The sequence below is a fragment of the Camarhynchus parvulus genome, chromosome Z (assembly GCF_901933205.1).
Source record: "Camarhynchus parvulus chromosome Z, STF_HiC, whole genome shotgun sequence".
NCBI classification, from domain to species: domain Eukaryota; kingdom Metazoa; phylum Chordata; class Aves; order Passeriformes; family Thraupidae; genus Camarhynchus; species Camarhynchus parvulus.
The window spans coordinates 15,352,151-15,424,239 of record NC_044601.1 but is presented as its reverse complement, the minus strand read 5'-3'; positions in this window follow the sequence as shown (position 1 = coordinate 15,424,239).

Here is a 72,089-nt window from a genome sequence, read left to right as displayed (position 1 = left end):
AACAGAAAGGCCTTCTACAGGTGTGTTTACTGGAAAAAGCAGGCAATAACCTATGCTGCTAAGTTGGTGACAGCACACAGAAGAAAGTGACCACCTGAGGAATCTGAATGTACATAAGTCCATAAGACCTAATGACATGTATCAGAGTGTCCTGAAGGCATTGGCTGATGTAGTTGCCAAGTCACTCTCCATCATATTTGAAAAGTCATGGTAGTCAGGTAAACCTCTATGTGACTGGAAAAGGGAAAATATTGTACCCAAATTTAACAAGGGCAGAAAGGAGGACCCTGAGAACTACTGACATGTCAGGTCACCTTAGTACCAGGGAAAAACATAGAACAGATCCATCAAGAAGCTGTGATAATGGACACAGGGAGGACAGGGAGGTGATTTGAGACAGCCGGCTTGGCTTCACCAAGGGAAAATCCTGTCTTGCCAACCTAGTGGCCTTCTATGATGGGGTGATTGTATCAGTGGATAGGAGAAGGACTACAGACATCATATATCTGAACTTATGTAAAGTCTTTGACATGTCTTCCCCTAAATGTCTTTCCAAATTGGAGTGTGATGGATTTGATGAGTTGACTGTTAGATGGACAGAAAAGTGGGTGAACTGTCACATCCAGAGTGTAGTGGTCAACATCTCACAGTCTCAGTGGACATCACTAAAAAGTGATGTCCCTCAGAGGTCTGTGTCCAGAGCAGTGTTATTTAATAGCTTCATCAATGACACAGATGAAGGGATCAGGTACACCCTCAGCAAATTTGCAGATGATCCCAAGCTGAGTGGTGCTGTTGACAAACCTGAAGGCATGCCATCCAGAGGGACCTGGACAAGATGGAGAAGTGGGGTGGGCCTATGGGAATCTCATGAGTTTTAACAAGACCAGGTGCAAGGTGTGCCTGGGCTGAGACAACTCCCAATATCTTCTCCAGGCTGAACAAACCAGCTGTCCTTATAAGGTCTGGATCCAATGGCCCCTGAGCTCTTCCAGTGCAGCCCTTGCCGTGGTTGTGCTACACCAAAGAAACAATGCAGCTGAAAATAAGGCATCTTGTTCTGCAAATCAGCTCCTCCATCTGGTTCACCATTCAGCTTTGCAAAATCCTGTGCTGACATATTGCAGGGGTAGACAAGCTCCAAGGGTTAAGGACTGCTGAAGTTGTTCCTCCACAGAGGAAATCTCTGCAAGACTGTGGATGAGATTCTCTGCCCAGGGCTGGAAAATTACTTTTACCTTGTAATTACCATGGGGGTGTCAGATCCCCCGCTTAGTTCTCCTCATGACCACACAAATGTCTAAAGGTGCTCCAAGAATTTCACCTCTGAAAATCAGATTGCTTCTTTGTGCCTGTTTCCGGTTGCACTTCAAAAGCACAAGGGACTTCATAGCACCAGCTAGGTGGATAGTTCTTTCCTCAGAAAAAAATGCATTTTTTTCTCTTAAATATAGAATTTGGGGAACACAGACAGCTGCAGAAAAATTTTTAGACATTTTAGACATTTTCCTATTCTTAATAATTATTCATTTTTTAAGAGAGGTGAAGCTCTTTCCCAAAATTTGAAAGACTTTTTTTTTCTAGCAACAAAATAAACGTCCTTTAATTCATGTTCTCTTGAATATGAAAAATATATTTACTGCTCAATCTTTTGCTCAGGTTACATTTTATATGGGTGGGTTTTTTTTGTTTTACATATGAAAAATGAAAAAAGAACCACAGCTTGTAACCTTGAGGGGTATTTTTGATATCTGAGAGTGGCAATTTTTCAGACACCACTAATAAAGATTGTTACTGTATACAGTATAATCCCTTTAAAATGTCTCTCCCTCCTACTGCAGCTGTGAATTATTTCCTTCAGGGGAAAAAATCCTTTTTTATTCTGGTCCTTCACTCCTATCTAAGTATTTGCTTTACAGCTGTGCTGCAGGTTTCTAATTTGAGGCTAATTAAATGCAGATGCTTATAAAAACCAAGGATGCGATTTGCAAGGAGAACAATACTCCTGGGGATGTGAAAAATGAAACAAAGTAATGAAAACCATCCATTACCACTGAGGCTACAAGGTAAAATTCTCTGTAGGTGTAGCCGCACTGACTGGTGGGGTGATGCCGGAGGAGGCTCTGGTGTGGTTCTGGCGAGCACACCAACAGCAGGAGCAGCAGCATGCAGTGCTTCACCCAACACATGACATTTAGGGGAAGACATGTCAAAGACTTTACATAAGTCCAGATATATGATGTCTGTAGTCCTTCTCTTATCCACAGATGCAATCACCCCATCACAGAAGGCCACTCGGTTGGCCAGACAGGATTTTCCCTTGGTGAAGCCAAGCTGTTGGCTGAGGTTTGCGCTTGCCTGATTGCAGCCCATCATCTTGCAGAGGCTCCCAGTGTTGCAGCTGAAATAGCTGCTAATAGAGTCCAGGGAAAGGAAGCAAAAAGAGCCTTTGCATAATATCCACGGATGTTTAATCCAGCTGCATGGTGAGATGTTCAGGGTCCAAGGCAGAACTCATGGGGAGAGTCCAGGATTCTGGGTCTTGAGGGGTAGGGGGCTGAACAGTGGCATAGGGGCAGTACAAAGATGAGCACCAGTGGGGGAATGGGGAGGGAGTGGCTGAGGGACATAGGACCAAGGGGAAGGAGCCAATGGGCTCTAACAGCTTTTTAGGGAAGCTTCTTGTGTCTCCCTAACCCAGGGAATGCCTCTCAGGGTCTCCACATCCCAGCACCTCTGGGGATCTCACTGCGGTATGCATGGCACAGGAACAGGGCTAGTGGGGCATTTCACTGTCCTCACTGCCCTGGGGCCCTGTTCTTTCTCTACACCATATAGGATTCTCTGGCCTGTGGGCCAGGCAGGAGACTCTTCCTGCTGGCAGGGACAACCTAAGGAACCCGAATTACACGTGCAAAGGAGGTGAGAAAATTGCAAAACCCAGGCTTTTCTTCAATCAGGTCAGAGCCCTTTGTTATTACAAGTGGAAATGGACAGCTTTTAGATGAATTAATATATGCTGCTGTTCAGCTACTTATCTGAAGTAGTGTGAGCTGAAAAAGTGATAAGTTAGTTTTCTCTGCCATTATTAAGTTAATTGTTGCCCTTGGTAAGAGCTGTCCAATTTTTAAGCTACTGAATATCTTGTAACTAAATTGCTACCAGTCACCAAATCAAAATTATTTGGAACACATTTTGAAAGCGGTTGCATTTTCTGGCTGAAGAGGATCTCAGTTGCAAGGAGTTACTTGATTTGACTTTGCTTCCTTATCTATTGCCAAAGATATCAGGAATAGAGAATATTGGAAAGAAAAGGTGCTAAAAGGTCACAGCTAACAGTGCCTTTATCACTTTGCTGTAGTCTGCTGGCACTGGAGTAATCTTTCCTTGTGACAAGTGTTGTTATGACATACATAGAAATGGGAATAAAGTGCTGGTTGTGAGCGTATCGCAGACAAAGGAAATCTCTTACTGGAGCACAGCACAAGGCAAGCCCAAGTGACTCTGGGACTGCAAACAAGGTTTTTTTTCCTTTTTTCTTTCATTTTTCTTTCCTTTTAATTACTAATATACCAATCACTTTCAGAACACTTTTTTCTAAAGTCAAGAGACAGCATTTGATTTGGCAAGGATGCCAGGGAAGCACAGTCATATTCCTGCTCATGGAGAGTCACACCTATAAATGTAAATGTCTCTTCTGGGAAAAGGGGTAGATAGTCAAGTCTTCTCTTTGTGTTTTTGTGACTGAGTTTTTGTGGTTTTGTGTTTTTGTAATTGTTTTTGTGAAGTATGGTAATCAAGGTGTGCCTGGAAAACAAGGTCAGTGATGACAATTAATTATATAGTGTCTGAAAATTGTAGCCACTGATCTGAAGTCTAAAGGCCCTCAACGAATTGAAGCTGGTGTTATAAATGCATGGAGAAGGCCAGGTGCCAGCATCAGCAGCCTCAGGAGCCTCTGGGGAGCTCTCTTTTATGTACAGTGAGGATGAGACAGGTGGGTTTGTGGTCATGTTCACACTGGAGGTGGGGAACTATCTGCCTGAAGACCATACCCATGAGGTCACAACACGCCATCTGCCCTGCAGCTTGCATGAGCATCATGTGGCTGCGGCTGCACTGGGATTTTAAAGCAGCATTCACCCCTCTGAAGGAGGTTTCCATGTTTTCTTTTTTTCCTTCTGTGTCTTATTGTTCTTATACCCATGGAGATACAAAAATAACCTTCCCTTTAGCTGTCTGCCCTGGTCCATGCACTTCTCTTGAGACTGTTCCAGCTTATGTAACTAATCGCTTCCTGCAAAGTGTGTACGGATCCATACAAATAACTTGTAATGTTTAATTAAACTAAACTGTAATCAGCAGAATTTATCTTTTGACTACTGTGTATCAGGGAAGCTTTATCTGCTGAAAATTTGCAGTGAGATTGGCTTGACTTTTAAAGGCACCATGTGAGGTTCTCATTAGCCTTATTATAATTTCTGAATAAAAATATGTAAATGATGAGTTTCACACGGGAGATTTAATTCTGTTCTCTTATTTCTGATTAGCTGGAAATACACTCTGGCTCTGTCAGATAATTGGTAGCACTGCACACCAATAAGGCATTTCCCTACAATTCATCAGAAGCAGTTGAAATTAAAGAAGGCAGGAGCTGTTACATTTTTGACAGTTTTGTAATGTCAACTTGTTGAAGTTATAACTTAGCCATTAATATAATGTATGAATTATTAAATCTTTCTTATGTCAGGAATTTAAAAACTGAAAACGCCAAACTGAAGATCTGAGCCTGGAGTATAAATGCTCTGGGAATCAGATTTCTGCCTTCCACTCTGCCCCATTTGTTTTCTGAACTACTCTCTAAAAAGCCCCCAGCCATTTAGTTTGAGTAAAGTGGAGGGAAAGTAGTACCCTTAGGAATTTGAACTTTACATGCACAGCCCAAAGATGTAATTTACCTGTGTGATTCCTTTTTTTTTATTTGACATCCTGACATTGATGAGCCTGGCTATATGATGACTAATAAAGTGTCACTGCAAATGGAAGATTCCAAATAAATGTGAGTGTGGTAAGCAGTGTACAACAGCTTAATATTTGAATGAATTTCCCTTTCCTTAACTGAATGCATTGGAAGAGGCAGGATCATATAAAGAAATAGTAGTTGATTAGTAGTAAACTATCAACTAAATGCAAGTAGACTATCAAGCAGACTATCAACAAAATGCAAAAGCACCCTCCACATCAAGAATCCATAGTTTTAATTGATTATTGTTGTGCAGATTTTATTTTGTTGCTTTAATAATTGATCCCTATATACATAATAAAATGCAAAGAGTTCTCTACTGAGATGACAAAAGAACCACAAGCAGAGACTGTGGTTTTAGCATTATTTTAGTATTTCATGACAGTGTAATATTTGAGTAATTTGGTGAATCAAATAATGTTTTCCATGTTTGAAAAATGACTCTTTTTCTAATTATAATGTGGACATCCACACATCATTTTTTTCTCTTCTCACAAGGCCAACTTTAAGTTCATCTTTTGGTAATTTGAGTTCAAATTTTTACCAAGCATCTAGCAGCTCTCCTCCACACAAGCAGTCTTCTTGGCTAACAAAGGACAGTTCTCCCCTATCCTGGGGCAGTTTCTCCCACCCATCAGAAGCATCTCAGTTTTATCAGCTTCTCACACCTCTTTATTCTTCTTTACTTTTTATATTACCCACCCGCTTTCAAATGGACTAAGCTGCTTTGTTGCTTTTCTCTGTCATGTTGTAAAAAGTCATGGAAATGAAGTTTACTTAAACTGCTCAGATTGCCTTTTAACACTGCAAAAACAGTAGAATAAAACCAGGAAAGGATTTAATTTTAAAGTTCTGGTAATAGTTGACAGAACATAAATAAACTGTGATTGTCAAACTTGTCATATGTCCAAAGTGGGTCAAATATTCATATTCTCATGTGAATTATATAAGAAAATCATATGTGGCTAAATGATCTGTTTACTCAATTTTAGTGAAGATTCAACAGAAGTTTTTCTTTGTTCTAGCTTTCTAAATAATTTTTCTCTTTCCAGATTTCAATTTTCAAGTTTTGGAAATTCACCAGCTACAAACTATTAAAACCTGTCACATGAAATTACCGTCAAATAATCAAATATTTTAAAAATGTGTTACCAACTTAGGCCCTAATAAGAATTTTTTGATGGTGCATGCATTTTTATGTGTTTGTGCAATTCTTCATTATTCCTTTACAGGTGAGCCCATGTAAAACAGAGAAGAGTTTGTTATTGCTGTACCGCAATCATCAACCCTTATTTCATTACAATTACTGCAGTAGTTATTCATCATCAGTATTATGATGATTTTAATAAGTTTAAAAAGCACATTCTTTCAATGTTCATTAGTTTTCTCCTATTTTTATGATCCTCATGACATCTGCTATTGGTAGACATTCAACTTATTGTCTAACAGAGATGGAAAAATTCCTTTGTTAATTGAATGCAAGTCAATGCATATTCTGATTTGTAGTCACTCTAAAATGCAACAAAAAAACCTTTAATTCATATGCCCTTTTTTTTTTAATAGTTCTGCAATATGAACTAGGGTGCAACCCCCTGGATGTATTATTTTCCTTCTGTTAAATGCTGAGGAGTCTGAGCAACTCTCCAAATTTAAAGACTTCAGTCACAATGTCTCTTAATTGTAAGGCCACTCTGTTTGGTGAGACACAACTGTTCTTTAAATGGTACTGAGAAACTGCCTTCTGAGAGGATGGAGATGGAATCCATGAGTGTCAGCACTGTGCATAGGGTGATGTTTAAGATCAACCACTGTGTTCCATCCTAGGGGATGCACAAAACCAGGCTTGGCCCTTGGCGTTGTGAGAAAGCACAGCAGTGGCTGGGATCACACCCCTCAAAGATGAGGTGCAAACACAGCAGCATGAACCCTGGGTGTCTTGGTTTGGAAAGACAGGTGTCTGCTAAGGAAGGCAAAAGCCTCCCCTGAAATGGAAAGAATGTAAAACCCCTCCCTCTGAATTGTTATAAATTCGAAATTAAGGGGGGCTCTCAGACAAAAATATGGGATCAGGAATAACAGTTCTTTATTAGGGAAGAAAATAAAAAAGATAAAATAAACAGTGCAGTAAACTAAAACAACACTGACAGAGTCAGAATACAACCTGACACCCTGTTGGTCAGGGTGTTGGTGGCAGTCCAGTTGGAATTGTGGCTGCAGTCCTCCTGGAACATCAGGTGTGGTTCTGTTGGGGATCCTGTGGAAAAGGGTGTCGTTTTCCTCTGAAGATCCAGCGGAAGAAGCAGCTGTTCCTCTGGGAAATCCAGTGGAGAAAGCCACGCTGGTGTTCCAGAACCTCTGGATTATATCCGGGTAGGAATGCTTGGCTCTTCCCCCTGGGTGGAGCATCTCACAATGGGATGTTATAATTCTTATCAGTCATGCAGTGACACTCAGTAGCCTGTTATCAGCAGATGTCCCCCTAGAGGAGGGATTAGGTGGGGAAAAGATAAGAAAAACTGCCCTCTTAACAGACGACAATTGCCATACAGATGGCAAATAGAATACAATTTGCTTGGCAATCCAGGACAGTGGGTGTGCTGTTATTCAGTACAATAGGGCTGCTATTTGAAAATGTACAAACAGAAGCTCAGATTGAAGCTGCAATGAATGCTTTTTTGTAATGAAAGCTGAGATCATGGCACAGTCCACATGGTCTACATTGAGCTGTCTGATACCAGATGTGGTTGTGAAGAAACATTTTGAAAAATGTACCAAGTAGAAAGTTAAGAATTTGCCACTCTTTTATGGGGAAAGCATTAGAAAGACTTCAGTTCTTTACACTCATAGGAAAAAGCAAAAATATTCCAAGAACATTAAGGCTTGGTGTGGAAGATACCCATACCAGCTGCAGCTAGCAGGGTCTCTTCCTTGGTATAGAAACATAATTTAGGCATTGTTTAATCTAGGAAATATTAAAACCACAGCAGCAGCAGGTTTCAGCAGAGTCCAAGATACTGGAGGAAACTGTGCTTCAATCCTTTAAATAAAGTGGTCAGCCATTTTAGAAGTAGTTCACTTCTGCTCTTCCTTCCCTTCCTGCACAATCCTTCTGAAAAGGCAGTGTCAGAACTGTACTTTGCAGGTTAAAAGTCTTCTTATTTTATGGTAGAAATTTATTCATTATATATGAATAGTCTTTGTTTAACTAGACTTAAGCACAATGTCCTTATCCTGGGATGAGTTTTCTGTGACCTACATGCCTGTGAAGCATGTTTCTGCTTTGCTTCTGAGTGACTCTTTCTTCAAGATAGGACCCAGAGAGTCCTCATCAAATTGCTCTATGTATGTTTTCTATTCTCTGCTCTACTGGTCACCAGCTTCCCTGATCTTGGACTGCATGGTGGCTTAAGACCCCTGCTTAGGTCAGCTCTGCCCCACATTTAGATTCAGCAGATAATTGCTCATCTGCTTTGATAAAAGATAAAAATTATGCCTAACATCTGCAGCTGCCAAGCTGCTGTCCTACTTAAAACATGAAAACTGATGGAAGCAATAGGAACCATTTCCATTTAAAAAAGCTGTGCTAGACAGCAGCAGCAAGAGGCAATCTAACACTTTCCAAATAATCATAATAAAACCATGTATGCTTCTACTCTGGATAGAGCCTAGGTCTTCTTTACTGTCCTTTCCTACTTGTGAGAGTCCACCTCCACCCAGGAGTTGTTACAATGGAGAATTTGCTAGGTTGTAATACTGCCTGCCAAATTTGTAAATGGAATTCCTCATCAAGACAAAACCCTTCTACAATCTCACTATGAAGTGAGCAGACTGTGCTGGTTCAAAAGTAAACCAGCACAAAAGTGGGAGGAATGAACCTCACACAAATACCTTGAGAGAGATCTCAGGAGTTATAATTTAATAGGAAGATTACAATAAATGCAAAGATACAGAAAAACTGGCTTAAACCCACAAAGTCAGAATACAACCTGGCACCCTGTTGGTCAGGGTGGAAGTCACAGGCCTAACAAGTAGTGATTGCAGTCCTGTTAAAATGGTGGTTGTAGTTGAAAGTGGTGGTCCTGTGGAAGGTCTGGTCTTCTGCTGGAAATTCAGGTCCTCCTCTGGATCTGTCCAGCGGTGGTGGTGTCCCAAGTCCCCAAAATGCCCACACTGTACACTGGGAGGTTCAGGCAGTACACCTCCCAGCTCAAGCTGAAAGAAAAGGTAAACAAGTAGAAAGAAAATCCTGTGTTTGTAGGCCAAAAATGCCAAAGATTATTGACATGATAGCTGGGTATCTAGGATATTTCAGTATATAGTGTAAAATGAGACTGAGCATTGTGATTATTATTTCTAGCACAGATCCAGTTTTCATGTGGTTATTTTCCATCTTCTTTTTTTTTTTTTTTTCCAGTTCTGGTCATGCAGACTTTCTTCCTAGTATCAGATGAAGAGCAGAGCAGCAGCTGTCACGGACCACTTATATCACCTAAAGTATACCCCATTTATTTTTCTAGCTTTTAATCCATCTTGCCAATGATTTTCTGGAGTATGTTAAGACATTCTGGAGACCAGTAAAAAAATTTGGAATCACAACAGGAGATACAGGCACCTTTTCCTTAGTGGTTTTCACATCTCACTCATTAACAAATAATTGTGTGATTTGCATGACTTCAGCAACACTGACAGGACAGCTGCAAGCTTTCGGTGTGCTGTTGCTGAGAAACAAAGAAGTATGTTTGTACACTAGTTTGGTCTTTTAAGAAGAGTAAAATGTATTTGTGATTTTGAAGCCAAGTTGTCAAACATTGACAGCTCAGGGCATGCTCTAAAAATACAAAGAGGTTTATTTGGAAAAGCAAGAAGGCAACACTGTCATTAAAACCTCTGTGCACATACCAAAGAGATGTACAGATGTGAGCTTTGCCTACCAAACTGATTACTGTGTGAGTAAAAATAAAGATACAGGTGTGTATTTTTGCAAATAGATCCTGAGTCAATAAATTGCACTTTCAAGATATGGCAGTAAATATCAAAGATGCTTGAAATGAAAGTGGCACTAGGGCAGTCCCTTGGTCCCTTTGCAAAAGACTGAGGACTAGCATAGGTATTTTAGCACTTCAGAGAGAAGAGCCTTACTGACTTCCCACCATGAGAGCCTGTTGTGAAGGCTGACAGTCATTCTGAATACAAAGCTTTGCAGAGATGTAGCTGATGTCTTGGCCTCTCCTGCATGACTTTTTCAGTAGGACTCATCTTGGTAAATTACATTCTCTTGGCTTCTTTTACTTTTGGTTTAATGGTTACTTGTTTAACCACTGCTGCTCTATAACACATCTTCTCTTAACTCCCTGCAGCCTTGCTCTTTAATCTTTATTCCACACGTATGTGAGGCATCATTTCAGGGAGATAACAATCTAAGTTCAGGAAACAGAGAGAGAGGAAAAGAGACAGAGAGAGCAATACATTCGTAAGTCAGATTGAAACAGAAGGGTCTTGCTAATAATCAGGGTGACACTGAAGCCCTGGCTGTGTCTCAAAGTATTTTAATACAGATTGTCTGTGGTTGCAGGATAAAAGAAGACATATGCTTTATGCCTGCAGAAGTGAGTTCATGCTACAATTATTTCTTTCGCACCATTCTTCATGCATCTCCTTTTTTTTATTTTTTTTTTTTTTACACCTTACATTTGGTTTAGTATCACAGTCCATCAGGTGATAGTTTTTTCCTGGTCTACAGCGCACTTTTCTTTCTTGCTTGTTATTCCAAGGAGCAAATGTGCATTCTACATGGCTGTATGAGGAGGAAGAGCAAAAGTAACCAACCTACTCAGGAAATGCCAGCTGAGAGCACTGCTTCAGGACCAATTGCTCCAAATGTGAGTAGAAACTGTAAATTTGCTCTCCTTTTTTCTTCTGACATGCACATGTTTTTCTTACGCTCCCGTTCTTCTTCCACAAAAATATCACCAATTGCCATATTTCATTTATGAATATATATAGGAACATATTTACAGAGAAACCATTATTTTTTCTTAGTCTTTTTTGAATTCATCTGCTAAATATTTGTGAGATCTTGAAATTTATTATATTCCAGCCTCTCCCTACCCCTACCCCCCTCCCCCGGCCCAGTTCCTTCACTGATGCAACTGCACAGAATTAGATTAGGACGGATTCTCTAATTTTCACAATACACATAGAACTGGAGTTTACATAAATCTACCCTAGGAGTCCTTGATGGGGATTGCACTGGCTGGAATAAAGTGGAGTCTTTCCAGACACTTTCCTGGTCATGGAAGTGGCTCCTTTGGAACTGATGTTTTCACCAATGGTCCTTCACTGTTTTCTGGACTCTGAAGCAGTGAATTCCATGGAAACATTCAAAGATTTACTCAGTGCCCTTCTTAAAAAGTTAGGAGAAAAGAAGGTCATATGAATTTTTTGTTGTTGTTGTTAGGAAAGAAAGAAATGAAAAGAAGTTGCATGGGCAGGAATGCCTTATCAAACTTTTGAATTCTTCTTTCTGACATATTGTCATTTGTCCTCAATTTTGAGAGCTTTACCTGCACTGGAGTCATGGACAAAATGGGCAGAATTCTTCTTATCACCCATGAAGAAAGGCTGAATTCATGATGCCAGCATGCAATGCTAAAAATGGAATTTACAAACCTTTATCAAGTTAAAAGCATTTAACATTCAGCCTGTCCCTCATTCAACACCATTCTCAGTCTGCAAAAGCTGAGATCATATGATTATTTCTCTAGTAATTATCCTATTTTTAGTGAGGAAAATCAATAATGAGGAATACCTTCAGGCACCAGTGGCACAGATAAGAAAAGCCGCAGCAGGGACTGTCACCAATTCTCGATTGCATGCTGGTGCTTGCTGGTCTCTCCTGGTTGAGGGGTTTAGATCCCCTCTTCAAAAGTAAAAGCTGGTTGCAAACACTGCAAGGTTCTAGACACTAGGTACTTATCTTCTTTTCTGCCTGAGATTCTGCATTTTTAGGTTCCCTGACTTTCTTAAAGAGCACCCGGTGCCTGAGCGTTTTCAAGGACTTGGGCATCGCAAAGCTTTTGAAAAGTTTACATCTGTCATTGTTTGACGCTGGCACAATGCCAGTGCCCCCATGAAAATACCTTCTCCCTGGCGTCTGCTGTGAGATGTGACCAGGAATAAGCAAAGCAGGCCCCCACTTAGATATAAAGAAAAGAAAACTTTATCAACTACACTACAACTCTAAGTAACAAGAAACACACAGGGAAAATGAAAACTTTCCAAAAACACTTCCTCTTCCCCCCACCAAATTTACAATATATCTATCCCCCAAATCACCAACTCTCCGTCCATCACCACCCTTCAGATAATCAATTCTCAGTTCATCAAGAGGAGAGGAGTCCTTGTGCCATAGGCTTCCCCTGGAAACACAGCTGAAACCTCGTGTGTTTCCATGTCACACGTGGCATCGCCCGGAGAACATTTACCATAGTGACCTCTTCCTTTCATGTCCAGTGCTCTCACCACTGCACAAGGACCAGAGCTGCTTCTAGGGTCGTCTTTTAAGGATGCTTTGTCCCATTCCAATAAGAGCACAGTCTCATCTTTGGGACACCTGTCCCCCCCAGATTTCACCCCCTGGGGCCGAGGGGTCTCAACACTGAACTCTCTTGGCTCTGAGCCATTGCCTCCCCCTGGATGCAGTCTCTGTGTCACAAGGAACATGGTTCTGTCCATGGCTATAACAAGAAGAGTCCAGCTAAGGCCACTCCATCATCTCTTCCAGCCTAAGATTCTTCTCTACTCTCCTGACATTTTCCACTTGCCCAGACCTTCACACTTGCACATTTCCTTCTTCCACTTCATCTCTATCTCTCTTCTAGGAAAGGTTAATGTTCTGCAAAGTTTTCATTGTCCAAAAAAGGGTTAAAAGCTCGGGCTCTGCCCGCCGAATCTCCCACAAGAGGCCAGACACTTTCTCGCTGCACCCCCCATGCACCCCCCCTGGTCTTCTCTGCAGGCCGTCCGGCCAGGCTGTGCTGCCAGCACATGATATCAAATTTCAAGGCGGCACAGGCTGGCTCTCTGTCTCCTGGGGTGGCTGCCCGATGCCTCTTGGAACTCTTCCACCGTTCCATCCTCGGGGCCTCTTCACCTCCCATCTCTGGCCAAGCCCCGGCCTACCTGGCTTCCCCTCCCCTGCTCAGCCAGCAGCAGCTGGACGGGGGAGAGATCCGAAGTCTTTCCCCACTGGAACCCCAGAGATCTTCCCCCGGGCGTGCTCTGCTTTTTAACCCCTGTGTTCTCAGAGGCGTATCCAATGTCCCCAGTGGCCAAACCAGGTGCCAATATTCAAATCTGAACACCTATTGGCCTGACCACTTCATATCCCAGAAAACTTCCTCTCAAACAACGACAACATCTTTTACATCTGTTTCTGTAGCTGAACAAAGATGTCATGCATATAAATACAGCCAGGGTTGTATGGGAAACGTATGCTACTGCTACATCAAGCATTGAACAAACAGGGCCATTCTGCTCAGGAATAACTACGATGTTTTCACACTTACTATTGTTCAGAATTGCACTGGAGATTAATTGCATTCAATTTTTGGCAAATCGAACTGTAGTTTGAGTTCACAAATTTGAAAAAAATTATCAAAAAATTACTCTAACTGGAATTTATTACAGTGCAAGAGCAGCTGTGTGCAAGTCATATCAAAAGTTGTTCATGAAAGATGCCTCAAGATAAAAATTTGGACTGGGGGCCCTGGATTCATGACTGGATTACACTGCAATTTTCCTGCATGGCTTCAGGCAGCCCAGGTTACTCTCTGTGTTTAAGATTCCCACCTCTAACAGAGGGACAATAACTTTTCTCTTTCTCACAGGGCATGTGCTGCAGGTAAGTGCATTAAAAGTTGTAGGGTCTGTGAACACCAGAGTATGGAGGAGATAAATGTGCTTTAGAGTTTTGCTGAGGAGAAAGAGTTTTCAGAAGAGGAGCAATGCATAACCACGTTATAATGCCTTTTTTTCCTCTGTATCCACCATATATAGAAAATACCTTTGGTAGTATTTTGGGCAAGAACATGAAAATGCTGTCTTATGTGTTATCTATTTTTCCCTTCCCCTTTTAAGGGACCCTACCTAATTATTCTCAGTCCAGCTATAAAGAGAGAAAAAGAAAAAAGACAGTCAGAGATTTCAAAGTTTTCAAAGTAATTTCAAGTACATAGTATCAAATTGCATACATACATACATATATACATATATATACACACATATATATGTACAAGTATGTATATATATAAATAAAATAAAATTAGTATTGTATCATTTCTTGGAATACTGCTAGGGAATCACACAATATATTTTTTAGTTATCCAAGAGGGAAGATTGCTCATATACTGCTTTCCAGGCAGCTGGGACAGGAAGGAGGGAAGGAAGAAAATTAGGATCTCTCTCTATATTTTTTTTTCATAGACATCCATCTCTGCTTCCAGACAGTTGTCTATTTCTAAAAATATGCAGCTGATAGGAGCTGCTCAATGATTTGACTGTTGGAGACAGTCAAATCATTGGGCACAATCCTCTTTATGGATTGTGCAGAATGCACTTTGAGGAACATGATTAATGAATGTTTCACAGGGCACTGAAATAGTAGTAGTATATTTGCAAACCAAACACCCAAATTCAGTTACACTTCACCATAAGCTCCAGATATATAAACCTATTTAGTACTCCTTGGTGGTTTTTTTTTAATTCAAAATATTTCAATGCCACTATTGTTCTGTTAGCATCATCAGCTTTGTGGTTCTTATCTAGTGGGTCACTTTTACTTGAATTCTCCTCTTGTCATGCAAATTATTACCAAGATACAGAATTATGAACTATTTCTGATTATAAAATAAAGCAATAAAACCAAAAATCAGTAAAAGACTGGCTGAAGTGAATTTATAAATTACTCAAAAACTGTCCATTTAACTTTTAAAAACATTCCTTTTTTTTCTGTTTATAAACCTTGTCTGTGGTTAGAGAAGCCATAAATTCAAATAATCTTTATCAGTCTGAGAAATTAACAATTTGAAAACTATATCAGGGAAAAATTTTAAATTATACTCTCTTCCATCTTCTCATAGAAGAATTCATTGCAGGCTTTCTAGCAAAATTACAACTGGAGAGGAAGGCAGCACTAAATAGATAAACAAACCTAGAAGATCTAAAAAAATAACTATTTATTGATTTTCCAAATACAATATTTGAGGTGGATTCAGAAGTAGAGCTCCTGCTGTCCTCCATCTATGACTTGCTCTGGAAATTAAAAAGTCTCAGAAAAGGCCCTTTTCAGATCTTATTGAAATGAATATTTAATCTGATTCAAATTAAATCGATGGAGTTGCTAGTACCTCTCAAGCCAGACTTTATTGTTTTGCAAGGATGAACACTTATTTCAATATTCATGCAGATATGGACAGCCTTGCTAACTCAGTTTAAGTGACAGTTCACACACGGGGCTTGAAGAAAAAGAGGGGAGCGACTCCTCTGATCTGAAGATGGGGAAACCTTGCTTTATGGTCCTTGAGGCAGTCAGCCCTGGTATGGCAACTTGGACAGGCACAGCCTGCTTGACCCTGCAGATGTCCACACCCAAAATACTTTGCAGGGGTCCCACAGTACACCATGAGTAAGGCTGAAATACCTTAGTTATCTGCTGAAGCTCTCTGTGGCGCAGCATGGTCAGGAATTGTTTAGATTGCAGCAGAAGGATTAGCCAATAATGTGTGGCGTGCAGCAATAGGCAGCAAACAGCTCTGCAGGAACACCTTATCTTGAAATTTGCTTTTCTCTGTATCCCAGCTGACTTGTGTACAAATGAGTGCAGTGGAGACCAGGCTTCTGATACAGAGCTGAAGGAATGTTGCAGAAACCTGGTTTTTATCCAACAACTGGAGGGAGAGGATGAGGATTTCACTTTGAGGCATCCGATGTGTGATAGGGTGAGTGGCGGCAATGCCTGTGGGACAGTAGTGGGGGATGCACATTCCTCTTTTCAGGGTGTTAGGTTTTCTATGGGCTTAATAGAGCATCATAAAGTCACAAAATGGTTTGTGGACCTTTAAAGGGCATCCAGTCCAAAACACCTGCAATGAGTGAAGACACCTTCCACTAGCCTAGATTGCTCAGAGCTCCTGTAATCTGACCTGAATGTTTCCATGGATGGGGAACATCCATGACTTCTCTGGGCAATATGTATATGCATTCTCATGTGTATGCATATAAAAACTTGTTCCTTGTGCCTTGTGTAAACTGACTCTTCTTCTGCTTAAAATTGTTACTCCTTGTCCTATCACTACAGACCCTGTCCCCAGCTTTCTTATAAATGCTGTTTAAGCCCAGGAAGGCTGCATTATGGTCTTCCTGGAGACTTCTCCAGGCTGCACAGCCCCGTCTCTCTCAACCTTTCCTCATAAGAGAGGCGTTCCATCCCTCCAAATTTCTTCATGTCCCTTCCTTGGACCCACTCCAACAGTTCCATGTCATTCCAGTGCTGAAGATCCAGAGCTGCAGTCAGTACTTCAGGTGAAGTCAGACAGTAATAAATGGTTCCTTGTCTAGTCCTTTGTGTTTCTCTGAAACTCTGAATGTCCCAAGCTGTATAGGGGTACAATCTTCCTGGGCAAAGGAATGCATCTTGCTTTTGTCCTGTTATTTTTTCCAAGCTGAAACTTCAATGTAAAAAATTTTCCTCTTTGTTTATGTTTTCAGAGACACTTCCAGTTTTCAGTGAAAACTGACTAACGAAAAATAATTTGTTGTCAAACACATTTTTATCAGACTTGGGAGGTTGCCATGCATACATCTTGTACTGTATACCTTCTGGTTTCCCCCTTTTTTATGAAAATGAGGAGAAAAATAGAAGAAGATCAAGCAATGAATAATATTATATTAAAAAAAGGGTTTTATGTGCAACTCAATTTTGGTTGAAGTTTTTAGCTAGTTCTTAGACTACCAAATTAGTTTCTGCTTGAATTACCCTGGAATTCTGTGTATGTGCTGGGGTGGCTCAAGTTTGCTCGTAGGAATATAATACTGGTTTTGACTGAATATACTGAGCAGTCCTTTGGGATTAGTGGTGTGTGAACTGTTTATAGGAAAGGTCTGGAAATTTGTTGGTAGCAGGTCAAAGCTTTCAGTGGATATTGACAAGTATGAAGGAAGATGGATAACATGGGGATAGACAGTGAGAATAAAGTCACAGAGAAAAACAAAATGGAATAACCAAAGCAAGTTTGTAATTAGATGTGTATGGCAATACAGTTTCCCTTTAATGATAATCTCTCTCATCTTGCAGTTCATGTCCTTGTTCCTGTCTATCCCAGTCTAGCTGTAATTTCCCAAAGTATTTTTCCAATATTGCAGAGTGAGGGAGTTAGTTGAATCCTACTTTCTTGATATTGAACACTATTCCTTGCTTTAATCAGAGTACAACCTTCTTTCCTCTAGTAGATATGGAATATGGTTATATTTCCTCTAAAGTTAACTTTTCTCTACCCTCTTCTCTTTCTGGGGCCAGCAGTGTGGGACAGCAACCAGCCGAGAGGGAAGGGAGCTGGGCTGCTGGGTGCCCCCAACTCCATGCTCCAGCCATACTCCCAAAGGAAAACTACATTCCAGCCTGTCAGCCCTAGCAGTCCTTGTGGTCAAAACTTTTACAGCCATCTCCATTCCTATTTCTTTTAATTATAAGTGTTAATCCAACTGATATTGCTTCTTGCAGAAGATAACATACAGATTCTACAGAAATGTAATTTTTTAACATCTTCTAAAAATTTTTAAATCCAGGGAGGGAGGGTTCCTTCTCATATTAATGCTTGCCTTTCTCATGTGGCTAACACTTTAACCCAAAGTCTTTCTGTACCAAACCAATTGGTGACCACTGACTTTGTGGTCTTTAAACAGAAGTTCCTGGGCTGGGGAATGACTGGGAAGGCACATCCAGCCCTCTCAATCCTGCACTACAGCTACAAGGAAATTAAATCTAAACTATCTTAAAAATACTGCATGTATCTTCTCTTTCTGTGATAAATGTGTTGCAGACTTGAGTTACTACTTTGCTGGTAGACATACTCTATTTTCTGATTATCATAACCCTCAATAGATCTATTGAATTCACAGACTAGGAGCCAATTTACTTAATGAAACACTTTTGCAAGTGATATGTTTTATATATATGTAAAATGATAAAAAAGTTGCATGTCTAGTGTGCAAAATCCCTAAGGATAAGTGATCTTACCACACAGGCAGCAATAGGAATTGGGGCAACTGTTGCACTGCAGAATTTGCTTCTCCTCTAAATTCTTCACATGAATTTGTCAGTCAAAGTTATCCTGGAAATCAGTGGAGGTCTAGTTGCTTAGTTGAAAGCTGATTGTGAGCCTTGTGAAGAGTTAAAAACATGATTGACACATAGAAGGCAATTCCAGGGGAAAGGTTCAGCTGAGCTCATGGTCATTTATACAAGGAAATACTTACTTGGAGCCCATAAGGCAATCTTTCAGCAAGCAGTGTCTCTGGTCCTGTCATGAGAACTCTGTGTAGGCACTTTGATATATAGGTCAGGTCACAAAAGGTATTTCTCACATTATATGTGGGACTGGATTGCCTGACTAGGAAAGTTTAAAGTATTTCATTTATCTAAAAATAATAGCAAAAAGGGAGCAGGAAAACTGACTTTGCTACACTGACAATCAAAGCACATTCCCAGGTGCCCTAGGCTTGTATGGCCCAGCTTTGAAGTTCAGGTTCCTTCCTGCTACTGTTACCTATCTCAGGTAAATTAGCAAAATTTCTTTGCAGCTTCCAATTGTGCTTACCAGACCTACACTCCCAGTTTAAGCCTCACGTGGGTGAAAAAATGTCATTAAAAAAATGCCCTGTGAATTTGCTAGACAGAATAAAATTTCATTTAAATTTTATGTTTTTAACCCGATCAGTGTTGCAGAAATATTTCAGAAACTCAAAGCAGCATTAAACAAAGAAGTCTGTAGAACTTCTTTCACTCTTTCCCATGGCAGAAAACTAAGCTGTGATTAAAATCTTGCAGCAAAACTGGAAATGGTGGGATGTCTTCAGCCCTACACTATACATTGATCAAACTTATATTAAAATTAATACAAAACCAGTGTGCGCTCTGCACAACATTGACGACTAATATTTGAAATAAAATTAGAGAGAGTGAAAAGTAAGAATGGGCTGACATCTTCCATGCAAAACTTTGAAGTCAAAGAAATGGAACACAAAGGAAAGAATCTTTATCAGAAACTGCTTGATGCACTCACAAAACTACTAGAAAGACATATTCTTCGACAAGTATCTTTTCAGTACTTTTTAAGAAAAGTGCCCAGTCAAAGCATGTTTTTCCATTATTTGAACCCAGGAGCTGAAGTGAGTTAAGTGCTATAGGTTTTCAAAAGAAACTGCAGCAAATGCATTATGCTAGATCCTGCTTAAGTACAGTGATACATATAAATCTTTGATCTTTCAAATATTGTGGGATCAAAGCATTCACTGTTTTGGATATAAACCTGTGCTAAAATCAACTGATTATAGCTCTGGCCACAGAAAAGAACCAGGTACAAATGACTTTGAACTGATGCTACTCCAGGTAGTCTGTGCACTTTTGAGTTAATTTGCATGTCTTTGAACTTAATTTCTTTTCTATTGCATGCTCTGGAATAAATAGCAGTAACTAATAATCTATTTAAAACTGATTTTTGTGTGTCACCCTGGTTTTTTAAGATCTTCTAGGCCTTCTGATATGGACATTCTTGTGGTGAACTTTTCCAGACACTTTCTGTAAATAACTGATTGTTTTGTCTTCTTTTATGGAGGAGGAGAAAGTTGATGGACTGCTGGTTTGACCAGTGTCATTGGAGAGGTGTCCCTATCACCCTCCAATCCACTGTCACTTTTGGAAAACTATAAATGTTGGAGTCAGAGAATAAACTTCCTCTTTCTTCCTTCACCTGGAGGACCATGGTGTGCTTGCATTCTTGCATGTCCGATAGTGACATTTGTGCTACACTGTTACAGAGAGAGATTAATAGAAATGTGTAGCTGTGTGTATTTGGTCTCCTTACTCTAAATATATACATTAATAAAAAGATCACATCTAGCACCCTAGTTGCCAGTTTTTCGTAATTGGCAATGCTTCATCCTAAATCAAGCACTCACAGTAGCATGAATTAATTAATGAAAGCACAAGAAAATTTTGCAATGGGTCATTCTTGTTGTCAGTGCTTATTTGATCATATAAAACCAGTTTGAAGTTTTAGAGGGAGGGAGGAGGAATTGCTTTCTTGTCTTTAAAGGGCAATCTTCATGAAAAAAGCAGCCCAGAGCTATACAGAAAAAAGCTCTGGATAAACCATTTGAAGGTAGGGTACTTGCTATACTCCTGGATCCAGTGAAAATTTTGATCATCACTAATCAATGAACAGAAAAGTTACATTTCACAGGTTTGTTTTTATAAATCAAAGTAGGAGAATGATAGAAAAAGTAGTAGAGAAGCTTTATTGACTTCTCAGCATGTTTTCCCCCTCTTCCTCCAAAATTAACACTGGCCACAAGCACCTACACCCTCACCCCACTTTCCATGTGATTCAGGAATGCTAGGTCCCCACACAGTTTCTGCTGAATAACACTTCAAAACAAAAGAGATCCTTTCCACTACTGGGCCTGTCTCCTGCAGCACACAGGTGCTGAACAAATATTTTTTGAGCACTGACCCTCTTCTGCCTGTTGCAGTCCTTGCTAGCACTGCGGGCTCCATTTTGGTGTGCCCTTGGGGTGGGCATACAGATCATGGACCTTCCTGACCATGCATGAGAAGCCCTCTACCCAGGGCACAGCCCCAGCAGCCCTCTTTGTACTTGGTGTGATTAAGGTTATATAGAAACGTCCTTGTTGGTGCACTGGCTACTTTAACAGGTTTTTAAGGTTAACAGGTCTCTCTGCATCATCTCTGAGTTCTTGTGAATATGTAAACATAAGAATGCCCATTCTGTCATGGATGCAGGAAACAAAGGATAGCAGTCAGGAAGGCTGGTAGTACACAGACTCTTTTTCTTAAGATGTTTTCTCCAGGAATCCCTTCCTCTTACTTAACTACTTTATACTACCCTCCAAAGCAAAAACTAGGGGAAAAAAATGCTTTAAGTGAGAGGAAATTCCTAAATGAAAGACACAAATATCACCCACAAAAAGATACAGGTCATTGCAAACTCAAAAGTTCTAATACCTGAAATGATTTTGGCTTTGAGAAATGCACATGAATTACTGATGGTAATTTACATTTGAGGCTAACAGTGACTTGATACTGCAAGAATGTTGTTCTTTAAAAAAAGAGTAAGAAATTACCTAGAAATTTTACAGTTTCTTTTCAAATCTTTACAATAAAGAAACTTTCTTTTTTTCAATGAAGCATGTAGATTTTGCTAGAAATTAGAATTATTTTTTTTTTCTTTTCATTCCCCCTAAAATGCACACAGGGCAGTTTGCATGTCAAGTCATCCTAGCATTCCCTAAGTGTTGAATGTTACCTGGATATGTCCAAAAGTCTAAAAGGACATTTAGCTTTTTGGACTTTGTCTGTAGTCCTTCCCATTTAGCAAATTTAATTTCTAATTTCACTCATCCTTGTGAATTCTTCAGAACAGGATCTAATGAATGGAATAAGACCTAACCTGATGGAGCGAGTTGAAGTATGTAACTTTGAGAAGCTTGTGATTCAGCATACTTTTGGACTAGAAGTACATTCACTGATCATGCACATAAGACAAGGTTCATCTATGAGCAGCTCAATGTATCAAATACCATTGTTGAAGAATACTGCACTCAAAAGAGGCTTTCAGTGCCTTTATTTACTGCTTGAACCTTACACTGCTGAGTTCTCCTCTCATATAAAAAATTAAATAGTGCCCTAAGCTTTTCTGCAAAAAATAAATCAGTGCAAAGGTAGCTCAGTCCGTTTTGTCTTGCTTGTCTATCTGTGGTTCCTTAAAGGTATGCAAAGTTTGACTGAAGTGCCTATTTGTCCAGAACAAAAGCTACTTCAACTCTTTCAGCTTTGCCAACAACGTCAGAGGAGAGCAAGTAAATTATCAGGGAAAGGAAAAAAAACCTCATGCAATATTTCAGCCTAGAGCTATGTAAACAAGCTCTTAAATGTATGATTCATGTACCTCATTCATCTACAACTGTTTGTACTATGCTGACACACTTCCATAACACTAAATAAATTGCTAGTGCATTTGGCATTTGTAGGTTTCCTTCCTCATGCTTTCTCTATCACATCCCCTCGAAAGACAATTTCTTCCAAGATTCCTTGCCCAAACACTACATTTCATTGCTTGTTAGATGTCATAAAATAAAACAAAACCAAAACATAAAAAACAACAAAAAAGTTATTTAGATGGAAATTAAGCTTACTGAATTATTTAACAAACAGATGCTCCATGGAAATGCAAAAATTATTCCAAATGTGTGGAAAGGAGTTTTAAGGTTATGGTGCTGTTAAGTCAAACAACTTTTCTTCCTTATATCTTTAAAGTTACCAAGCTACTGTCATGCAATTGAGTAGCAAAGTGGGAAAAACATATGTTCTTCTTTGAAGACATAATGTCAATTATAAGACTCTTGAGGTCCTACTGGCTTGTGTTTTGGTTAAACTAGTTAATTAGAAAGTGAGATAGTTTAATTTGAGCTAGCTGCTGAAAGTGTACAGTGTAGTAAAAGGTTCAATAAATCAAAAGCGAGAGGGTGAGTGTACATGCCTGTGAAGAGAGATGAAGGCAGGCAAAATGTTCAATGCTTTCAAAATCATGGGATTATTTAGGTTGAAAAAGATCCATTATCATTGAATCTAACCATTAACCTAACACAGATAAGTTCAACACTTAGCACCATATCTACATGTGTTTTTAAACGTCTCCGGGGATGATGACCCAACCGCTCCCAAAGGCAGGCTGTGCCAATACCTGGCTAACCTTTCAGTGGAGAAATTCTGTCTAATAATCAATCCAAACTTCTCTGTCACATCTAGAGACCTTTTAGTCTCATCCTTTGCCTTGTTACTTGAGAGAACAACCTCCACCTGACTGCTACCTCCTTCCATGTATTTATAGAGATTGAAAGGCCCTCCGTGAGCCTCCTCTCCAGACTAAACAGTCCCTGTTCCCTCATTCACTTCTCATATAAATTGTTTTTCAAACCCTTCAACAGCTGTATTGCCCTTCTTTGGACATGCTTAACAGAAATAAACAACAGAGTCATAAAGTAAGCTAAAGAAAAGCAACAGGAAATTTTTTGAAAACTCCTAGTTCTAGACCTGGGGAGAAACTGGAAGAGCTACAGGTAACGTACTGTGCAAACTGTGGCATGATAAGCACCACAGAGTCATGGGATTTTATTAGCTTAGCTTTTATTGGCTTAGCTCTTGAGTGCTTTTAAATGGTGGGACATGATTTTTACATTATTTATCAAGAAACATACATATTCTCTGCAGTCCTGAAAACTTGAGACTGGGATGTACTGAATATTTCTTGGCAGGGGAGAGTAAAACAAGGGGAGGCAATGTTGTAGTATGGAATACACTAAAAGAAAAATGCGGGCTTCTTGAGTAGCCAGCACTGTGGATAAATAATATACCACACAGAGAAATTTTAAACGGTCAATTACTTTTTTTTTCATTTATAACAAACCAGGTAATTATGATCAGATTTTTTATAGTTTGATAACAATCTGGAGTAGGAACCTGAGCCAGAAAAAGAGGGAAAATAGTAAAAAGACTATTAAATTAGGGAGTAATTTGAGCCAAACTAAGTTGTCCATATAATGCCACCAGGGGAAGCTGAATTAGTTCCTTAGGTATTACTGATTATATTTAAGAACTCAAGGAAAAAAGTGCAAAGAATGTAAGAGAAAAAACCCCACGTTAAAGGGTACAGACTAGCTTAAACTCATTAAATAAGCAGCCCCTGGAACAAATACTGTATGCGTAGACCATATGGGAAGTGTGGACTGGATGAGTGGACAGTGAGACTGAGAACTGCCCATAGAGCAGATCTCAGAGGGTCATAATCAGTGGTACAGGGTCTAGTTGGAGGCTTGTCACTCGTGGTGATCCCCAAGGCCCAATGGTGGCTCCAGTCTTGTTTAATTTATCCATCAATGACTTGGGTGAAGGGCAGAGGCCTCCTCAGCAACTTCACTGACAGCACAAGGCTGGGAGCAGTGGCCGATAGCCCAGAGGGCTGTGCAGCCCTTCAGAAGGACCTCAGCAGCCTGGAGAGATGGGCACAGAGGAACCTTCTGAAAGTCAGCCAAGGCAAGTGCAGGGTCCTGCAGCTGGGGAGGAGCAACCCCAGGCACCAGCACAGCCTGGGGGTGACCTGCTGGGAAGCAGCTCTGTGGAGAAGGAGCTGGGCGTCCTGTGGACAGCAAGCTCTCCATGAGCCAGCAGTGCCCTGGTGGCCAAGAAGGCCGGTGACATCCTGGGCTGTATCATGAAGAGCAGCACCAGCAGGCTGAGGCAGGTGACCCTGCCCCTCTACTCAGCCTTGGAGAGGCCTCACCTGGAATGCTGTATCCAGTTCTGGGCACCTCAGTACAAGAGAGACATGGAACTCCTGGATTAGGTTCAGTGGAAGCCAACTAAGATGATTAAGGTAGCCTCTGTCTTACGAGGAAAGGCTGAGCTGGGCCTGTTCAGCCTTGTTAAGAGATTACTGATGTGGGATTTCATCAATTTCTGTAAGTATCTAAAGGGACGGTGTCAAGAGGCCCAGGCTCCTTTTAGTGGATGCATACTGTTTTCCAAGTAATAGGAAAAGAGGCAATGACCAGAGACTGATCCACAGGAAGTTCCAATTAAAGAACTTTCTGTGCAGGTGCCCACACACACTGGAGCAGATTGCCCAGAGAGGGTGTGGAGTTCCTCTCACTGGAGATTTTCCAGAACTGTCTCGACTCAACCCTGTGCCACGTGCTCTGGGATGACCCTGTTTGAGCAAGGAGGCTGGACCGGATGATCCACTGTTGTTCCTTTCAATGTGACCCATCCTGTGACAGCATGGTAACTCAGCAAATTAATCTGAGTAGAAAAGCCAATGAATTACAGTTTATACTATCACTATCTACCAGCCAATGCTTTCATTAATCAGATGAAGATATGAGTCAAAAATGGACAGACAGAAGACACATCAAAAATGTTTTCATTAGGTGCATGTCAAACTGAAATTTACCTAGTAATAGTTACTGTTGAGAGGAAGTATATAGTATAGTGCAGTTGAACCCCACATAAATGAAAAGTTTGAACCTGCTTTCTCTAGTAAGCATTATCAAAACATCATTACTCTTAGACTCCAAAGACTCAATTGCTAACAGTCATCTGAGTATTTTTGGACCAAGGAATGACTAAAAATATAGACTAATCTAATTTAATCTAAAACTAGATTAGATTAGATTAGATTAGATTAGATTAGATTAGATTAGATTAGTTATTAGATTAGATAGTCAGAAATAAATAGTTCAAACTCAACTTCCCACATGCCCATCCTGTAATATTTTCTTTGGTGGTTCTAGCTTTGGTGGTTCTAGCTGCAGGGCTACATGTCTGTTCCAGCATCCTGGACCACCAAAAGTCTACCTTCATATACTCTCTGAGGCCTGGTGGTTACTGTGGGGAACTAGTGAGGCAGGAAAAAGGGACACATGTGAGCCAGGAGTGGTGGGAAATGCTCAGCCTGGGAAGTGTCCTGAAAACAAATAACACACCTTCCCCCTTGGATTTTCTCTGTGTCTGTGTAAAAGTCTGTGGGACAGAAGTAATGGTCATCCAGGAATGTGGCAGCAAGCCAGACTGAGCTGACAGGGAGGTAAGGGAAACAGAGTAGGTATGCAGGACCTACAAAGGTGTGGAAAAGCAGCAGAAGTCCACTTCCATGTGACCCCAGCAGCAAGAAACTCTATGCTTCTCACTTAATCTGCAGGAAACTAATTTCTAGGTAAAGTTGTGTTGCATGACAGCCCTCAGTCCAAAATTCATCCAGCTTCCCTAAAGTGGGGGTCACAAGCAAGCTGGATCAATTCTGGAGTACATCAGTGATGATTCAAGTCTGTCAGGACAAACACAGCTTACACCTGAGGAGGGAGGAATGCCCCCCTGACACTGTCCCAGGGAGTTTGGTCCTTTTGGCCACAGCTCTCTACATCCCATGAAGTGTCAGAATAGATGTCCAATAGTGTATTCTTGCACAAGTGGGCATGTTGCTACAGCTCTCTCTGTAGGACATTCACACTGCGTGGAGGGAGGTGAGGGGGTCATGAAAAGCCCAGGCAACCTCCTGGTCTGAGCTGCTTCCCCATGTCATTCGCTGTAAAGACGTTGATGGTGGTAAGGAAAACCTGCCTTGAGGAGGCTTAGGTAGGGTTGCTCTTACAGGGCAGTATAGATACTGTACTGTGAATCTTTATACTTCACAACCAGAGTCTTTAAGCAACAGAGTGAGATGAAAACTCTTACTCCCACTTCCATATTTATGCAGTCATAATTCAGAGCACACAAGTCAGCCCAAAGCATTAAATTATTCATAGGCATAACAAGTACTTAAAAAAAAGGAAAAAAAAGAGAGCAAAACCTGTTAATGATGATATTTTTTCTCTTACAGCCATTCAAGAGTGCTGTAATATTGATATCACACCTTTTCTTCCTGAACTGTCACTTCATCAACTTACTTTCTCTTCTTTTTTTGACAGACTTGATCACATCTCCCACGTGCTACAGCTAAAATCCAAATATTTTCAGTATCCCATATTTTTTTTCCAACTTCAGCGAGTGAAACAAAACACCATCTTAAGAAAGAGATGAACCTTTTCTTCCATTCCAACTTGGACATTTTTTCTACTTGTTTCCTAATATAGTAATAGATGAAAGCTCATCAATGGTAGCAACCAAACTGAGGAAAACTACCCCAATCTTTTTGCTCAGACATGACCCTCACAGATAAATTCCTACACAATATTACTTTCACCCCTCCATATAAAAAGCAAGATTTTCCAAAGCGCAGAAAACCCCCCAACAAAAACTTGTGGGATTGTTGATATGACTAAAATAAGAATATGTATAGGAATATAGTATGTTAGCAGGTCTCAGAGTGTTGGCTCCTTGAAGCCATTACCATGTATTTCTGTTTTGTGGAAGAATGAGTTTTAGGGAGTTCTGAGAAGCTATTTAAATGAAAATAAATTCTATTGAATAAAATTGTGGAACCTTCTTATGCTTTGATCTTGACAAGTATAATCCAATTATCTTCAATGATATTTTAGATTACGTACTTTCGATTTGGCCTCAATAACAATAGCAATGAGAAATATTAAGATGAGATAAATAATCTTAATTTTGCATACTCCTAGTCCCATCATTGATCAGATTACTTGTGTCTATCTGTCCTATGTTTCAAGAGACTGATGTTCCGGCTTATAATATAGAAAGGTTTTAATTCTATTCACTTCATTAAACAATACCGCTCAAACAAAAAAAAAAGATAGCTAAAATCATCACAGAGTAAAATGAGAACTCTAATTTTAATTAAGGACCAATCCTTGATAAGGAGGAAAGCCAGTAGCTTATGACATTTGAGTTTCAATCGCGTCTCTAAGAGGAAGCCTGAAGTCTCTAACCTATTGCGGGAGTTAAAATTCTGGTTTATCTTTTATATTTTATTAGTGCTTTCTGCTCATGATATCTATGGTCCATATTTTGACACTTCAAAGATAGTGTTGGAAATGGGGAAAGCTGAGAAGAAAGTTCATCTATATGATATTCAGTCCTGACACATTTTGTTCACAGCTTTCCCATTTCCCTTGGTCGCCACATGTGGAACTAGATGGAACACTTCAACTAAGTTTTTTGCAGAGGTGCATTGATTTTGCTAGCTTTTTAAAGAGGAAGTATCCCTTTCCAAGGTCCAGGTGCTTGCTCTCTACTCTTCTCTATCTAGGGGATAAAACACCTTTCAGCCAGGAAGAAGCATGGCTGCCTCCTAGGAAAGTGTCTGAAATACTTCCCCAATGGAGATGAAGTGAGAGAAGGAGAGTGTGCATGTCAAGAAAGAGTTAATTAAGTATGTTACAAATTATAATATAGATTGTTGGATGGACTGCTTTTTACCTGATATTACAATGGCTGCTGGAGGCTAGGACCAAGATTTTAAAAATATCCCTGGACCTTCATCTTGGTATATGAAGACAAAATATGAACAGGAAATATATGAAAAGGAATTATATGGCAGCTATGATTGAAACAAAAGATCCCTTGCCTTTCTTCTGCCTTTAAACACAGATCACAGCTCCCAGATTCCCCTCATTTTCAGGACTCTTTTGTTCAACTAAGAAGTGAAGTTTGGCAGTGTGCCTTGAGGATCTTGCAGTAGACTGGCTGCTAGTTTCAGTGTCTTCTTCTGAGAAGGACAAAACAGGGGCCGCCCACTAAACCTTGGTGAGAACAGCAGAGGAAGGGGATTTTGAGATGCACTGTCACATGGGTCTAGCGCTTCTTTTAAGGAGACAGACCATCTGACAGCCACAGGGTCAGTCAAAATTGTGTTCGCTTGGAATCTACCCTACAGTAAGGCAAAATTGAATAGTTCATGTAATGTTTTTTACCCCCACTCATTGCAACAAAACACAGAGTGTGAAATGGTTCTTTCCAGAACCTACAACTGATAAGAGGAGCAAAGTGCATTCCTTTTTTCCCTCATCTTGTTAAGGGAGTACACAGCAGATACGCCCTACCTCTGCTCATAACCAAAACTTAGTTCTCCTAGATGCCCTTTACCACACCAACCTTCTCATAACATCCTCTTATCATCTGGTATCTTCCCCTTCTGCAGGATCACAAAAATCTCTTGCTGAAAGAGATCACAGGCTGTCCCTAAGAGCGATAAGTGTTTTCTAAATCTGGAGAAGGAATAAGAGCCTATTTATCGGAATTACTGGAAATGTTCTTTGGAAACAAATGTGCCAGTTCTTGCTTCTTTAAGATTCCTTATCATAACCAAAACTACAAAATCAGTGATGTTTCCCCACACATACTAGGTAAATTATCCCTGATTTTGCAGGTGCATTTGGTGGAAGCAACATTGATACAAAACCTAAAGTATGGGCTGGATAGAATGGAAAGATAGTTTTCTTCACTATCAATTGTTTGAAAATATTCTTACAAAAAATAAATTCTTTAAAGATAGGCTGCAAACACTATAACCATGTGAAAGTGGTATAGCTGTATAACGTAATTGTCTCCTGGTGATATAGAGTGGAAGTCAGGACTTCACATGGATTGACATGTACATAAGTTGCAATTTTGCAGGAATTTAAATAGTGACTCAAAATTTTCACCTTACCATCTCCATTCATACACTAATTTCCATTTTCTGGTGTAATTTTTCATGTCATTATTGCTCTATGTGTTTTCTTTTTATACACTGCATTCACTTCATTTCTCCCTTTCATTTTACTTCCTTTGATACCCTAACAGCTGGGTTTAAGAAAGTGCCGCTTTTATTTGCTGTCACTACCGGAAAGGAAATTAGCACCTTGATGGGAGGCATACTATATGGAGCATAAAGACATTACTGAGCTCTTAACACATTTCACTTCACTGTGATTAACAAAATTTAAACCAGGCATCAGCCACTTCCTTTTCTCCCTACAATGCCTTTGCAGAATGACAGCCATAGAAATATGCATTATGAAAAGTAGCTCAAGCCTCACCCTTGATATTGTTGTCAGAGGACAGCAGCAGTTCAATAATGAACTTTCTTTTCCATATATTATTTGAGAGGAATTATGTACCACTCAACCTAATGGCTTTTTAGTCAATTCCCAATTGCAACAACAATAGTTACCTCTAAAATATGTCAGCATTAAATGCAGTTAGATCTTAAGGGCTGGATCATGAGCAATGTTGAGGTCTGAAGGGACAAGAAAAAAAGACTATATGCTCCCACCTTCAGGTAACAACAATCTATGAGGGACTGAAATAATAATGGTTAATGACTCAAACAGCTGGCCATGTGTGAAAGCAGTGGGTGCTTTGCTGAGGCCAGGTTTGCGCCCCTCAGACAAAGGGGAGGAGGAGAGGTTTTGGGTGGGTGATGGTGAAGCCTCTGATCTGTGTAAGAACAATTCAGGTGCAGAGGGAATGTGCACCCATCCCTGCAGAATGACTGTGCAAATTGACCTTTGTTTTAGCAGCAACTGGAGTTTGAGCCAGATAAGAGGCAGATTCTACTAAGTGGGATAATGCTTTTTATCATGCCAAGGTTCTCCATGCACAACTGGATCAGGTGTGAAAACTCTCCTCTGGGGAAGTAGCAGGATATTCACATAAGAACCAGAAGGTATCCGGCCCTTCTGATGGGCCATAACTGGCTCCACTGCTCTGATGTGAGAGGTAGTGTCATGTCATAGAAGGTGTCTGACTCTCTACGACATGACACCAGTGATCCCCAGAGTGCCTCCAGATTCACTTCTGGAGCCTTCCACCAGAGGCCTGCACATGACCCACAGTGTTGTATTAGAGGGTGTAAAACTCCCACACCCCCAGAGGAGGTGCCTGGGTATTCCCATAAACCTGAAGGTATACTAACCCAAAACACACACCCAAAACTGTTTTGTGTTATTCCCCCACCCATGACAGACCCAGACTGTGACCATTACTTCAACCAGCAGACAATGGAATTGCAAAAATCAAGTCTTGTCACTGGGTCTATGGATGGCGACATCTTTTTACGCTTATCCTTTTTTTTCTTTATTTTCTTCATATGCTTTTATATTGTTATATTTCTACAGATAATAACACAGATATCTACCATTGCAACCAAAGAATTCTAAAATAGACCCTACATGTACATTCACGCTGAGTGACTGTTATTTATATGCATATATTGAAACACTGGTCATTCAGTTTCACTCTAATCCACCCCAAGGGATCTATTAACCTCCCTTTCAGGGTCGGGTTGTAACACAACCTGTACAGACAAGTATCTAGGAGCTGTTAGAGCAGAATTAACTTGCTGCAAGTCTCAGGAAGAAGACACCAGAAGACATGATAGACAAACTTTCCAGCAGGCTGCAGAGGAAAGAACAGTAGCTTCCCTTGAGAAATGTAGTCACCCACTGCTTCCAGGGAACAAGTGTACTCCACACTGTAGATACTAGCTTTGTAAATTTCAACACACACATCCCCCAACTATTTGTAGTAAGATGGACTTTTAGGAACAAAACGCAATGAGAATTTTTCTTTCCAATCAGAATCCCACGACCTTTGGAAATCACAGTCCATTCTTCCAGAAATGCCGAAAAACGTAAAAAATGTATTCAATTATGAAATGCTGCTGACTGTTAACTGCTGTTGAACTCACACTACATAATTTTAGGCACCTAAGTAGGTGTGTGTGTTCAAAGAGTTGTCTCTCTGATTCCTTATGTGGTCAAAGCAAAATGCTCCCCCATAAAAATGAACCAGGGCAGAAATGTTCTCCAGATGCTCTGAGTTTCCTTAAATAAACCTCTCTCCACAGACCACAGAAAGACCTTAAAGAGGCTAGTCTCCTAATGCAGGCATTAAGGACACACCCCGGAAAATGAATCTGTTTAATATGCATACTCATGGATGAATAAGGCAGAATGGTATTCTTGGTATCTGATATAAAATAAATAAGTGACTATTAGGGAAATATAGCAAATCTTGTTACTTTAGCAGTGACCTGCATCAAGGGTCAAAATAACTCAAATCTAGCACTTCATGTGGTCCCTCATCATGTCTAAAAGGAGCATAAAATGCTGGAGGACTCAGGGTCAAGGATATTCCATTGTCAGGGGTTGACAATTATTATTAAATATACCCTTGATTTTGCATCTGGTATTCCACGTCTAGGGCTGCTGTTGGCATCCCTTTTAACAAATGCATGCAACTGTGCTTCAGAGATTTGAGGTGCCTCAAGTGTCAAGAAACCTCACATTTTTCTTTTCATAAATAAAAATAAAGAAATTATATAACTGGTTCTACTGTCCTTGTATCTATACTCTAAACTGTACTATATATGAACAAGTACATCAATGAGTCCTTTAGCAAGAGATTACTTCAAGCCAAGCCTTTTGAAAATAATGCACTTTTGTGAAGTGTTTACTAACTCACCAAAATAGCTCCAGAAATGTCACACAAGAGACCTGCTTAAAATTAAGCACATCTTCAAAAATACTCAGTTTAACTGGGGTCTTCTGCTATCTTCTGGTTCGTCCAACTGCAATTCAATGGGATTTCTTGCACTTCATTACTCCTCTGTGAGGCCTTTTTACTACATCTTGAGATGAGTTGTTTTGTGTTGTGTTGTGGAGAGCTCTACAAACATCAGGAAGGATTTGAGCCTGCAACAAAGAGAATGAAGTGCTCAAAAACATTGTAAAAAAAGCTGCATGGCAAACCAGCATTAGGTACAAACATAAAGGGACTTCCTAAGTTACCTAAACAGTGCCATGAGAAGGCATTTAGGAGCTCACAATTACTTAACATTGTAGGTTGTTAAATTGTTAAAAATGTTGAAATATCAGTAGAACACTTTCCTTCAATTTCCTACTCACAGTAGAGTCTGAATCAGTATTCCTGTGTCTTTCTCATGTCTTACTTTCACAGAACCACAAAATCAGCCAGTTTGGAAGGGACCATAGTCCAGCTTCCCTCTTCAAGCAGGGTCATCCCAGAGCGCATGGTAGTGGATTGTGTCCAGTTGGTTCTTGAGTGTCTCCAGTGAGGGAGAGTCCACAATCTCTCTGGACAGCCTGTTCCAGTGAGTGGTAACACACACAGTAAGGAAATTTTTCTTCATGTTCAAGTGGAATTTCCTATGGATCAGTTTCTGTCCATTACCTCTTGTCCTATTGCTTGGCTCCCCTTAAAGAAACCTCATCCACCCTCTTAATACCCTCCCCTCAGATACTTACAGAAATTGATGACGTACCTGGGGTTGCTCCTCCCCAGCTGCAGGACCCTGCACTTGCCTTGGCTGACTTTCAGAAGGTTCCTCTGTGCCATCTCTCCAGGCTGCTGAGGTCCTTCTGAAGGGCTGCACAGCCCTCTGGGCTATCGGCCACTGCTCCCAGCTTTGTGCTGTCAGTGAAATTGCTGAGGAGGCCTCTGCCCTTCACCCAAGTCATTGATGGATAAATTAAAGAAGACTGGGCCCATTATTGGACCTTGGGGATCAACATGAGTGACAAGCCTCCAACTAGAGCCTGTACCACTGATTATGACCCTCTGAGATCTGCTCTTTGGGCAGTTGTCAATCAGTTCACAATCTCCCTGTTCTCTCTGTTCACTCCTCCAACTCCCACTTCTTGAGTTTGCCTATGAAGATTGCATGAGGGACAGTCAAAAATGGTGTCCATGAGCTCTCTCAACATTGATGGATGCATCCTGTCAGGGTACATGGACTTGCAGATGTCAAGCTTGTTTAGGTGTTCTCTGGCCAAGGGAAAGTCTCCTTTCCGGCATTCCTTTATCCTCAATCCTCCCTGACCAAGGGAAAGTCTCCTTCCTAGCATTTCTTTTTCCTGGTATCCTGGGTCAGAGGGCTGGTCTTCGCGAAGTGAGGGTGGCGAGGGAAGACAAGCAATCAACCAATATGATTGGTAAAGCAAGCTTTGGTTTATTTTGAGTACACCGGTACTTTTATATTGTTTCCAGTAATTATGCATACTTGTCGTTAGTTCATTGGTTTAATTGCTCATACTTATTGTGAGTTTATTGGTTTAAAGCAACCGATTACATTTGCATATTCCTGCTTTGTGGTTTCCTACTTTGTGGTTTCTATTCTCATCGCTTTCCTTGCCCTTTCGACCTTGTCAGCAGGCAGTATGCAGCATATTTTGCAATGTTCCTATCATGGCGTGTGGCCTGGTTATGCTAAGTGCGGCCCATTTATGCTAAGACACTTATGCTAAACCAAGATGCATGCTAAGTTAACATGGGGTTTGCTTGTACAACATTTCCATGGATTCATGGCCCTTTTCCTCCAGCCATTCTTCCACAGTGAAGACCAATGCAAAGGGGGTGTTCAGCAACTCTGCCTTCTCTGCATCCTCTGTTACCAAGCTCTCCCCTCTGTTTAATAATGACTCCACATAATCCTTTGTTTTAATTTTGTTATTTATGTATTTGAAAAAGCCATCTTTGACATTGTTGGCCAGGTTTAATTCTAGATGAATCTTTGCCTTTCCAGTCTCATTTCTACTTATCCTGAACACCTGTATATATTCAATCCAAGGGGCCTGACCTCACATCCATCTCCTGTGAATTTTTTGCTTAAACTTGAGCAGTGACAGGAGATCTTTATCCATCCACAAAAGTTTCTTGTGCTCTTGGCCTGACTTTTTTTTTTTATTGGAAGACATTATTGTTGAGCCTGGAGGAAGGAAGCTTGAACCAACTCACCTGGACATTTCTTCTTTACGGGGTCTCTCTCCTCCAGGGATTTTTCCAAGAAGATTCCTTAACAGGCAAAAGTTAGCTCTCCTGAAGTCCATGGTTATAATCTTTCTCCATGTCCTGCAACATCTTTTTTCAACACTGGACTCTACAATCTCATGGTACTACAGCCAAGGCTGCCCCCAGCCTTCCCATCTCCAACAAGGCCTTCCCTGTGTATCTGTAGGAGGTCAAGCAGCACAATTCCTTGTGGGATCCTCCACAGCCTGTGACAGGAGGGTAGTGTCAATGCTTTCCAGGAACCTCCTGGACAGTTTGTGCTTCCCTGTGTATATTCTCCAGCAGACATCAGGGTGGTTAAAGTCCCTCCTATGAACCAGGGCCCACGATTTCAAGACTGCTTTTGGTTGTCTGTAGAAGGCCTCATCCCCTTCCTCCTCTTCAGCAGTCTGTAGCACACACCCACAACAGTGTCACCCTTACAAGTCTGCCCTTTTATCCTGATCCATAAGCTCTTGACTTGCTCCTCACCAAGACAGAGTTTGATACATTCCATTTTTCCTCACATAGAGTGTGATTAACAGCACCACCACTCCTTCCTGGACTGTTTCTTCTAAACAATGTGTAGCCTTCCATGACAACATCCCAATCCGGTGAGCTATCCCACCATGTAATTGCAGTGAGATCAAAGCCCCAAGACTGCACACAGTTCTCTAGTTCCTCCTGTTGGTTCCCCACAATTCTGTGTGCATTGGTGAACAGGCACTTTATAGAGGTATTTGATGGTGACAATATCCTTGTGTAGGTGCAAAGGACAACCCATAGTCCTCTCCAGTGGTTGTGTGTTTGGTTGCTTGTGCTTGATCAAGGTATTCCCTCTTTAGACATCTTTTGTTACTCAGGGGGTTTATCTAATGTTTCCCTGATGAATTCTATTATCTCAGGAGTCCTTGGTACATCTCTGCAAGACAGCAGGTGTGCTCCAGTGTGGCTTATACATCTCACAGGGCCTTCACAAGTACCTTGCCCTTTTAATTTTTCTGTACTATCACCCAGTTTGCCAGAGACAAGACTGATATTTTTTGTTACCCATCACACCTAGTTGTACTTTCTAAAACAGTAGAGTAAGAAAAGCACTTGCAGTCCCCAATCTTTTGACTAAAGCCAAAAAGGACCTCTCCTTTTCAGAAGCTTTGGTATGTTTTCATGACATAGAAGGATTCTGTCAGCAATTTAAAATAATTTTGATTTATTTATAAGGGCACATACTGTACTTCATCAACAGGGTTGCTGTGAAATAATGAAACATTTCAGAGAAAACTGCAGGATATTTAGAGTAATTTCTTCCTGAAAATATGCAAAATGCTTTGGGGAAAATGTAAGCAGATGGTGTGTGAACATTCATTGTTTTTTTATCGAATGATAAACAAACACTTTAAATTAAGATTCATAACTTCAGGAAATTTCATTCTAATTTATACACTCAAACAAAAGACCCTCAAAATCCAGTTTACCTTTAGATCTCTAGTGTTTCCTTTCAGCCATTTCCATTTCTAAGGCTATCCCGCTGGGAACTGATTTGAAGAAAGAGCTCTTGGGACAGATGCTCAGGTGTATTATTACTCAGGACAACACTTAAGCAAACAGAGGCATGACAATTAACAGGGGCAGCAAACCTGTCCTTGTAACCTATAGGGGGAAAGAGAGATGAGGGCAAGCATACTCCCACTGCTGACTAGCCCTAAGCCTTTCTAGCTGTTTACGATGTATGTATTATTTGCAGTTTTGTATGATCCTCTAAATTGTCACTGCTGCATGTCTCAGCTTACCTGGCTGTAAAATGTATTTAAAAATACATCTTAAGGTGCTTGAATGAAAGGCCACAATGTTTGTAAAACCACACCCCAATTAACTTCAGTGACCACAGTATGATTCTGAAGAGCTATCACAGTAGTTTATCTCTGACTGGACTGTGTTCTATCTAGTGAAGGGAAACAGCCTCTAACTGAATTTGAACATCACAACACGATAATTTTGCATTTCCATACTGCCACACATTGCTGTCATTGCCAATTGGCAATCAGAGCACAAAAAAAAAAAGATCTCTTCTCAGAATGACAAAAAAAACCCCAAATCAAAAAAGAGTTATATTTAAAAATGCTTTGTGTAGTGAGTATTTATCTTCCTTCAGTAAAGTTGCTTCTCATTCTTCACAGCTGCAAAAAGAAACTGAAGTCTAATTAACTAGCAAAGTCATGCTGTTATATTTTACTTTGTTTGACCATGATGTGAATTTGCCACAATCACATTGACTTCAATAACAATGATTTAACAAATTAATTTATATTTACACCAGTGTAACTGGGAGCCCAGTGTAATTGAGCTTAGTTCTCAATATGACAAAGGATTCACCAGTACAGGGCACCTTAGTACAGCTGTTCAGTGAGAATATCTCACCTGTCCTGTGGAAACACATGGTCAGTGAACTGAGGTCTGGTGAAGGAAAAAAGCAAGAGGAAAGCCTGTCACCACTGATGGCCTTGGAGTGGATTCTGCCTCATGCTTTCTGCAGAAATATGTTCTCTGTCTCTACGTCATTTCTGCATATGTCTTGAAAGACTAGTGGTTTCTTTTTCTTACTCTGCTTATACCTGGTAATAGATTTTGGGACCCAGTCATCATCAACAGTGATTCAGAAGAAAAAAAGAATGTGGTATAACAGGACAGCCTAAGGAAAAAGGGGTACAATCAGTTGTGTGAACTAAAGTTCTGTTGGGTGCAGAACTTAGGGACTGCTACAGTATCTAGCACAACAAAGACTTGAAGTCACCTGAGATATTCACTGTCATGTGATTATGAATATTAAGTCATCAAAGGAGAAGGTTAAATGATAATATAGAAAGAGGGGGTTTCTAAGCAGAGGTGAAAATCAGATATTGAAATGCAAGTACAGCAGAATTCAGTTGCTCTGGTTAAGACCTTGCATTGAGCTGTTTTCTTGCTATGAATATTCATGTCAACTGAATAATAAAACTTGATATATGATGTAAGGTATGCTAGGGCATACATTTAATTCTTTCTTGAAGGAAAACTTCAGGAGCTTAAAAACCCCAAACCAACAGGAAGACTCTGAAATCAACGTACAACTCACTCATTAACTAAAATAATTCACAAGTCACACACATATCTAGAGATCACCATCACCCAGCCCCTGCTCTGAGGAGGATCAAAGCTGCCCAAACTGATGTTCAATTGGGTTTTGAATATCTCTAAGGATAGAGAATTACACAACCTCTCTGGGCAATCGGCTTCAATGCTCAATCAAGGTCACAATAAGAAAAGTGTTTTCTTCTGTTTAAATGGAATTTCCTGCAATTTCGTTTGGGTTTCTTGGCCTTAAACATGAACTAAGTAAATAACTAAGTAGTAATTGAATGAGGCATAAGAATCATACAGATTTTGGAAAATGAAGTTAGTGACATGCATATGAATAGACTAATATATGTGGATATTGAAAAGCAGGAGCCCAGTACGCAGGCTAGCAGTAATTGGTTTTCTTAATTTACTCTTTCTTGTACATTTCCAGCTCTCTTCACTCTAATACAAGTTGGTGAACTATTATGTAGAAGCCATCTATTAGATACAAAGCTTTACAAGCTCATCGTTGATAATGCCAATGTCACGAAGAAAATTCAGGCCAGTTCCAGTATGTGGTACAAAGCTATCTAAAACTGTAAGTGTGGGTGTTTCAAACATGGGTCTTGCCTCATTTGAAATTGAAATATGTTTGCAATTCTTGAATGTGGGAAGATTAATTAGCACCTCTGTTTCAAAATAAGAAGTATAAACCCACCACAAAGAATAAGGAAAGTGACACTGTTGACAGCTAGGAAAAGAGGGTTGTCTACCTGGAAAATAGTGCAGGGAAAAACCCAAATGCATACATCTTTCTAATCTAAAGGGAAGGAAAATGACACTTGATACTGACTGAGTTTTTCAGAACAATTCCACTGTCACATTTTTCATAGCTGCCAAATAATAGCAAACTGTGATATTGAGTTAACTCTCAGAAAGCTACTGATTTAATGATACTTCAGGGCGTCTGTTTTCCAAAATTACAGCTCTTGATTCCTATAAGAAAGAGAAAGGAAGTTAGAAGGCAAACAAACAAATGAGTACCCATACATATTATGGTACATTTCACTCTGGTGTATTTCAGTGAAAGACTGGAATACATTAAGCAGTCCTTTGAAAGTAACTTTCTGCTGCAGTTTAGGAAATAGAAGCTGCCTATCTCCTATTTCATCTTTTTCCTGTGATCCCCTACTGGCTGGGACCAGTTCCCTTTGATATCTCAGATAGGGTCACTCACAGATGTTTCTTTTATTCTTTATAAAAGTGATCTCAAGACACTGAGAGTTGGTATGCTCTTCATTTACTATCAAAGGGACTTAATATGATGTACCAAAATGACATTGAAAAGAGCTGTCTCTTAGTGGAATAAATTTTTGAATGCAATTTGCAGATAGCAAGGTAGGTACCTGTAACATGGTGTACAGAAACAAGATGAAAGAGAAATATTCAAATCCTTGAACTCTCTGTTATCCCACAGGTGATTGTCTTTTTACTTCAGGTAGTTCAGTAACACTGCAGCGTTGTGTTTAGATTACTGATTGACAATATGAAACATTCTACGCTGTAATTGATGACAGAAAGTGGACAGTTTATGCAAAAAAACCCTGAAAAGACAACAAAACAAAAAAAAACCAGAAAAAACTACCTGCAGCAACAACAAAAAAAGCCCCAACAAAACAAATAAAAAACCCCACCTCCCTCCAGTAAAAAAAAACAAAATTAAAAAAACCCAAAACCCCACCAAACAAAAGCAACAACAAAAAACCTCACCACACAACAAAAAACAACCAAAACTCTATTTGCAGATGTGACTGTGCAAGAAGATATTCTTGTCACAGGAATTTACTCATAAGAATGTCTACATAAACACATTTCCCTCTTTAATTTTCCCTCCTGGCTGGATACCTACCTCCTCCTTTCTATCAATGTTCAGAGAAAGAAGACCCAAGTGTCAATTTTGCATGCACACTTGAACAGTAAGAAAGTCTGCCCTTGAAAATGATGTAGCTTTCTCCTACAAATTCTTTTTTTAAAGGAAGTTAATATAAACTTTAATGATATTTATTTTATAAATGAGTTAAGTCTGAATTTTGTATAGCATATGAACAATCTGGGGTCTCAAAAAATTTTGCAGGAAATATATTTTATTTTAATCTCTTGATAAGAAAACTGTACATATTGTATATGTACTGTGCACAGAGCCTCCCTGAATCCACTGCTGTGGGGTTTTTATGCAGCTCATATAAGCCAGACATGGGCAATTTAGCTCAGTCAAAGTCAAGCTGCCTTCTGTCAGTGCTCACGTCTTCAACAACCACTCCTGAAATTGAGCACATTTTGCATCTTGATAGTGTTGATGTTGAACAAAGCAAATAAAATCAGTTTGATTCTCCTAAATTCAGATTAATCTGCAAAGCAAAAGATGATAAAAACATTATTTTGACTATCCAACTGAGCAGACATGATGGCAGTTACCAGGGGAAAACATCTCAAGGACATGCCTAAACTTACCACAGCAATAGGCTGCAATATTTTGTACCAGGCTTACTTCCTTTGCAGGAGTGTCTTCCTTCAAGCATGCTTTGGGAAGAGGAAGGATGGAAGAATGAGAAAACGAAAAGGCTTGAATTTATTAGAAATAAGAAGTATTCAAATGGTGGCCTAGGAAGATAAATAGTGAAATGAGTCCCTACGATTGAGTTCTCATTTTGAAAGTTATTCATCAGTTATGCAGGACAGTTCTGTAAAAGCTGTATGCATTGAAAGTTAATTATCCACAGGACAAAATGTATGTGCACCTAGACAGCATTTATCTGAAAATAGGTGTCTAGGAAAGCCTGTGGGGCAGTCAGCTCAAGTTCCTAGATTCCCTGTGAGCTCACACCAATATGTTTTGTAATGACAAAGTAAATAATTATATGTCACAGGTTTGAGGGCTAAAACATCCAATAAAAAGAAACTATCTGAGGGCTAAAATGTCCAATAAAAAGAAACTATCGTACCTAGTTTCTAGGAAAATAAAGACTTTCATGGTTTAAAATGAGGTTTGTACTGAGGTTGGCAATATTTGTCAGATCAGGGAGAGGTGTATAACCATATTGTCTTCCACCAGACATAGGTGGAGTCTTGCAGGTAGGAATGTTATGGTGCTGAGTACTGTTCTCATTCAAGGCTCACCAGAAGAAATAACAAATCAAGTCAGAGAGAAAAAAAGGAAACAACGCTTCTGGTATCCAAGGTATTAAAGTATTAATTTTTTTAATCCAATCATTCTGCTACAAAACCTATTACAAAGAGAAGCCTGGCAACATTCTGTGCAGCAGAAGGAATGTCATGCTATATAAAATGACAGAAGACTAACTAGGCTTGTTTTTTGAGGATTATTATTAGAAGTTGTGATTGTGTGATTGATTTCTGACTTCAGGTCTTAAAATATTATAAGACCATTTATTTATGGTTTGTTTATTTGTTTGGTTTGGGGATTTTTTAGGTTTGGTTTGGTTTGGTTTGAGTTTAGTTTTCTTTGGCGAGAATGGTAATTGTGGAAGTATGATCAAAAAAAAGAGATTCTGTAAATACATATGTAATATTTGCATTACATATTGCATATGTAATATTTCATAACATACGTAGGCCCGTAGTAGCACAGAAAAGAATTCTTCATGATAAATATTTTTAAACCAGATAAACATTTCAAGTCATTATGTCCTTTTCAAAAAGGAAAAAATAAAAAAAGGACCGTCTAAAAAGATGTTAACTGACTTCAGAGATCATAACAAAACTTATGATGGTATGAGAGCTGATGTTGTGAATGTAAGGGGTGATGATTTTTAAAACATTTGTTGCATACTGCATAGACTCTATGCAAAAGTCATCTCTTAGTTCACCTTAGAAACAACATTTTTACCTTCCTTAAAGGGCAGAAAGGCTGGTTCACACAAATGAAATGCAAATGGAGCCTTTTGTACTGCTGAGATTCCTTTGTCTCTGAGGAAGTGCCCAGATTATTTGGCTTTTCTGCTGGTAGTTTTATCTCCTGACAAAGGGCCCATAATATCTGAAATATCAGTAATTGCCATCAGCAGCCTGACCCACCTGCTGGTTGTTCTGATGTTCTTCAGTGGCCCAGTGCTTGGACACATAAGCATCTACATGATGTACCTTCACAACCAGGTTCTCCGTCCGGGAATGAATATGTTGCTACAATGTGGCAGTCCAGATGGATTTACAATTAATGTTTATAATGGTTTGGGTTTAACATAATCTGGTCAGATCTATAATTATCTCAACACTGTGTGCCTCACATTGGATGTCAAAAATATCTGTCATAGTTTAAATCCTGCTGGCAATGAAGAACCATATAGTTGCTTGCTCAGGCACCCCATCCTGGTGGAATGGGGAGGAGAATCAAATGTAAAACCCAAAGAAATGCAAGTGTTGCAATTTCTCACCACCTGTTGGTTGAGGCCAGACCCTGTCCCAGAAGTGCAATTGATGTCCCTTAGAGAAAACAGCCCCAGTTTATATACTGGCAATGGTGTTCTATGCTGTGGAGCATCCCTTTGGCCAGTTTGAGTCACATGTTCAGGCTGTGCTCCCAAATAGTTTTTTGAGTTCCTCCTCACTGACAGAGCATAAGACACAAAAATCCTCCTTGATTTAGGATAAAGATTACTCATCAATAAATAAAACACCAGTGAGTTATCAACAATATTCTTACACTGAATTGAAAACACGAGCACTGTACTGCATACCGAGAAGACATGATCTCTATCCCAGACAAAAGCAGGACAAGGTACTAGAAAGTATTTATAGAAAGAAAGATATGAAATAGGTAAAAAACACAAAGGGCAATTGGTGCATTTCCTTACCTATATTTTTTTCCTCAGTCAATGGTATACATTGTCTTGTTTTATCTGTCCTAGTTAAAGGAAGTTTGCAACTGCATTACAAAGGGGAAAAAGCGTCCCTCTAACTAGCTTTTTATTGTAAGCTAACGAATTGTTTGTGGGCTGCTGGCTGGAGGACAAAAGGGACAGCCATAAAATTTAGTCGCATTATTCTCCACCCAGCCCTTCCCAACGAAAGCACAATCCTACCTGACAGAAAAGAAGGCACATGCTAGTAGTTAGCTAACCTTGTAAAAAAGATTTTGATTTGGGAGGTTATAAAGGAAACTACATTGTATTTAACTGCAATCTAGTTAAAAGAATCTGACGTATTCCAGTCAAAAAGGACAGATACCATTGGAAAAGAAATGGAAAAATACCATGTGGAAGTGAAAACCTCCAGACAATGGACATACTAGATGGCAAAGGAATAAAATTCTGCCCCTGTGTAAGCCTTGAAGACTTATCTCAGTTTTCCATATTGTATTATATTTTTGTATATGAGTGCATATTTTATATATGCTTGTATATTGAACACAGTCAAACTGGAATTAAAAATGAAATTAACAAATTGCCTAGTCGCCAAGTGTAATCCAGACCCTGGTCCTCTTTTTTCCCTCCAGATAAAAAAAAAGAATGCATGCCATACAAAAGAAATATCGTCAGAAACATTGTTTTAAAGATATTGGCTTTTTGAGCCTATCCATACATTGGAAGAATATTCACTGTAAGACAGAGTAGAAAGCACTATCTACAGAGCATCATTGAAGTTATGGTCCTCAAGAACTGGTACTGTGAAACAAGTGTACTTGCTCCAACATCAAATATTACAGGGATAGACATCCAAATGGATGGGATACAGCCTCATCCATTTGGAGACAGGACATGTTGTGGTTGTTCTTGACTTTGACCCAACAGCTGCTGTTTCTAAATATACTCCTAGAGGGATGTCATTTGAAGGGTTGGAAAGCAGGACAGAATTAAAATCTGAATGGAGAAGCAATCCATTGCCAAATTACACAGTGCCTGAAGCAATTGACATAAAACTTCTTTCAAATGTCACTTACATTGTTGCAGAGCTCCATAAAGATAGAGTCTGACCTATTTCTCTTTTGTTTCAAAACTTGTTCCCTTTGACATTTTGTTGCTGTTGTATTTGCTGTCTCTCTCTCACTTCTTCCTGGCTCTGGCATTTGTTAGTGTGGCTTGTTGAAGTTGTGCTTCCGCATCTTCATTTCCTCTGCCTGAGAGGGATGAGACAGTACCTGCCATGAGTCTGAAATGACCAGGAGCATTACAGCGCTCCCACTTTCCTGGAGATGGCCCGGTGTATGGATTAAGAGGGATGGAAGGAAGTTTTCCCAGTTTTCCCTTGCCCAGGAGCAAATGCCACCTCCATCAACAAAGCAAGACAGATGGGGTTTTGTTCCACCTTTTCCTCCACACTTTAATATCTGGAAACTGGAATTCTGTTCCCTGGCTTAGCAAGCCCTGGGAATGTCAGTACACCATATACATGTCAGAACCCCAGCCTGGAGAGGGAAGCAGTGATTCTTCTTTCTCCTTCTTTGCCTTCAGAAGGCTGGTTCCCATGATATAGTAGATCCCGAGGAGGAAAAGAAGTGGAGGTCAGCATTTCCACTTCTCTGGGAGGATGCACTTTGCATACTTGATATGGGTACAGAAGCTGATATTGTCTGGCATAGTTCTCTGTGAGCTGCAGAAGACAGAGGCACCACTGTTACCTCATTTGCTCTCCCCAGACAATTATAATGCAGAAAATTAACAACAGAATAACAGAGAGGGATCAGGCTCACTCTATCTGCAGCACCGTGGCAATGGTCATATTAGTAGAAATGAAGTAAAGCTACCATACAAAAATCAAAGAAAGATAAAATAAATCCTCCAAATTATATTTTCAACACCCACACTCCCATTACAGCCTCTGTGATTATACATTTTCCTGCCAGAAAGACAAGCAGGGTGTCCATAAACCCTTTCGTGGGCCTTCCTTAGTAGTGAAAAGCTAAAACATTCCAACGGTCTCTTTAGTAAATTGTTCCCAACCTGAAGTATTCATTCTTACCTCTGGAAACCTCCACCAGAATATATTTCTGACTCATATGTGAGTCAGTTTCATGTCCAGGGATCTGTCAAAATGCGTTCTACCTTTCACTAAGTATTATCTCATTACCATGGAGAATAATGTGAGACTAATTTTATACACGGGAGAAAGTAGAAAATATTCACCAAGGTGAAATAACTAAAGAGGTATGTAACAGTTGACAGGACAATTAGACTTTGACTAGAAAAAGAAGGTTTCCTTAGAGCTCTTCATCTGAGAAGCAAACAAATTCAATATTAATATTCAGAAAATAACTCAATTTGTACTCCTAAATTTTAACATCAGTTGGGTTTTTGCCCTTCTTTACAGAGCAGGTCTGGTTTCTAGTAGCAACTACATGAAGATTTGTAAAAACCATCAACAAAATATTTCACAAGGCTGGAAGTATATTTTTATGTTGTCCAATGAAGGGACAGCTAAGAAGCCTTTCTTTGGGGCCCTATCTGTGACAAAAGTTATGGATTCTGCCTTCAGTGGACTGAGTTGCCCAACAATTTATTTGAGATTAGTAGACTTGAGAAAGATCTTGGGCATTTGACAAAAAAAGCTACTGATCATTACTGCTGAGAATGTTGGTCATTTTTCCACGTATAGCAAAATAGTATCTCAAGCAAGGATTTCAAGAACAGTGAAAAAGTACATTTTATATAACAGAACAAATCCAAACAAAACCTCTTTGTAACTCATCCTCTGGAGACCACACCGGAAACTTGAAAAACAATAGCAAAGAATGAAAAGTATCTGCCTTTTTCACAAGCCCCAGGCTGAATAGAAATATTCCTGAGGAATTCTGTATTTGATAACAAAGCAAAAAAAAATAAACCAATCCAAACCCTGACACTAGAAGAGTCAACAAACCAGATGGGTTAAGGTAATTTTTACAATATGGACTGAAGATCCCAAATGGCTGCTACAGATTTTTGCAAAATAAAACAGCCAAGATGAGTTAATTGCACTACAGTGATAAGGACGGCATGTCAATATCTGCTAATGTAGAAGGATATATCTGGCAATTGTTTTTTCAGCACCTACATTACCAAACTGCGTGTCGAGTAACTTCTCAGAGATTTGTTTACCTTCCTAATCCACACTAGGAAAGAGGATTAAAAGGTAAGTGTATGTTTTGCGTACATGCAAGTACAGTGGAGAACAGAGGTGACCCCAAGATTTGTAGTTTTCTAGTGCCACTTGCCACTGCATCCCTCCATTTAAAAACAGATTTTCAACAGAGTCTTGGGAATTTAAGCAGAATTTCTTATGGAATTCTGGGGGCATACTATTTTAAAAACATCATTCTGAAAGACTAAACAGCAATGAGTATTAAAGACTTTACCTAAGCTATGGTTTGGGCAACACTAAAGACTTGTCTGTAGTGGTGACAATGTATATATGAACACAGAACACTTAGAAGAAAAATATCTCCTCAGGTACACAGATTGACAATGTCACTGAAACTCGTGTTGATCCTTGGATGCAAATCAAACTTCAAAAACATGAAACCAGCCCCAAACTTAAATATTGCGTCAGGCTGATTCCCCTTACAATTCAGACAGAATTATACTGCACAGAACACCTTCACTACTGTGTTGAGCCTGAACATGATGAAACATGATCTGTCCTCCAGTTTCTCCCTCCCTCTGCAAAAATGATTTCATGTTCTAATTGATTGCAACTATGCATTTTCTATTTTGTCCATGGTCCATTCTTCTGTCACTGAATGTTAAGCAATTACTTCTTGTTACTTGTCCCTAAAGTGCTCTAATCAACTCCTCCATCTAAATTACCATGCAGAAAAAATTGGCATTTTATTGAAACATTAAACAATATTGGTTTTCTCTTGACTTTTAAGCCAGTTTGAAAGCAGGATTTAAACTTGTTTACGAATCTCTAAGAATGAGCTCCTGTATAACTGGAATCATAAATCATATCATTTTCCCATCAGTAGCAGACCAACTGTACTATCAAGTTCATGTGGGATGGTTTTATTATTGTTAGGGATAGGACAGAGTAAACTTTTTATTGTTAGGGATAGGATAGACCTCACTCAAAAAAAGAGTCATAAACAGTCATTTAGGGGCTTCACAATCTCCTTATGATACAGAGATGGTAATGTGAAATGTTGGAATAGGAATATGATTGTTGTGTTAAAATTTTCATAAGCATGTGAGAATACCGGCAGATACAATTTTCCCACCTTTTAAAAAGTCATTCATAAGCATTTAAGTACAGGTTAGAGGCAAAACTTTCTTTCTAAACTTTTTCATACCACAGAAAGAATGTTTCATTTTAAATGTCAAGTGAAAACAAAGATTGCCAAAGAGCAGGGTTTGAGTTCCATTGAACTCTGAATATTGGTAAAATGTTCATAGCCAAAACAAAGCAGGGACATCAGTTGTATGCTTTATTTAAAATGGCAGAAAGCTTTTCACTCTTCTTGTCTTGTTCTTAGAAGTTAGACGTTGAGATCGAAGTCTCAAGACTTCTGCCTCTAATCAGAAGGCAAAAAGGTCTCAGATTTAACCTCCTGTATAAGCATTGAAGAAATTTAATTCAGGATAGGGCTTCTGGAACATTTTGTTCCACTCTGGTAAAGGACAGTAAAAAAATAGTTTGAAAATGGCAATGCAGTAGATCCCAGGTTAGCTGGTCTGGTGTACCAGAAAAAGAGCTTGTAGGTATTCTTCACATACTGGATCCTACACTAATCATATCACATATTATATTATTCATAATCACTAATACTAATTAATTATATTTAAACACTGGGATTTGTTAACTCAGAAAACTTTGAAACTGTTTGACACTTATATGTACATATTTTAAATTAAATATTATCTAAACCTAAAATGACTTTCAGGATAAGTGTTCTTCAGTTCAACAGTCTGGCCAGCAAATTGCAAAACCACTCAGTACAATTCCTGCAGCAATAGCAGGAACCATACAAATAACCAAATAATTATCTACTGTTCTTTTGTTAACTACTTGAAAAGTTCTGGACCATAGGTTTGAGTGTGAAATACTGGCTCTAGGGACTATGCTTCCAGAATCGTGTATTATTTGTTTTGTTACTTGGACACCTAAGAGCTATCATAATGCAAATTAGAGTATTTCAAAAAATGCCAAACCCACCAAAACAAAAAGATCGTCCCCACACCACCCCAAAAAAAACCATAAGTGAAGTTCATTTGCTTTTGAGTTTTCCTATGTAATTCAGATATTTCCACAGCTCAAAACTTCTGATTTGAATCTTGGATAAATCAAGAAATGGTAAACACAGTACTTCCAGTTAGCAATTCCAATATGGCCATGATCATTAATGCAAGAAAGGCATAAGTAAATGGCAAATCTAAGTATACCAGAATGTGCTATAGAATTTAATTTAAAGTTTTGAAAATGTCATCAGCATTTAGTTTGGCAAACAGAGGAGAAAGGTTAGGGACTATAAATAATGGGTTTCTTGAGTGTTTCAGCTGAACCAAAAAATGGAAACAAAATAATATTGATTTGTGTCAACATAAAATATTTTGTTGACTCAAGATAAAATGTTGTGTTCAATTTTGGGAAATTCTTCATTTGACCATTTTCAATTCTTCATTTTCAAGTCACACTGTATGAGATCACCACTTTTGAGATCCCAATCACATCACAACAAAAGTAAAAATTAAAAATTCACTTAAAAATAATATTACAGTTTTGTTAAAGCAACCTCACCATGCCAGGATTATTTGATGGAAATACATGAATGTTTGGCCTATCCTGCCCCTGAATTGATATTGAACCTCCTTCTTGCATGGGGTTGTCTGTTATCTAGAGATGTCCCTGGTGTCTGCCTGGCTGTCCTGTTCCCTGGATGGGGTAGTGGTCTGGTTCTGATTTCCAGGTCCTGCTCACCACTCCAGAGGCAGACCCTGACATTCCTGGTACCCACCAGCCCCTGGAAGTGACATTTTCTAATTCTCCTCTTCCATGCTTTTATGCTTTGGAAAAACACATTGTTGACATCCCCATAAATAGAGGGATTGCTGCTTCCTTTTGAAGCAGTTTGATTTATGATTTATGTCTGATAAGACCACAATAATAAAAAAGTTACTTCTAGGCTCAGGCCTAGAAATGACGGAGCTCAGCATTATATTCTTAGTGCATCAGTGACTCAAACACTCAAGTTTTCTAGTTTGTAAAGTGTAGCTAAATCTCATTTAGATATTCACCCTACCCAATGAATTTTATAGAGTTTTATGGAATTGCAGAGGGCACTGAGCAACTTGACTAAAAATTGAAATGGGGGATCAGCAATACCAGTGATCCAGAGGTATATGTTTACCGCAGAAAGGACAGAGCTTTGTGAAAAACCCCTTCAAAAATATATGAATTAGATCTTTTGTCTGAGCACCCTGTTAGTGTCTCAATGACTCCTTTTCCCTGTTGATATCTCTTCCCTTCCCTGGCTGTACTTCTTCAATCTGTTGTTCTCAGTGACCACAGCAAGGCCATGATGAGTTCCCTGTGGCTCCCTTGCCACATGCTATTGCCACCAGAGTTCTCAGTCCTGAGCCCATTGAAGTGACTTCTGGCTCACTGCAAAGTCATCCTCACACTGAGAGGATGACTTTCTTTTTATTTGGCCCTTGAACTTAGAGCTGGTCAGCACTGAAACACTGTGTGGGGCACTCAGCAAGGCCAGGAGTACATCTCTGCTCCTCTCTAGTGGTGAAAACGAGAGGGCTTCTCCTAAGTTAGTTCAAGCAATGTATGATTTGCAAAGACTTACCAGAACAATTGCATTTATCCCGGTGGTGAGACTGACAAAGTAGATGAGAAAGCCCATTAGGCTTATCACTGGACCAGCTTAAAATCTGGACTTTGATATCACATTAAATTATATATTAAAAAAGCAGCTTACATTTGTGAGTTCCAAAAGCAGATTTTAACATGTTCCACAGAGAACCCAAAGAAAGGATATAAGAAAAGGCGATGCCTCCTCTAATGAGCCTCACCCAAACCTAAACAAAACAAAGGGTGAAATACCTCTTTCCTTAGAAATTTGATGAAAAACATTGTATCCAAAGGCACTCTTTATTGGATATTACATGCTCTATGCAATCCTTTGGCAGTTGATGTGTAGAAATGTCTAGATAGCCTTATTGTGACCCAATAGAGCACAGTTCTCTAGAGCATGTCCCTTTTATTAAGGAAGCTATTACCTATTAGACATGTGGGTGTCATATTAATATTTACAATATTTGTTGGTCTTTACTCCAAGAAGTTTCTGACTGCAGGATACCTCTTCTTCCGAGTAGGTTTCTTTGTCATATTTTTAAACTATTTTTATATATTTTTGCACTACTGAGGAAAAACCTCCAAAAACAGGCGGCAAGAGTATGTCCTATTTATATCTAGCAGCAAACAAAGGCACATTCTTTTCAGGATAACACTGTTTGGACTATAGTTGTCAGTTCTGCCCAGTATAACAATTTCTTTACTGAAAAACCTGCAATAATCACAGATATTTCCTTAAGTTTTCAAATAAGCCTGTCTTTATGTGACAAAAAATGTGAGGAATTTATGCATGCTAATTCTATAATTTATCTTTGAGAAGGCAAGTACAGCCAGAGATCAAATGCTGGAGGATGATTCCACCTGACTTAATTTATTGAACTGGTACTGCCAATAGTGCATTTCTTCTCTTTAGATAATATCTACTGATTTTACTAAACATATTTTGTATTTTTTTATGTATTTTACACACATATTTTACACACACATTTTGTATTTTAGGTATGTATTTTACACACATACTTATGTGTGTAAACACATTTTTTTGCCCCACTTGATTAGAGGAACAACATTTCCCTTCCTGACACCATGTAAGCACATGGGGAAGAATTTATTAGGAGGGATTGGAAAGGATATATTAGTTGAATATTTTAGAGTCAAACAGCAGTTTCTTAATTGAATTCCCTACATTCATATTCTAGTCACTCATTTGGGGTTTTTTACCACTGTTTAACTTTAGAATTAAATGAATAGAACCTCAAGCATTGTTGATGCTGGATAGTTGCAGGAAACTAGAGAATATTCATTTAACAAGATGAACAAATAAGCAAAATCCTAACAACCAAAATTCCAAAGAAGAACACTATAATAACTTGCAAATATATATGATACAAATACATGTAAGATATGATAATAGATACACAGTCTGTTATAGATAATTAAATTGCCCCCACAAAAAAAGTTTTTATATCATTAATTCCAGAAATAGAACACACCAGATTTAGGAAATATTTCGCAGATAGCTCACAACAGATGAGACCATGATGTACAGCTGTGCCATCAACCTCTGTCTGCTGATGTGAGCTCAGGCTCAGCTGATTGCCACTGCAGCACCAGGTGACTCCAGGGAAAGCTATGGGAGACCTGATGGTGAGTGAAATAACACTTGACAGCTCTGAAAATCATGAGTTTTCTGCTCCTTTTATCAGTCAATTGTTAAAAACACAAGATTTTCCACTATAACAGACTTAACTTGCCTTCGCAGAGAGCAATTGTAGCCAATGCTTTCTAATTTTAAATTTTAGCAGAAAATTAATTGCTAACAAACTGCATTAGGGAATAATACTAAGAAAATGAAAAAAGGAGTAGCCCCCAAAGTTTTTTCGCAGGACACATAGCCATGCAGGTGTTAAAGGCTCCTAAATTTGCATATATCAATTTCAGTTCTGTCGTAACACTCTAATGTGACGCTTTCCATTTGCCTCAAAACTCCTTAGTCAGAGGAATAATTCAGTACAGTATACACTGAAAACAGGCAGAGCTCTTACTCAGTTTCATTACATGGTCATTGTAGGTCCCTTCCAACTTAAAATTATTCTATTCTATAAATAATTGCACAAATAGTGTGACAATCTAATTGCCATTGAGTCTTCCATAGGATACAATAAAGACCATGTCAGCATGTTACTTAGGGACACCCCCCCCCTTCTCATGTTGTCATACAGTTATTTTATTCCTTCTAACTTGACCACAAGTACCTGACAATGATAACCACATGGTTTGTCAGTCACATGTTATCATGGGTTTACTATCATTCTTAATAGACAACAGAGATTTTGTCAGTCTTGCTTGACTTCGTTGATTATTCTTGTTATTAACTCCTCCATTTTTATTGGCAAGTCAATCTGCAGGAGATGGGTGTGGGGATTAGTAGTAAATAAAACAGAGAGAGACCTGAAAATCAGACAGGTCATGTAATCTGAAAAAACTCAGATTAAGATAATCAAGGCAATTACTGGACTGTGGCTTCCACCAGAGCTTTACTCAACCTACAAAAAGATCTGAGATTGGATGCCAAATTGTAGGTTTTGTTGTTGAATAGCGCAAAGGTCTCTTTAACAAAACTGTTGTTTACATATTTTCTACTCACTTTTGTTTTATGTTCAACTGGTTGCCTGTTTTCCCCCTTTTTCTTTTTTTTTTTTTTTAATAATGCATGTGATTCAGTATTTCACAAAAGGCCCCCATAGTTTCTGTCATATACACCGTCTGCTGCTGGGTAGAGTGCATGTTCTTGCCATACAGACCATACACTTTTATTCTCCCTTACCACAGCAGGATGGATAAAAATCAGCAGTCTCTCTCTCATTTTAATTTAGAGCTTCTGATGGATGTAACCTGCACTGAAATGCTGCAGCATTAGCTACGCCTGAGTTATGGCCACACATCTCACAGCGTGTTGTGCTCACATTCAAAAATGAGCCCACAGCCTAGAGTTTTTACCTTTCTCATATTTGAAAAGAGCCTAAAGCAAATCTCAAAGACAGACACAATAAATGCTGTATCCGCTTCAAGTGGGCAAACCGAAGTGTAAAGTAGATGTTTATTTCTAAAAAAATGAAATGAGTGTGGCTGATCACTTCTCCTTTCAGATCAGAGAACATTTAAGAGACTTCCTTGACTAGCGTTATGTTGCACTTTGTGCTTGAATGGTTCAGTGACGCAAAGTTGGCTTTTCTCAGCCTTTATTGTTATATTTGTCCCCAAGGGGCCAAGAGACTACTGAGATTTTTTTTTCAATGCACGCATCATCTTTTGCAATAAAGCAGCAGGTGTGAAAGTCTGACTCCAATGAAAGTCTTCCAGCTGATTTCTGCATGGCCAGATTTAAAGAGGGTTAACCAGACGCAGAGTCTGGTCCCTGAACAAATCCACAAACCTACAAGAGGAAACATCTTTGACACAGTATCTGCCACAGAACTACTACATTGACAATTTTGCCTCCTACACTAAGAAAAACCCAGGAAAATGACTAATTTAAAATCTCAGATACACAGATCCTAACTGAGAGTGGGTGGTGAAGACTGTAAGAAGTCCATAATGCATGGAGCAATCCTCCATTGCAGAAATGTCAAGACTTCAAAGGGCTTCAACCAACACTTTTCAACTGACAGAAAGAAGAAAACAAGATTATTTTAGGGTATTGGTGTGGGTTCCATAAGGAAGAAAAATCTTAGGAAATATTTTGGAAGATTCTGGGGAGGTATAACGCTTACTGTTCCATGTTTTAAGGGTGAGAATGTACAGAGCATTTATGGGAGTTTTGGAGGAAAGATTAAAGTTCAAGGAAGAAAAGAATAGGGATGGAACAGCAAGGATCATCACTGACAAGACAGAAAATGGAGGTAAAAAGGAACTAATCACTCAAGGCCTTCACTTGATCGCCACAGTTCTTATCTTTTTGCCTTTTCTTTTGTACTAATTTATGTGTGCATCTCTTGTATATGTGTATGCACAGATCAGCTAGTGAACATGGAACTGGAGTAGTGTGTTAGTAGGGCTGAGAGATGGTTAGGGGGTAAATGCTGTTTTAGGCGCAAACTGCCACAGAAACCAGGAACCTGGAACCCAGGCAGTGACAGTACCACAGGTCTACGAACCAGCCGCTGAAGACAACCATGTGAACTTGTGACTGTGTGTACCCCTGAGATCCAGTGAATTTTGGGTCTGATTTGCTGGTAAGAACAAAGCCAGGCTGTGGTTACATGAGAACGGTTTATGTTTATGTGGGTGCCTGCAAAGGCACTGTTCTGCCTGTGCTGATCTGTCCCTGTCTGTGCAGGGCCTTTGCAGCAAGCTCTACCACTTGAAAATGGTGAGAGAAATGGCATCATCTCTAGGTGACTAGGAAGAGACCAATTCCTGTGTTGGCAAGTCACTGGAGTTAAGAAAGACCTAGGTCTAGAGCTGCCCTTGAAATGTCCTAAATTGATAGCCCTGCAGGATTTGGGAAGTCCTCCCAGTGGACACAATGGTATGTATGTTGCCAAGCACTACACTCTCAAGACACTACAGTCTTCTGAGAAGTGTTTGATCATTGATCATCCAAGTATCTGAGATTTAGAACCCGGTAAATCTTGATGGATTTGGATATTTTTCTTTTTCACAACACATATGATGAATGAATATGATAAATATCCCACTGAATAAAGGGTTTCTAAATCCTTTTCTTCGGATAGTAGTCTTTCAGTGATAGGTGATCAACAGACTTAGACCTGAAGAACATACATAGACATACAGCCATGCAAGCGTGGACCAGTTTAATAGTCTGGAAGAGAACTATACGCTGATCCATGTCCACATTTTAATTCCCATCTTCCTCATAAAGTACACAACAAGCCATCATAAGCTCAGTCCACCAACAAGCCATCATAAGCTCAGTCCAGTGTAACCAGTGCAACATGTTCATGTTTTGTTGGCAGGAATAATGGTTCTTTCTGCATTGCAAAGCTCTTTCTTGTTTTCCTCCGTTCCATGCCATTAAGTATTGTTCTCCTCCAGCAGCATGTTCTCCATCTCATAATGGAAGATGATACAGAATTTTTACAGGTTTTCAGTAGCAGGAAGAAAATTAGAGAAATAATCTTTGCCAGAGTGCTTGGAGAAGGCTGATGAGTTTCATAGGTTAAAAAAATTAGTCTATGCAATGTATACTCATGATGGTGAATTCTGTACTCATGAATCTGGCTCACTAGGTGAGTAATTGAATGTCCATCTTTTCTTTCAAACGCTGACTAGTAAAACAGTAGCCCTCACAGCTGCTCATGTTATGCTCTGTAAATAGCTCAGGAACTTTGTGTTGATAAAGAGCTGAATACAGCCAATGAGACAATAGCCTCCTCCAAGTTCTGTCTTTTTTTGACTTATCTTTTTACCCTCTCAGCTAGGTCCTTGTGCCAACTTCTGAGATAAAAGGTGTCCCAGTTTCTTGCTTACATTCTCTATTATAAAAATACAGCCTTTCCTTTCAATAGCACAGACTTTTTAATTTTTCTACATTTTCCCAGGCCTGCAATACATGTAGGGCATCTTAAACACATGGTGGCTGCACAGCCTAAATGCTCAAGAACTGAACCAATTCTAAATTTAAAACCACATTCATTGCCTTTAGGAACTCCATCCTGATTCCCTTTATTATTATATTCCTGGTTATATCTGATAATAATTATGATCTTTGAGTACTGAAACATGGCTTGTGCTGATTTTGCAATATCATATGGTCACCAAAAACAGATGCAATGAGGGCACACCCCAAAGACTTGTCACTTCCACTTTTTTCCACATCTTTCCTGATTCATCATGTTCACAGTAAATGGACTAAAAATCAATCTGGCTCTGTGACCACTCTGCTTCATATTTGCTAGAACAAGCTTCATCTTAGTTGCTGTTTATTGTTATTTTGGACATTCTTTTGAGACTTTTCCTCAGGGTCATGACTTACATGTTACTGGGAATTTGATGTTTTGCTCTGGATCTCCATTTCTGTGGAGATTTCTGTGTGGATTGGGAATGATTTAACTCAGTTTTCCCTTGACTCAACTTGTTAACATGCCTTTTCCTTCTCTGTCCCAGCTTTTAATGGTTCCCATCCAGACTTCTCCCACCCTCTACAATCCATTCCAACCCCACACATAAGAGGATTTTTTTCAGCACTTTTTCTAGAAGAGAGATGAAGGGACTGGCCTCTTTCTTTCAATACCTTCCCTTGCCTCTCTCCCTTCTTCCATCCCTCCCTCTCTCCTATATTTCAGGAGGAAACAACTTTTCTATATCTGTGTCTTGGTTTGAAAGACAGTTGTTTGGTAAGGAAGGTAGGAACTTCCCTTGGAATGGAAAATGTAAACCCCTTCCCTCTGTATAATTATAATTTTGAAACTAAGGGGTTCTCAGGCAAAGATATGAAAACAGGAATAGCAGTTCATGACCAGTGTGTGCAATAAAGCAAACAAACACCACCAGCTCCGGCACTGACCCCACACAGAACCCGAACTCGGGCCCGGCCTGCTCGGCCGCGGCGCTTTCCCCCCGCTGCAGTTCCGGGCTCGGCCGGCAGGGGCGCTGCTGCTCCCGGGGGCGGGGCGGGGGCGGTGCCTCCCCCGCGCCTGCAGGGGGCGCTGTGGCGGTGGCGGCTCGGCCCGGACGGGCAGGGATGGGGAGTGGCCTCGCTCCGCAAACCGCATGGCCCCGATCCCGGGCTCCAGCGGGACTCTCGGGAGCACCTGGCTGGGATGGCAGGCTGTCTCGGCAGGCAGGGGGTGCAGAGAAAGCTCGGAGCAGTGCCGAAGAAGCTGCAGGGCTGGGGCAGCAGCAGCCTGGCTCGCAGCAGGGCAGGGAGAGCTGAGCTCAGGATCCCGGGCATGAAGCAGATGGGGACAGGCCCCTCTTTTAGTGAGGTCGGTGTTAATGGGCTCCCAGTCCAGTGGCTGCTCTCAGCAGCAGAGGCTCACACATGGCAGGAGAAGCAGCTCTGGGCTGGGCTCCAGTGGCAGAAGTGAATTCCCTTCCCCAAGCAGCAGCTCCGACCGTCCTCCTCTGAAGCCAGGAGAGAGAGAGAGAGAGCCCCAGCCCATCCTTTCCCTGCCCAATTCCCACAGTATATCTGCCCCTTGGAGAGAAACTCCCAGACGTGAGAAGTGCAACCAGATACCATCCTCCTTGAGCGTGGCCACTTCTTTTGCTTTTCTTAAGTATCCAGTCATTTGTGTTACCAAGAAACTGAGGGGAAAAAAAATCTATAAGTAAAAAGGGACAAAAGGAAAGAAACCTAACCCGCAACAATCTGGAATAATAATAATAATAATAATAATAATAATAATAATAATAATAATAATAATAATAATAATATAGGTAAAAATAAAGGCTTTTGGCTTCACAAGAACGAGCAACATAAAACGAAGGTATGGAGATCCAGGGAACAATGGCGAACAGAATATGCTTTGCAAAAAAGTGATATCTGTTTTCCTTCAGAAGCAAGTAAATGAGTAAAGGAAACAGAGATCCAGTAGGACTAGCCATGAATCCATCAGTTTTTTGCTTTAAAGGGGAATGTACACAACATAGATGTGTTTCTTTGTTCCTACTGTACTTAAATATGCAGGGAGGAACTTTTCAGAGAGGATGCAAGTCCTCTCAAATTGCTCTCAATTGTTAAAAGAAAAGCTGGCAGAGGACTGTTTCAATGTTGAAAACATTCCCTTGCCTTGTGCCTCTTCAGGGGTTACCCTGATGTTGCCTGGGAGCTCCTAGAGCCAGCACTGATGACCTGTGGAAGGTCAGCAAGGCTCTTGGAATTGTGTCTAGAGCAGTAAAACAGTACTTTTTCACTTTGCCCTTCCTCTATATTTCATATCAGCTGCTTACATTATCATGCTTAGTTAAGCCTCAGGTAATAGAATGGAACTTTAGTAATACCATGTAATTTCACTCTTTACAGTACTGTGTCCACAGATGATGGCAGGTTCATTACTACTACGTTACAAAATTATACCGTGTTCCAGAGCCCAGTGTAACAGGGAGATAAATGATTTTACCAAAGTACTTTGCAGAAATTCACATGATACATAAATATTAAAAAAAAAAACAAACAGAATTTTCAGGTTACCCCAGAAAAGTATCAGTAAAACACTCATTTAATCTGATCTGCTCTAGGTATGGCACAGATAGTAAAGGATTATTGGTCTGGATTCAGAATATGACTATTAGCCTTTTTTTAAACAATTTATCTCATCGAAGGTTAAATAGTTTCAGTGTCAGCTACCCTTCTGGCTAAATGGAGCAAAACCCCAATGTTATTCATACATCAAATAGTGCAGAGATAGGAGATAAATTTTCCCTAAATGATATTCAGCCAATACAGTTTATTAAAGTCCAGGAATTTGTTCTTTTCCTATTTCTGTTACTGCAATCTAACACCACTGTGTGGGAGCCTGGGCTGGAAAACTGCAATTGGCAGGGGAAGAACTTGCACATATCACATTTGGAAGAAGAATGTCCAAATCCCATACCTTTGCTCAATAAAATCTCCTTAAAAGCAACAGTTTTACAGAACCTTAATTCCTTGAAAAGAAAGTTTTAAAATATTTTGTCTCCAGAATAGCATTTATAGTTTAGTAAGATACTTCCCTTATTTTATTTTGTGATTATTGGCAAGCCCAAGCCAATAAATAAATAAATAAATTAAATTGCAATTCTTTTAGTTTACCATTGCCATTAATGACATAATACCCTGAGATTTGTTTTAAAAATAGAAGGTACGTTCTTCTCAGTAGATTGTCTATTTTAAATATAATGTCTGAAAGCCTACTTCTGAAAAAAAAAATTCATGAGTCTGCCAAATATGTGTCAGATAAAACTCAAAAAGAAAACGGGGAGCAGTGATTTTTAGTTCTACTTCAAATTAGGTGCCATTCCTTATAGCAGAAAGACAATTTATATTTACTTGATTTGAGTTATACTTATGATATGTTTATGTAAGGCTATTTTTGTTTTAGACCTGAAAGTATATTGAAAACTTTGTGCACTGATACAAAGTAACAATTTATCCTGACAGATATGACCTTATCGAGACTATAATGGTCATACTTTTCATTTGCATGCTCTGCAGAACAGAGGATATTTTATGCTAGGTTGTAGAATCCATTTATTAACTGAAAGCCTTCCTGATGGATAGATGAGATTTTAGAAGTAAAAAAAAAATAAAATTTGGACAAACTACCATTTGAATACTGAATTTGGAAAGTTTAATTGCAAGGTAGCCCACATGAATATGTATCAGGAGTATGCAATTACAGTATAACTTCAGCTGTAACAAATACAATCCATCTAACAGCTAAATAGTGTCCTAATTTTGATCGTTTACGTGTGGTATATTTTGAGCACAGATGTGATGTGTGTTCTAAAAATCGATTTTAAATTGATCCTTTTTTAACATTTCTACCTTGTCTGTAGTTATCTTATGACAGATTTACAAAACTATGTAAATGACATAACACCTAAATTCAGCAACTTTCTTTGCTTTTTTCCTGCTCCAGAGTGAACAGGTTCAGGAGAGTGTGTGCCTTCAAAGTCTGTCACTGATCTAATCAGAGTTGTGCTCCTGGGAAATTCTCGCACTCAAAAGAGCTAGTGGTGGTTGTGCCTTATGTTTTGGTCTGGTGACTCTTTTTGCTTCTCATGAGGTGCAGCCCTGGTAAGAAGAGGTGTCCAGGAGAACTGTCTGATGCCCGAGACGCACCTTCTCCAAGGTCAAGAATGATCTGTCTCAGTGAGCGGGAAGTGAAGTAGATGTGACATAAATAGGTTCTGACTAGTTCAAATATAAAAATGGAGTGTATACAAGGTGTCAGCAGGGCAGCTGACCCACAAGGAGTATGGAGATATTGATTGTGCTGGGGATGGATTTGGTAAAGCCAAGGCCTACCTGGAGCTGAATTTGGCAAGGATGTCAAAGGCAACAGGGATTATTTATATAAAGAGTAGAAGGATGAGTAAGTAAAATGAGGTACCACTGCTGAATGGGCAAGAATTATAGTGAGAAAAGATAGGGAAAAGACAAGATGTTCATTGCCTGTTTCCCTTCACTCTTCACCAGTAATACCTGAACCAGTAATACCAGTCCTCAGCAGTCCCAGGTGCTGGGACTGCTGAGAAAGACTGCATTGAGGAAGAGCTGCCCTTAGTAATGGAAAACCAGGTTAGGGAGCCTTTAAACAAGCTGGAGCTAAGTCCATGGACCTGGAGAGCTGCACCCAGAGGTGCTGAAGTAGCAGGCTGAAGACTCTGTGAGGCTGCTGCTGATTATTTCTGAAAGGCCATAGTGACTAGAAGGGGTTCCTGAATACAGGGAGAAGCCAAGTGTCAGTTTTATATTCAATCGAGAAGAGAAAAAAAGAGTATGTGGGGATCTATAAGTCAGTCAACCTCACGTCAGTTCCCACAGACAGAGAAGAGAAGATTTAGAAGAATCTTGTGCGTAAATATATGATGCCGGGGAGTGGGAGTAAAGGTGACAGAACCAAAAACTTCTCTGTGACACTCAGTGGAAGGATGAAATTCCACTTAAGGACGACCTGCCCTTTTGTTACTGTGAGAGTGGCCAGGCAGTTGTAGAGAGGCTGGGGAGTCTCCATCCCTGAAGGTATGAAAATACCAATTGGACATGACAATCTTGTTTAGCTGTCCCTGCTCTGAGCAGGTTTGAGAAGATAGTATCCAGATCTGCCTGGTAACCTCTAACAATTCTGTGATTGTGTGATTTTGCTAGTCTTGCTTTTGGCAGAGATGTGAAGATTACCATAATTGCAGTATACACTGCTGTAGGAATTTCTGGGATATAGACTTCCCGAGTCATGAGGAAGCAGTGACACGAGCCAAAGTTCTGCTTCTTCAAAATCTATATCTTCCTGCCTTGCAATCCTTAAACCAAATTTACTTACCATCATTCATAAATGAGGCTAAAAGATCTGAGGTTTCACCCCTCCTATAAAGACACAGTTTGCTCCTGGTTGACAGCAGAGGTTATGAAGAAAATGCCCTAAACAAAGAAACTAACAAATAACCTTTCACCTTTCTTGGAAAAAAACATGTGTTTGAGACAAAGAAGTTTTTAAGTCACAGTTTTTTAGTACTGTAAAAGTTTTCATTTAAAGTACCAACTTGAAAAAACTGACTTATGGATTATTCTTGTTTCCAACTTAAAAAAACTGATTTATGGATTATTTTGTTTCCAAAGGTGTCTTTTTTCTCCTTTGTCAAAACTGTTTTTCATGCAATAGGCAAGAGAAAGACTTCATAGCAGATAATTTTTCCAATTTTATAATCGTTGGGTTTTGCTTTTGGGGATTTTTTTGTTTGGTCGGTTTTGGTTTTTGGTGCTGTTGTTGCTTCCAGGTTTTTTTCTCCCTTCTTTTTGTTGCTTCTGGCATAGGTTTGCAGAGGGAAAGTTACAGTACAGAACTGTTAGGACTTTGTAGTTTATTTGTCCAACCTTTATTTGCAAAGAGAAGCAGATATATACAATAATATGCACGGGCTTGTTTTCTCTCAAATAAGACTTCTGCATTGTCCCACAGGATAGTTCTGATTAATAGGTGAAAGAAGGATGCAAGCTGCATCACCGTTACAACTGATGCAGGAAATAGTATGCTGTGATTCATTCCTTGTCGACTCTTTCCCAGATCTTTCACTGAGTTCAGCTTGGGGGAAAAATAATTTAAAAGAATGAAAGATAACCTTCATGGTGTCTGGTCATCCTTTCTGTATTTATTTTTCCCCTAAGAAAGCCAAAACACAAAACCAAGTTTGGTAACCATTTGTGCTTTCTGTCCTCTTGTAGCTCCATCACCTAGTCCTTGGCAAGAGGTAGTTGAGCCAGCCAAGAAATGTTTGAGTTAATTGAGATTTCCCCATGTGAAGCCCTATGTGTGTGACCTTCCCACTCTTCACCCATGTAGTATTATCTGCAACCACTGGAACTAGGAAAAGAGTTACTGCACCAGCTACAAAAGAAAAAAGCAAAACTAGATGATTTAACCACTCCCAAATTCCTTACTGTAATATGCTACTGACCTCTCTTCCAAATCAAAATTTCCTCGCTGTGATTTTTGCTGACAAGTTCACCTCCCTCCTCCTGCATACCGCAAAGAGTCTGTCACTTACCAGCAAATGAACCCACCTGAGTTTGAACCATCAGTGGTGTTGGCATATTTTAGGTTAGCTGTGCCATACCCTGCTTCCAGACTCCAATATCTACATCTTTGAAAAGCTAATCTGCTCCAAATCAATAAAATCTATGTTTAAGCTACAGCTTCTGTTTTATTTGCTGGTGATTATTCTCTTACTTGTGAGCAAAAGAGTGGCATTTTCCTAGTTGTACTTGTATGCAAATGCCTGTGACCAAGGAAGAAAGTTATTAATTCATATTTAGATAAAACATGTCTAAGTTCCTAAAAGCATAGTAAGTATAGCAGCACTAGCAAAGTTATTCTTCCTTTCAGAGACTAAATACTATTGGATTTTCACATTTATGTGTACTCACAAGGTAAATAATCAAATTCTCCTTATGTAGAGTTGTTTGCCAGCTGGGAGAAATTAAGCATTTCTTGCTCTTAAACCTCTGGACATGTCCTCAGCAGAGTCTATCTGGTGATCCCAAGAAAATTAATTCACCAGGCTGCACAAATCTGAGCTTTTACAGGGACAGAAAAATGTCATTAGGGGTAGTATCCTCACTTGGATTGCCTATCATTCCCCTAGCTGTGTGTTTACAGCTTAAATTATGCTTGGAATCACCCAGGCTGCACCAGCTCATTAATGAAGAGATCTGGTTTTCTGGAGCTCACTTTCAAAATGTTTGATTTCTTTCTTCTCTCAGTTTCATGATCCCATTTCTACTGCATGGAAGGAGATGAGATTTTAGCATCTTGTTTCAAGGTCAAAGCAGATTTCTGTGACACACAGTACAGTAGTGGCACCAGCACATATCCTTTACATCTCCCAGGGGTAACAGGGCTGAGGCAAGAAAACTTGCTACCAAAAATAAAAGCCTTGCAGACAAAAAATCTGAGACTATGGCAGCATTCTGGTTATTCTTCAATCCTGTGTCTTCCCAAGTCATAGGCAATGCCTGAATTACGCCTAAACAACAAAATGCACATACAAGAGATCCTGAGCAGAAGTAGCAATACACTTGTAAATTGCCCAGTGAAGTTTTGACAAATTCACTCCTGGAAAGGAATAACATGTTTTTTTGACTTGTTGGCTTGCAGCTGTTGAAGGTACTTATTATCGAGTGATGCAGAAAGCCTGCTGAGCAATCAGAAATTGAATTCACTTCTTTAGCCACAGTAGTTGTTCTTTCACTTGACAGTTCAGTACAATTCATGCTACACAGACTTTGCTCTCCTTATAAAAATGCCATTTTTTGTATTAAACATGAACAAGAACAACAACAAAACCAAGAGAAAGTGACTGTAAAACTCAATAGTAGAGAGAAATTTTCTATATTCCAAATATGGTGAACCATTTCCATGAAAGAATACTGAACCTCTAATTAAATTATTAACCTGATGCCCAGAACACTCACATTTGCTACTTTCCAATAAAATAGTCTCTATCTGGTATATACTTGCTTGTTTTTCTGCTAGTGAAATCGTAATGCTTCAGTGACAGTGGATGGTGGTATAAAGATCTGTGTACTAGAGATTATTAGGTGATACAGATCTAACAAGGATGGGAATCATATAGCCCACATATATGACTTTTAATTGGTCTGTATTTCTGACCACTGTATCACCCAAATTTGAATATATTATTTTATACTTTGTCTAATAATTATGAAGGGAATGTCTACACATACAACTATGCTGTCTTTGGGTGTGCATGCACTAAAGGTAGCAAAGAAAAACATAAAAATATTATGATAACTTTGGAAGATATAACGAGTGAGCTATGATCTTTGCCAAAACCACACAAAGACTGTCCAGTTTTCAAACTGTATGTGTTTTTCTTGTTAATCAATAGATTATCACACTAGAGAAAGACAGTGTGACAGCCACAGTGAAAAATAGCATAGTGAATGGTATAGTGATGGCCTAAAACTATGGTGTATTACCCCAGTGTCTACTAGAAACTATTTTTAGCACATTAAGAAATAATTTGGAATAGGAAAAATGCCATAATCTAATTTTTGCACTTTCATTCTTCCAAAAAGTATATAAACTCCCACAATACAGATAGGAAATATGCATCACTTAGTCTGTATCTGTGACAAAGGAAATATATTTACTGTACCTTATTTTGTTGATACAAAGACTTCATAAAGAACCCTTCACTCTGTGTAAATATGATAATTAGGTGGCTAGAAATAATATTTCTAAAAGCTTAAGATAACTCCGATGAAAGTTTAACTAGATCAACAGTTAAACTGCAAAAAATCTCTTTCTCTTCTCACTGTGCTTTTGCAGGGCAAGTTCTTGTTAGCAGACTAATTTCCACATAACTGGATAATTTTCTGGACTGCAACAGACACTGCCCACTTGCAGAGCTCCTTCCATCATGTCTCAGGTACAGCTCTCTAAACTTCAACAGCTGTCCCCTGTCTTCTTCATCCATTGTAGATGGTAACTCTTATGCCTCTGTCCCTCCCATTTTCCTCCCTTTCCTCCCATTTTCTCCTCTGAGAAGGCTTGACGGAAAGACTATTCAGTCTTGCAAAACACAGTCAATCTGACCTCCTCTTCCTGAGGTGAAAAAGCAGAAAAAAAATAGAGAAGAAAATGGATCCTCTTTGTCACAGGCTGCTAGCTACATACAAAACTGGTCTTGTGGTCACATTTCCCTCTTAGCTGACTTTCTATGTCAGGCATCAAGGAGGGCCACAGAGCACTTGTGGTGATGTTCTTAAGGCAAGAGATAGAAGTCAATATAGTGAACTAAGTTCCTTACAAGTTTTTAAGAAATGTAAGGCAAGAAGGAAGTGGAGTAGAAAATACATCTTCAATAAATGAACTTACATTTGTGTGTGGAAAACACATTAATTACTGTATTTCGGAAAAGGTACATATGTTGTATTCTGCAAGAATTTGGGGCTGGTTATTAGCCTCTTATGGTGTTCATTTGGTCCAGGATTTTACTGTTGCTACTTTCCCAAAAAAGGCAGAATTAAATAAATGAATACAAATATTCTAATTCGTCCAAATGAAGAAATAGAGCACTGCATGCAAATATGAATAAAACTTTTCATGGGGGCATTGGGATAACCAAATTGCATAATTTATGTAGTTTTTAAGTACTGTGTGGTGTAATGCTGAAACAAATGTATGAGTGGAAATAGTGAAATAGCAAAAGCAATGTAACACTGAAAACCTGGGTCCTAATCTCAGTGGTTTTCCAACTGAAACACACAGGACAGAAAAAGTATGCTATCCCAAAATTAGTAAAGGACTTGTTTATAAATGATTTAGTGAATAAAATTTCATTTCTGTTTGAATCCATACTTCCCCATTTTAGATTATTAGCATGAGATTGACACAAAGAGCAAATAAATTTACATAATGTACTTTTAAGGTGTATAGCAAGCCAAATCACTACCAGAATAAAATTTTAGAGGCAAACTTCTAAATTCTGAAGTACTATGTCCAAGCAGCTAAAGAAAAACAAAATGTGCCTAGCAATACCATGTAGTTCTGCAAATTCTGTTTCTGTGAACACCTACGTAAATAGATTTTTAATTTTCATAATTGTGTTGGTAGATGGAAAATTTGTTAATGAAAAGTTCTACATTTTGACCCAGGTATCTGCTTTTTTATATTAGCATTCCACAATTCTCTTTCAACAATCACTTTCATTGAGCAACACGATCTATAAAGAACTAAAAAAGTAATTCCATGGTATTCCATTCCTATCACAGGTTGTGTCTTGAAAGAATAAAATCTTACTCCCATTGTTGAATCTTTCTTGAGTTTTAATATCTGTCAGGCCATGCTGCATCATTCCTTCCTTTAAAGATTGCAGCTATTTGGAAAAAGTCATGGTCTGATCAACATGTAGAAACTTCTGTTTCTAAATAGTGTTGACCAGTTGTAATTGACTACCACAGCCCATGTCTTTCTCACAGTGGTCTAAGGACCAGCTCTTCTCTCACACCAAGGGGCTTATTTTGCACAGAAATTTCCAAAATGCCTTAGATTTTGGATCATTGCTTTCAACTTCTGAATCTTCATTCCTATTTGTCTGGCCATCATCTTCTTTCTCAGCTTGCTGAATATTTGTCTCATGCCTCAGTCCAGATTCAGCCCACTGCTGTGGACTCTGAGCTATACATCTCCTACCTGGCTGTCATCGAGCTATCATCATTCTTTTTAGGAGAACAACTTAATTTAGATGGATTTGTCCAAACCAAGGTCCTGACAGTTACTAGGAACCACAACTATCAGGTTAAAAATTATTCATTTCCTGGAGAAAGAGAAGTTGATAAGGTGTGATGAAAAAAATTTGGCTGGTTTGTAAATCACACGTGCAGGTAGAGATGATCTTCAGCAGGATCTTATTCAGCTTTGTTCCAGGAGCCTTTTGTACTGGTCTCTGTGGTATTTAAGATACACTTCTAAGCTGTGGAGAACACAGGCTGAGTGACACTGCCCTTCTGGTGAGGCAAGGAGAGCCTACGACAGCAGGTACTTCTTGATTCCTGTACTGAAAGCCCAGGGATTGCCAGGGCACTTGATGGTAATCCAGACAAATTGTAGTTACAAGCTGTTTTTAATCCTCTCATCCTTGCTCACAGTTGTGCACATGACTTGTGCTGGTGACTGACATGTGTCCCCTACACAATGAGCAGAACCAAGGACAAGGCAGAGAGGATGTGGAACCTTTAGGCTGATATGCCACATTGTAGATGGATGTGAGGTATAACTAGGAGGCTCTTGAAATAAATACGTGGGATTAAGAAAGGAACAGATATGATGTGACCGCATTTCTGTCAAAAGAGTTGATAAAAAGGCTGAGGCTTTCCCACATGAGTACACACGGATTTTTGCTGGAGGCTTCAGGAGTTACGACCAAACTGAAGTTTTATCAAGTTATGTTAGCCAGTTGCAGCCAACGTTTGACAAAAGAAAAAGCAAAGATCTCCTTGAAACTGGACCAACAACCTGGTACAAATTGTAATCTTTTACAATGTAATCTTAATGAAGGTCAGTGAAGTTACATATTAGAGCCTAGATGGTGTTTCTCCTGCTGAAGAGTCTTTAAAGTTAAAAAAGAAGAGTGGAATTTCAAGAAGAAATTGCTCATATCTAGTGTCAAGCATTTTCTGACAGTCTAAGCAGATTTTTTGTATCAAGTAGTTCTCAGGCTTCCAATTTTGTAAAAATCTTACCTTTTATAAAATATGTGCTGCCAGTGAACATTATTTATTATACATAGAAACTTCAAAAATTAACAAAGTGGGCAGCGGAGGAATGCTTAAAACTTCTATCTTTTCCAGCTACCAAGCAACAAACTAATTGCTTCTGCTTTTGCTGCAGTAAAATTAAAAAAACCCAGACATCATTACTTTTTTTTTATTAGACTGTAAGACTCAACCGTGTTTTGCTGCTGAAAGTTTTGTTTATTTATAGCCTAATGGGCTCTATAGAGGGGGCTAATAATTGCTGCTTATTGCTGTCTGTAAGAAGATGAATATTGGAATATTTGAGATACTTCGTGTCCATTGTGCTGCTGAAATAAAGTGGAGTATTCAAGAGGCACATGCAGAGAGACTTTTGTCAAGAAATACCTTAAGAAATGTCCTTGAATGTATCACTTGACTTTGTTCAAGCATGCCACCTTGATGGCAGATAGATGCTGTTTCCATCCTGAGCCTAAGCTGTTATCAGGTTCTATTTTTCCCTTCTAATCAGTCTTCTGAACCATCTGGAGCTATGGTGTGAGATGCTGAGCAGGCTCTGCTCTGCCTAGAGATGGGATCCATACTGTATGCTGTGAAGACAAACGTCAGTCCATGGCATCTCCCCAGGAAGTTTCTGCTCAGCTGTCATGGCAAACCTGAACTCCTGCATTGGGCAGCAGACAAATCAAGCACTTAGGTGTCAGACTTTATATTTTCCTTCCCTGCTTCATTTTCTTACTTGGAGGAGAGCAAGCAAGATGATGACTGACAATTTGGGATCTTAATTTTTTATTTTAATTGCTTAGTTTATTTTGCAAACAGCTATTTAATAAGATAAAGAGGGAATTCATACAGTATTTTTGTATTATTTTGTATAATATTGCATGTCAAAGTCTGAAATGTTTCAGTATAAGATGGCTATGTACACACACAAACGAAACCAATCTAAGATACAAAGTCTGCCTGATGTATGTACTTTGTTCTTGCTTGAAGCTGGGAAGAAAACCAACTTATCTGCATGTCATATACTTCCTTCACTAAATTTTTATCACTGTCTCTTCTCAGTAAGTAGTAATCATACGATACTGCTGCTGGCATAATTTTGAATCAAAGTGTAGCTCTCTGGAAACTCCTAAAAGAGACATCTTTGGTCCAAACCACTAATGTTTGGACTTCATCATGAGACCTGCTAATCACAAAGCATAGGAAAGGCTTGAACCAGGAAAGGTGGTTTCTTGTGGTTTGAAAGCTTTAAATATCTGCAGCTTAGCAGAATAGGAAAATGCAGCAAAGGCATGACTAGAAAGAATTGAATGCAGGTCCCACTATAAGGAAGAGTTAAAATCTGATTGAAGATGACAGAAGAGAAGAAATCCCACCAGTTCTTTACTCTTCAGTGGCCAGCAAAGACAAAGTAATTCAAAAGGAGCTGGAACGAAGCAATCTGTGGCTGATATATCTGATATATCTGTGACCACAGGCATATCTGTGACACAGAAGGTGAGACACAATCATCGAATCATAGAATAATTTTTGTTAGGATGGAGCTTAAAGATTATCTAGTGCAACCTTCTAGGCTGCAAGGTCATCTAATAAAACTCAAGGATCAGATTGCTTATTCTGATTTTCTTTACTGGCGCATTTCTTCATGGATATATCATCATTCCAGGTGAAAACAGGACTTTTCATGTTTGCCAGCTAAAAGACCAGACTTTGAGGAACCCATATCTGTAATCAGGCCTATTTAAGGCATGCCAATTATAGTAAACTATCAGGACACTCAAAATATGATACTTCTCTTATGCTGCAATCTTGATATTCAATATTTTTCTTTCCTCCTGAATAAACATATAAAGGCAAAGTGTTGACATTTCCATGAAAGGCTTTGTGAAACATTTCCTTTATTAATTACTACAGTGACTGAATCAAAAGACATATCCCGTGGAACCTTTCAAGACTTTAAAGTTTTAATTGGGTTGGGTTTTTTTTTGACAGAAATTCATTGCGACATCTTACTAAAATCAATGTATTTCTGTTAAAAATTTGAGGATCGGCACTCTTGATAGAGAAATATTATTATATTCTCTTTATTCAAGTCATTTTGAATTTTGAAAATTTTGGACATTAATTCATTCAGTTCAATAGCTGAAACTTAACTAATTATAAAGAAATGTACGTTCTGCTTCAGTGCCTGAAGTTATCTTTCAAATAGTATATACTGCAAGTTCCTTTGGCTCATTCCCTTTCAATAGTCATTTAGACTTCACAGGACAGAGATGTCTTCTGTGTGCTTTCTCAGTAAGCAGTAACTGGATGCTTAAAGTTTCTAGGGTGCAATCAGTTTTTTTGAGATCTCTTAGCATAAAAGTAGTAAAATAAAATAATAATTAAAAAAAAAACTAAAAAAAAACCCCAAATCCAGGAGAAAACATCTTTTAAGGTCATCTGTTCCACAGAGCATAGCACAAGCCAGCAGTCTATAACATACTTTAGCCAGTGAAAGAACATCAAAAATCCTGACAGTCAGCATGCTGGTTGAGGTTGGAGGCAAAGCGTCAGTTGTTGCCAGGGGATGATGTATGTAAAAGCCATTGGGATAACTGGTCAGGAATTCCTGCTTAAGCTACTCTCCAAGTCTTTTTCCTTGCTCGGTTTGCACAACATTGTACACATAGTTAGAGAACACAATGTGTTCATTTTGTAGAACAAACACTTGTATATCAAAAACTGTATGTTGAGCAAAATTTTTATTTTATGACTACAAACTTACAGATGACAATTCTGAAACAAGGAAAGTGAGATCTGCCTGTGTCCATAGAAGTGGGAAAAGTAGGAATTGTTTGAGTCTCAAGTAAACCCCAGTGTACCTTAATTGCTTCACCCATTCTTGGGCCTCTCTTGGGTTTCTTACATCCCCTTCCACAGGGGGCCCTGCCCATGCAGGCAGCAGCAGGCAGGGAGGTAGGTAGGTGCCCTGTAGAACTCACAATGTCAGATTCTTCCTCAGGCCAAGTCTTCCTCTTCTGCTTTCTGGCTTTGTGTTGGGTCTGTGTGTCTGTTTTGGTAGGAGGGGGGCTAAAGGGGTGGCTTCTGTGGGAGGCTACTGGAAGCTTCTTCCATGCCCATCAGAGCCAATGCCAGCTGGCTCCAAGACAGACCCACAACTGGTGAAGGGTGAACGGATTGTAAATGTTGGTAAGGCCTCTGTGGTAACATATTTCAGAAGGAAAAGTTATTGCAAGGAGGCAGTTGTGTCCAGAGGACAAGAGTGAGAATATGTGAGAGAAACAGCTCTGCAGACCCCCAGGTCAGTGGACAAGGAGGGGGAGGAGGGGCTCCAGGTGCTGGGGCTGAGGTTCATCTGCAGCCCATGGTGAAGACCATGGTTGGAGAGGGCATGCCCCTGCAGCCTATGGAGATCAACAGGATTGCAGAGATCCACCCATGGAGGCGACCCACACCAGAGTAGGTGGGTGCATGAGGAGAGGCTGTGAACCTGTAGGAAGCCCATGCTGGAGCAGGGTCTTCACAGGGACCTGCAGACCCGTGCAGAGAGGAGCCCATGCAACATGTTGGAGCAGGTTTCCTGGTAGGACTTGTGACCTTGTGAAGGAACCATGCTGGAGCGGCCTGTTCCTGAAGGAATACAACCCATGAAAGAGTGACTTGGGTTGCAGTAGTTCATGGAGAATTTTTGCTAATGAGATGGACTCAGGTCGGAGAAATTCATGGAGAACTGTCTCCTGTGAGAGGGACTGCACACTCATCTCCCTGATCAGGAGCAGAAACTTTCAAGATGAACTGACCATAACCCTCATTCCCCATCTCCCTGTGCTGTTGATGGGAGGGCATAGAGCTGGGGAAAAGGAAGAGGTGGGAGGAAGGTGTTTTTAAGATTTATTTTTCTTCTTATACCCATGACAGTATTTGGTGAGTGATCTCTTGCCCAGTCCTTATTTCAGCTCATGAACCTTTGTTATTTATTCTCTCCCTGTTCCAGCTAAGAAGGGCAGTGACAGGGCAGCTTTAGTAGGTGTCTGGCATCCAGCCAGAGTTGACCCACTACAGACCTTTAGCTCTGGCAGGTGTTTTGCACACATGGTGGTGTTCAAGGGATTTATCATCTGAGCAATGTGAATATCATCCTAAAATCTTCAACCAGCCACTTTTTACAATGAACTGCTCCCTATGGGTCTTACTGCTATAGGCATTTTTTGAAAAATACCCTTTATGCACCCTTCACTCTTCCAGGTTGAAACTCGTAACCAATGAACTATAAGCTTGTTGATTACTCCAGCAGTTTTGATGATATTTCAGTACTCAGGTGGGTACAATATTTAATTACAAGCCCTTTGATATTGTTAAGCTACTTGAAAAGTAACCAATTATAACTGAAAAAAATGGCCTGTGGATTTTTCTTACTTTCTCATGTGTTCTGCAACAGTAAATTCCACAGAGCGAATAATTTTATCTATTTGTTTTTAACAGCAGTTCATTTTGTTTTTCTTTTTCATTACATAAGTGTTATTTTTTTTGGATTAAGTTCCTCCCTATTTAACCACACTTAAGCTAATGGGCGAATTTTAACATGAGCTCAAGACCCAACAGGAGTTCAGATTATACTTAAAACCAAAGATTTGTGTGAAGAGCATTGGAGTACTGAAATGCAGACTGATTTAGAGCCATGTCTGCTTTCACTAGATGCAGATTGTCTGAAAATCAGTCAGCAGAGTACATTTTTAAATGGTCTTTAAATTTGTGGAATTCATTTTTTGAGATGTATGCACACAGAGAGATATTTCTATATTTGGGTGTATTTATGCTCTGAGAAGAAGAAAGTGGCACTTATACCTGCAGATTTATATATCTAAAATGGACCTAATTTTATATATAAGAGCTTCCTATTCTTTTTCTTAGTCGTTCTTGTGGCTATTTTGGATGAAACCTGGATTAAAGAGCAGTACTAGCTTGGGAAGATGCAGAAGTAGAAGCTGATACAGGCATGCAAACCACTACTTTTATCTTTCATTTCTTCAGAGCCTACTTAACAAAACTGAGGGGGTTTTGTTCAGCATACCTAACAACATCCTGAGAGTTGTTTATGACTATGATCAAAATAAAATAACCACTACCTGCTATTCAATTTATTC